We start from the raw sequence: 72,089 nt of genomic DNA, 5'->3' as shown, positions 1-72,089 counted from the left end.
GTATCTCTCGCGCATTTTCATCACATTGGAACAGTGTGTGTGCGTGTGTGTGTGTGTGTGTGTGTGTGTGTGTGTGTGTGTGTGTGTGTGTGTGTGTGTGTGTGTGTGTGTGTGTGTGTGTGTGTGTGTATTTGAGTGCGTTCGTGCGTCTGTGCGTCCGTGCATGCTTGCGTCTGTCCGATATGCAGCCATGAAGAACGTTGTGGGGTTCATCAGAAACGGCATGCTCCGTCGCCTCTCCATGCAGATCCCACAGCGACACCACACAAACACATACAAACACTCTGAACGGAGCCTGACATCGAGGAACGCCGACGGATATAGTATTACATGACGCATAGATGTTTTCGTTAACGCTTAAAGAAATGTTGTAATTTAAACTCAGCCTTTGAAACAGGTTCCTGATCTCTGAGGTTTTTGCCATTGATGTTTCCTTCAACAATTCCCATTTCAATTAAAATATAGGTTTACTGTGTATTTGATTACGGACTCTCTTCCATATTCGATGTGTAAATAATGACACCTTCAACGGCCAACACTAGCAATGACACACAGCCCTGTTCCGACACAGCGCATTTATATTTTTACACGACTTTCTACACCCAGTGGTCGACATCCCGCTGCGTTTTACATTTCAATTTCAATTTTCTTTCACCATGTTGTATATGTGCCCTGTCTATCTCGCTACAGCGCCATGACAACGCAGAGGGGCTGTGAACGACCGCTGTACTCGACAACAGCAACGACGCTCTTCTTGTGATATAGGTGTAGTTTCAGCAAGTTTGAAGTGAGTTATTGCTATGGTGAACTGGGAGGCAGGTGGACGGTGACGCGTGATGGCGTCCTGCCGTGTTTCTCGGATAGTTCCATTAGACAGGAAGGACTTTCGCCGCCATTGTTCATACTGACGCTGTTCTCGACAGCTCACGTGTGAATGCCGTTGTGATGCATTTATACTGCAACCTGTTGGCAGTCTTCGGTGACTTAGCACACGAACGCAGACAGAGCAAACAGAGACCTCTCACCACCGGTCTTAAACTCAGTAATATCCTCGAAAACTCATGCCGCTGCCTGAGCCAATATTCGCCTATGTGTTGGTAGTGAGCCAATAAAATTTTAACCCTGTTTGGGTTTATCACAACTGGGCGGAGTGAGTGAGTGAGTGAGTGAGTGAGTGCGAGTGGGTGAGTGAGTGAGTGAGTGAGTGAGTGAGTGCGTGCGTGCGTGCGTGCGTGCGTGCGTGTTCAGAAAGAAATGTTGCTGCAGTGAGTGAGTGAGGGAGAGAGGGACGGAGCGAGACCTGCGACAATAGAAATGGGCTTCATGGGGAGTCGAACCCGAATCTTCAAACGCTTTAACCACGTGGCTCCCCCACCGGCCTTTACTCATACTCGTACTTTAGCATAGGTGTACCATAACGTGACAATGTGAGTTTAAAAAAATCATTCTTCGCCAATAACCCCTGGCTGACTGTAACCCTTTGTCCAGGAATCAGGGTTGGAAGCTAGGTCATAAAACATCCCCATTAAAACCCACATAGAAGACAAGTCATTATACTAACTTGTCTCCGACACTACTGAATAGTTGTGAATTATTTGGAAGTGTGCATGTGTCCGAGAGTGCTCAATCCCAAGGGACAATACCATTGTCAATATCATTATTATCATTATTATTATCTAGTTTGAACATCCACTTTGTCCAAGTCCTTAGAAGTGCTACAGAAACTAAAGAGCCGAGTTGTTATCGAGCAACAGACTAATCGATCAGTCAATGGCGTCAAACTGAGACAAATATAAATCAATATTTATCGATTTTAAATAATAATCTAGATATACTTCTTGTAAAATGATAAGATGCTATACGGTGATAGTAAGCTTTCGGTAGTATGTGTGGGGATGGAAACTTAACAATCGGACATGAGTTTGACAATTCACGGTAAATACAAAATAAAAAAACAAAAAATCTAAATACGGCAAATCATTAAAATAATGCGTCGCTAATTTGAACAGAATTACGACCGAAGGCTGAAATGAGACATGAAATCCATGCGAATACTTTTGATATTTAAAAGGTAATCAGCAAAACACAGCAAGACTGTAGACTTCCATGATGCAGGTTTGGATGAAAGCAGCTGGACTGTAAAATATCGTTTGCTTTCTTGACACTTAAAATGTAATCTAACTTCCGTGAAATCAATAGCAGGAAATTCCAAATATTCATGAGAAGGTCAACGCATACGGGCCACGAATCAACCAACAGGCTCTGTATCTTGATAGTTGTAAAAGATAGTCGATTACTGATGTCAGAGCCTTACATGCGAGTTGATAGAATTGCCCTACATTCACATCATACCCGTGAAGATCCGGGGTAGAATAGGTCTTCAGCAACCCATGCTTGCCGTAAAAGGCGACTATGCTTGTCGTAAGAGGCGAATAACGGGATCGGGTGGTCAGGATCGCTAATGTGGTTGATGCATGTCATCGATCCCAATTGCGTGGATCGATGCTCATGATATTAATCACTGTATTGTCTGGTCCAGACTTGATTATTTACAGACCGCCGTCACATAGCTGGAATATTGGTGAGTGCGGCGTTAAACAACAAACCAACCAACTAACATCCACATCAGTCCAAGCTGTGCGACAACTGGTAGGTTACAAGCGTGAGGCTGCACATGGTCAACGCATGTCTTGGTTTCTAACTGCCCCACGTCACACAGTCTATGAAATATGGTAAGCCTCCCGGGTATACGTTATCAAAATGTTACCAGGCTGAAAACAGTCACTACTTAACGTCCTGTTATATCCGTATTAAATACATCAACATAGAAAAAACAGTTCTTGTTTGTTTCTTTCTTTTTTATCCACCATCACATATGTGTGTATACTTTGTTGTTTCTGGTAGTTTAGTTGTCAAAACAGCTTAACACCTTTATTTGTTAACGCCATTCGCAGCGGGTTCGGACCAACACATGTGTGGTTTGCATGCTCCAAACCCAATCTCGACACTAGATCGCCGAACACATTGTAAAATCAATTAGCACAAAATCACATTATATCATCGTTACGTGGACAGTGTGAATTTTAGTTGATAATTCCATACCAATAATGGAAATAATAAAAGATCAAACTTTAGGGGGGGCGAATTTGTTTGTGCGAGAAATCGTTACCCGAGGCAAAGACGTCATGATGTGGATTTGGTGATGGAGGGGACGCTGGGGATGAGGGGGATCAGTGATGAATAAAAGTGAGATTGGTTTTACAGAGCAGGCTATCTATCATCGTACAACATGTTTCAAAGTAAAATTCAATATTGGCAGCGGACCACTGAAGCGTACGCTGAGGGTGGCCCTCAAGATACACGGGGTAAAATAGCAGGTGGTGGTAGAGTTGGTGTGTAGGTGAGACAGGCAATGATGTCAACGGTTTTATGAAGATTATAAGACGATGGACATATGTTGAACTGTTTTCTGGCGGAGAGGACAACATCCTCTGTGTAACTGAAGTGATGGTGATGTCGGTGATGGTGGTGATGATGGCGATGCTTTGGTGGAGTTATTGAGGTGACTGTGGAAAACATGCAGGATGATGTTTCAAATGGGAGCGAGTTCGTTATCGCAATGCAACATCGTCCAGAAGAGGAGTTGGAATCAAAATATTAGCATGAGACTTAAATTACTGTGTCAGACGCAGTGAGTGAGTGAGTGAGTGAGTGAGTGAGTGGGTGAGTGAGTGAGTGCAGCAATTTTTGTATCAAAGCCTGCGACAGAAGAAATGTGCTCCATAATTTGCACCTGTGTCGGGAATCGTAAATGTTGGGATAACACTTAGCTGTAGTGAGTGAGTGAGAGGGTGAGTGAGTTGAGTGAGTTTTGTATCAAGACCTGCGACAATAGAAATGGGCTTCATACGTTGCACCTATGTGGGGAATCGAGCCCGACTCTTTGAACGCTTTAACCACGTGGTTCCCCCACAGGCCTTCACTCATATGCGTGACTATAGCATAGGTGTACCATTACGTGACAATATGAGTTTTAAAAAATCCATTCCTCGCCAGTAACCCGTGGCTGACTCCAACCCCATGTCCAGGAATCAGGGTTGGAAGCCAGGACATAAAACATCCCCATTAAATGCCAGAGGAATACAATTATAGCAGACATGTCATTACACTAACTATTAGCAGAGCAGGGTCACCTGTTGAACCAATAATTGCACCGATGCTTCCGTGTCGCCATGGTAACGTAACATCACTAGACTCGTTCCTTGCGATATTGGCGACGTGTTGGACACAATGGATCAACCATTATCCCAATATTGCACAAACAAGTATCTTTGATGCGAATTGTCAGGACATTCATCTACTCCTAAGCACCGCAGTTATGCCGATGATTGTAGTAAATAATACATATTACTATCAATACTGGTCACAAAAAGTAGAATTGTCTTCGTGTTTGCTCTGGCTATTAAACGAATGCATTCATACTTTAACTTTAAGAGGACAGTTGTCAACTGTGGAGTGGATACAACGAATCTCTAAAAAGTGTTCTAGCAATTTATAGTTATATACGCGAGTCTACTACACAGTCGGGTTCGTTGGACCGGGATAAACAATGATGGCGTATTGCCAGATGAAGATATATATGCCAAAATGGAGCTGAAGAAACGAGTAATAGTTCAAGCATCCCTTTGAAACTTTTCTCAGTGTTAGTTGTTTACTGCTAAAGGATGCAGATTGGAAATCAATAGGTTCCTTGTTGCGGAGAAGTAACTGGCGTATTTTATGCATTCGGCTTTGAACAAGACAAAGGTCAGCTGTGAAGTCAAATATATTCTTAATTCTCACCCACTGTTTATTGCCAAACAGACACCTGCTGGGTTATGAAAATGCAACCTCATTTTTTGTCTTCTTTGGAATGTAATGGATTCAATTACATTCAGACAATATATACCACGTGTACAATTAATGTCAAATAGACAATACAAATTACTTCTTTGCATGTCACATATCAAGCGACAATCATCTGAAATAGCTATAGGGTATTCTGTCCCATGGCAATGTGCCAAAGACATGGATATATGTGAACTGTAACACTACGCTTGATTATGTTTGGAGGCGGGTTTTACCTGTTGTTTGTGTGACTGATCTGGTGGTTCGAACCCCCACGTTGCCCTGTGAATTATTTTTTTAGAATTATATCTCGTTGTAACGCCATGAAATGTAGAATTTATATCTCGATATAACGCCATGTTATGTAGAATGTACATCTCGAAGTAACGCTACTTTGTGTAGAATGTGTATCTTGATGTGGAGACACGTGATGTATAATGTAGAATGTATATCTCGATGTAACGCCGTGAGATTTAGAATTCATATCTCGATATAACGCCACGCTATGTAGAATGTACATCTCGAAGTAACGCCACTTTATGTAAAATGTGTATCTTTCTGTGGAGACGCGTGATGCATATTGTATATCTCGTTGTAACGCCGCGAGATGTGCAATGTATACCTCGATGTAATGCCGCGTATCATTATCAAGTAACGCCGTTGTATGAACAACAGTTCCTATCAAACACATTCAGAGAGTCCACACAGACGGGATAACTACGTTAAGATGACTTAGTACAATTTATTGTCACGGCAACGAAAAAAACTCAAATTCATTATGAAAGCTTTAAAAACTGAGTCAATTCAATCGGTAGGCTTGCAACGGCACAGATTGCACTGATAACTCTATACTAATTGACGGTGATGTGTATCAGTTACGCGTGTAAACAAATCTGTTACGCTTCATAATGTATTAAATAGTATTTACAGATGCCACAGTGGACCAGTGCATGTACATCACATTGACCAGACTGCACTTGGCTTCCAGTGGATCATCAAATCAAGGATAACAACAGTTGCTGTTTATTGACGCGCGTGCCAGCCCAGCATCAACACATGATCTTTGTATACACCACTGCACTGGACGTTGTGATGAGAGCACCAAGTTCCACACAGTTCACCCTTCCTGCTCGGAGGAGGTTATGACGTACAGAGCCCTCTCGGCTCGACTCGGACCCATGGGACCTCGACCATCTCCATCTTCACGAGGCAAGTGAGTTAACTGACTATAAGAGTCCAATTTCCACCCTTGCCGAACTAGGCTGGTATTATTGAGTGGCATTTTGGCTGGACTAACGAGTCTTTGCATAGTCCAATCAAAATCGCGCACCGAAATCGAAATCCGGTTCGTAAAGTGTCATGGAGATTTCGGTCGACTGCAGGATTTGCAAAGCATGTGCAACGCTAATATAACTCGTTGTTAACAGATATTTTCTAAATCTTTTCAGGTTTTTAATCAAGGTGCACAAGTGATTCGATGCACTTCGCGATGTAAGACTCGTTTTATCACAATATAGGTCTTGATTATCGATCAGATCGTCTTGACTGGGCGCCACCGTTTTGTTTGAAGCAAGTGCAAGTGATACGATAGAAAGGACATAACTCGTAATAGCCACTGGTGGCGCTACGATGGAGCCCAGGGACTCCAGCCTAGTTCGGTAAGGGTGGAAACTGGACTTTTAAAGTCAGTTAACTCTCTTGCCTCGGGAAGATGGACCATCTCTGGCCGGAATCCATTTTGGATCTAGTTTCGTTCACGTGACTATCACATAGAATGACACAATACAAGTTGGCAAGCGGTCCAAAGCGCCATCCTAGCAAGCTGAGATTGTATCCCGCTAGTGACCGGGTTGTTATTCAGCCCTGGGACCAACAATGTTTACAGGTCCTTACAGTGTTGTCACTAACCCTAGTGTCGAGTACAGTATTCACCCTGTGCACTCAAAAGAACCCACTCGCCCGATGGTAGATGACCAGATGGCGGAAACACGAATACGTACATACACCCGAAACTTGCGGTGTAACCCTGGGCAATGTTCAAATGTGCCTCTGTTCACCCAGGAGGGAATGGGTACCCGATATGTGAGGTGGATCTAAAAACCTTCAAGCGAACCTGGGCAGCTTGGGTGGTATAGTCCTCAGGAAGTTGAGAATGATAACTGAAATGCAAACGGATCCACTGGTCGGTGATGAAATAAAACCGCATTTGAGCAGATACTAGTACCCGGATACCTTAGGTATAAAAATGCATAGTTTAAAAAAACAAAACCTTCGGTAATAATTCTTTTTTAACGCTTCAAGTTGTTTCCGTATGCTTTAGTCTTCAAATCAAAGTGTAGTGCTAATCGCTGTTACGCACAGAATAACGAGTCTTCAAAAATAAACGCCATGTTATGAGAACTATATGCGGCGGAATCTGGCGTTATACGGTCTACAGTTATTTATTGCAATATTACTACTCCACTGCGGCCCGGGGTATAATGTAGGAAGCGGAACAAGCCGATTGGATCCGATTGCTTAAGAGGCATGCTGCCGAGCTAGACTCCCTCTTTATGTAGGAAGCTGCAAAACAAATTCACAACTGATTGTTAAGTTTTACCTATTTTCTCCTCTGCCGTTTGTACGTGCTATTGGGAGCTATACTTACGACCAAGTAAAACTTGCACTGGTAACGATCCAGTAAAACACGTACTTGTGATGACCAAGTAAAACATGTACTAGTGACCACCAAGTAAAACATGTAGTAGTGACGACATATTAAAACATGTACTATTGACGATCTAGTAAAACATGTACTATTGACGATCTAGTAAAACATGTACTAGTGATGACACATTGTGTTCCTCATAATATTGAAGTTGACATCCATCAATTTTCTCTGCTCTCTTCCTATCATAATCCGATTTCTCGATCCTATTCAATGATTCCTTCACTCTCCCACATCCCAATATACCCCTTCCTCTTCACCATCCACCCCCTGCTGGCAAGTATCTGTTTACAAGGACTCCAGAGCTGTGTCCACAGTCCCCTCCCCATGCGGTCGCCTATCAACATACTAGAAAAAGACCCCTCGTCACCTCTGAACGGTTATCTTTGATGTACACTGACACTGGGCTTCCATATAGTGGATAATTCTCAGGTTAAGAACACTATCAAATCTATTCGCATTATTATTTCATCTTGATCTTAGTGATTTATCGCGGGGGTCCTTTAGGCGCATTTATTCAGTGTAAATGATCGTCCAGCGTTGTCAGGTTGGTAGAAACCTCTGCCTGATTTCAGTAAGCGCTGTCAACCATCAGTGTTCCACCCACTATGTTTCATAAATTAAAATAATACTGCTTCACAGTGAAGCGATTTGGAGTGATTAACGCACCATTTGCTTCATCAATCACTCCACTCGGATATAACTAGGCTTTTGTTATGCAATTAGTTTGTTTATTTCGCCATTGATTGTGTTACGTTTCCACCTGGATACATATTTAATAATGTGTCTATAAAATATTCAGAGCGTGGCCAGCTCAACGCTTTGCCAACACTCATCTTTTATACACTAGCTTTGTTCACTGAAGGCAGACACGTGATGTACAGTGCGTTAGACTTCAATGCAGTTGTACCATGGGAGTTTGTCGTTACTAGATCTTTTACCTCGGTGTTCAGGCAGGGCTTAGATGTTCACGGGTAGCTGACCTTGACATGTGGCCAGGAGGCCCAAAAGATTGTGCACCTCATTGTGTTTGACTCTTACTCAACTATGTTGCTGACGTGCATGCCTTCACATGACTGGGGCTGTCTTCATGGCTGTCTTCGCCACGCTTAAACTATGTTGCTGACGTGCATGCCTTCACATGACTGGGGCTGTCTTCATGGCTGTCTTCGCCACGCTTAAACTGTACTGCCTCTCTCTTCATAGTGGCATAGAGAACCAGTGTTTCAGTTACACACATCGACTAGATACATAGAACCAGTGTTTCAGTTACACACATCGACTAGACACATAGAACCAGTGTTTCAGTTACACACATCGACTATATACATAGAACCAATGTTTCAGTTACACACATCGACTAGACACATAGAACCAGTGTTTCAGTTACACACATCGACTATATACATAGAACCAGTGTTTCAGTTACACACATCGACTAGATACATAGAACCAGTGTTTCAGTTACACACATCGACTAGATACATAGAACCAGTGTTTCAGTTACACACATCGACTAGACACATAGAACCAGTGTTTCAGTTACATTCATCGACTAGACACATAGAACCAGTGTTTCAGTTACACACATCGACTAGATACATAGAACTAGTGTTTCAGTTACACACATCGACTAGATACATAGAACCAGTGTTTCAGTTACACACATCGACTAGATACATAGAACCAGTGTTTCAGTTACACACATCGACTAGATACATAGAACCAGTGTTTCAGTTACACACATCGACTAGATACATAGAACTAGTGTTTCAGTTACACACATCGACTAGACACATAGAACCCTTTGTTTCAGTTACACACATCGACTAGACACATAGAACCAATGTTTCAGTTACACACATCGACTAGACACATAGAACCAGTGTTTCAGTTACACACATCGACTAGATACATAGAACCAGTGTTTCAGTTACACACATCGACTAGATACATAGAACCAGTGTTTCAGTTACACACATCGACTAGACACATAGAACCCTTTGTTTCAGTTACACACATCGACTAGATACATAGAACCCTTTGTTTCAGTTACACACATCGACTAGACACATAGAACCAGTGTTTCAGTTACACACATCGACTAGACACATAGAACCAGTGTTTCAGTTACACACATCGACTAGATACATAGAGCTAGTGTTTCAGTTACACACATCGACTAGATACATAGAACCAGTGTTTCAGTTACACACATCGACTAGACACATAGAACCCTTTGTTTCAGTTACACACATCGACTAGATACATAGAACCAGTGTTTCAGTTACACACATCGACTAGATACATAGAACTAGTGTTTCAGTTACACACATCGACTAGACACATAGAACCAGTGTTTCAGTTACACACATCGACTAGATACATAGAGCTAGTGTTTCAGTTACACACATCGACTAGATACATAGTACCCTTTGTTTCAGTTACAAACATCGACTAGATACATAGAACTAGTGTTTCAGTTACACACATCGACTAGATACATAGAACTAGTGTTTCAGTTACACACATCGACTAGATACATAGAACTAGTGTTTCAGTTACACATATCGACTAGACACATATAACCAGTGTTTCAGTTACACATATCGACTAGATACATAGAACTAGTGTTTCAGTTACACACATCGACTAGACACATAGAACCAGTGTTTCAGTTACACACATGGACTAGATACATAGAACCAGTGTTTCAGTTACACACATGGACTAGATACATAGAACCAGTGTTTCAGTTACACACACGGACTAGTTACACAGAACCAGTGTTTCAGTTACACATATCGACTAGAAACGTAGAACCGGTATTTCAATCATACACATCAGCCACATATTTAGAGCCTGTGTTTCAGTAACCAACTAGACATACTGGACTGGTGTTTTAGTTATGCAAGTCAACAAGGTATATAGGAAAGGTGTTATACGAGACTTGCCCTCCATCACCCCACACTGCCGGTGGCTGCACTCGACTTCAGCTGGCCTGGTGTTTACACAGCCCTTTATAAGTGAATGTCACACTATGGTACTACACGCTACATGTGTGCATAACCACGCGACCTATTTCCTGCCACTAGGAAGTCTGATTGTTGCAGGAGTACATGGCTTTTACTTGACATCACAGACACACCGCAGACACACCACAGACACACAAACCACACCACACCACACCACACCACAACAACCAATACACCACACACACACACACACACACACACATCACATACATGCAGCTATTTTATATATACAAATACGCCATGCACACACCCGACATGCATACGCATCACACACACACACACACACACACACACACACACACACACACACACACACACACACACACACACACACACACACACACACACACACACACACACACACACACACCTCATGCATTGTAATCGCGACATAAAAAGTAGTTCCGAATTTGCAAAATATTTAAAATAAGTAATAAATAATATTTGACGTGACTAAAATTCTTTATCATACGTTTGGATATTATTATTATTTTTATTTACAAAATCAACTTTAAAATATATTCTTGAAAGCTACGAGACCGCTTTTGGAAGCGAAGGAACACACGCTGGTCAAGTAAAAAAAAATGGCGCTATGCTCGATTCCCGTGTTAAAAGAGACAAATACAGTTTATAAACGAAACATGTTCAAGAGAATAACAAACAACAAGAATTGGTATAATTTGTGGGAGAGGCCAGCTAGCTCTTATGACAATAGTTCCGTCAAAGTGTTAAAAAATGTTCACTGCAGTTAAATTTCAAGTGTTTTCTTCTCTGACATGAAAATATCACTTTTCTCAACTTCAGAAAACTCAGTCCGCACTGCATGCACACGCATCACATCAACGTAACACAGACTGCCTGTTATGCATGCTGAAAGGTTTCCCTTTTTCAGTGCTTTATTATTCAGCCTGCATACAACAAGTAGACCAGATGACAGGGACTATACCCGATGTGTTTACTAAATGATGAAGCGTTAATCACCATTGAGAAGACGGTTCTGATAACATGCTGGATGAGCTCCCTACCTCAAACACTTAAATTGCAAATCATTGCTTAAAAGTTCCCCAGGGGTCATATGGGGTAAAGGTCCTAAGCGACCTAATGGATGGTGTGGTCAGACTCGGTGACCTACTTGCGACTTACGACAGCGTGGACCATTGCTCATAATATCCATCACACGATAATACACAACCGCTGTCAAAAGGAAAACAAACAAAACACCTCGTAATGTCTAAATTGAAAAGCGCAGACATTACACTGTGACATAATAAATCAACGTGTTATATTTACTGACACCAACACAATAAAACAAATAGATGATGCGAGGCGTAAAATATATTTTTTCACATTATTCACACCGACGTGTGAAAAGTTAATAACACTGTAAAGTAATACCCAACCAATACTCTGAAGACACCCGTTGCCTTAACCAGGCAGGATTAATGTAAAAAGCAGGTATCAAAAAACAATATATTTTTTTTTTAAAAATGTAATATTGACGCTGATAACATACCTTTCCTGCTTGATCAAATACGGCTCCACACGCAGGTGACCAGCGCTCACTACCCCAGTAATAAAACATGCATGTTTCAATCTGCCTTGAAAGCTTCTAGTTCAATGATCAGCCTGCTGTAGGCGATCGACAGCGCCGCAGTTCATTCTAGGACTAGATCTGTTCCGTACTATAGCTATGGCAGGGCTCCCAACAATAGACCGTCAAGTAGGGCTCGGTTAACTGCACTTTTTGAGAGTGAATGGTTTGGTTACAAAAATGGAAGACCCTCTGCGAATACAGGGAACAAGATCTAAGATGACACGTCCTATAATAGGTGACATTACATGCATGATTTGTTAAGGCTGGTCGAGGTATATTCTCTGCTGCATAATTGAGAAGAACGATCTTCAGCGACCTCTCACTCTTTTTCGTCTGTTTTGACAACAGGCATTCTTATGTACTGTTATGAATGACGATTCAATAAGGTATTTTGGGATAGGCTTAATGCAAGTGTATTGGTTTTATGAGGCGTATGTGAGTAGCAGGTGCTAAAACGTACGTTGACTTCTATTTATTTGGTCGTGGAGTAGCTATAGATCTTTAATCAGGTGCATGCTTTGACTTGATGGCCTAATTCTGTCATTATAGTGCCACCGATAGCAGATTTTCTCCAAGAACAAGGCCGCCGATCTCATTGCTTCCATTCTGCAACTTAGCGATTCTGTGCAATGCTCTGATACAGTACGCCATCGATCTGCCCAGTGTGGACTGCAGCGTGGCAAGGGTGATAAGCTAGTGTATAATCTGTCATATGATATAACTATATTGCAATATAAAGCAATATAACACGGGTTATAATTTCTCAGAGCAATAATCAAAGGTATTGTTTGGTCATCATTTAAAATTAATATTAATATTAACAGCGATATTGTATATAATGATTTATTGTTGTACATACTTGTCAATTCAGGCACATCTCTCAGCTCATCCATATTCATCTTTATAATCACTTCACTGAACAAAGAGTGACCTGTTGTCAGCCGTATTAAAAAGTGACGTTTTTCAAACAGAATGCAATCATTGAAGCGTTGGTTAATGCAGCGGTTGTAATATCCCCCGATAATGCAGTCTCAGAACTGACTCGAGGCTATGCCCCACATATGATATATATATTCATCCAATATTCACTGAGGAGGAAATAATCAATTGGTTGGAAGAGTTTTCTTAATAAGAGGACACCGTGTCCAGTCATCTGAGGCGTCGAGCCATTCGCTACCGAGAGTTGCCTCCCTTAGACGTTCAAGAAACAAAAGGTCATGATCCGAATCTGCATTTCGCCCTGTTTATGGTTCAAGTTTTGTCTGCACCTACCCATGGTCGTTGGTTCCACCATAATGGTGAACGTCTTTGAGAGTCAACGCTTCAAGACAGGCACTAAAATGAGGCGCTAAACTTTCTTTGTTTATACAAAATTATTTTTAAAACGTCAAAAAAGAAAATTCCGGAATTTTCGGAAACAGATAAATATAAAACGCCAAAACCGGAGAATACCCAGTCTCGATTATTAGGTCTATGAAAGGTACGTCATGACTGCCTGTAAATAATTCCGCGTTGACAAGGCAAACCAGTGGCTGAAAGCATGAACAACGATCCACGCAATACAATACAGCACAAGACATGTTCTTATCTTGGATATTAACAGTTGTCAAAATAGCTTGTAGGTAAACAAAAACAGATAAAATTGAAGTTCGTCATATAACGAGCTCTAACTCGGAATTAGCCATACCACACGGAATGTACCCATGCGAATGTGGCGGAGCGTGGAGTCATCCCACAGATGACATCCTTCCCTTGTCAGCTTGCTGACGGGGTTAACCTCTTTGGTCATGTGGACGAGACTTCCGACCCCAATTCATAAGGTCCGTGTTTCGAATCCCATCACGGTAGTTGGAAATGTTTGGCCCGCTACACGTACAATCTGGTTGCCCCCTTTAGCTGTGATTCAGATGCTATTTCAGATAACTGAACTAACTGTGCACGCGACCCGCGAAGATCCCGTTTAGAATATTCAGCAACCCATGCTTGTCGTAAGAGGCGACTAACGGGATCGGGTGGTCAGGCTTGCTGATTTGGTAGATGCATGTCATCGTATCTCAATTGCGTAGATCGGTGGTCATGTTGTCAATCACTAGATTTATTTACAGACCGCCGTCATATAGGTGGAATATTGCGGCGTAAAACAACAATCAAACAAACCTGTGCGTGGCAACCACAGGCACAGTGACGGTTAACTTGTTATATAATGACGAACACTTTAATCGACTGCAAATGTTTCGCGATGGAGACAATCGAACCTAAGTTGTTTTCCTTCTCATTTCCAAGGCCTCTATCGACTGTACTTAACATCCGCCACCAATTTTGATGAAACATTAACATTGACGTATTCACAGTATGGCATTTATGGTCGCCATGGTTACAGATAAGTGGATGTTCTCAGTTTCGAACTGAAATATCAATAAACATAATAGATCTTCTCAACACATACACCAAGATAATTTACATCAGAACTTAAATTATTTTCAAAGTAAAGGCTTAACGTGAATAGACATATTTTAATTTGATGTTCTCAGTATTAAGTAAGCTTCAGTTCGAAATAAACATGATTAGTGTTTTTTAATGTGTGATTGTGTAGGCAAATGATCCTCCCGGCGGTCTATTCTTGACTGACATGCAAACATAATGAATTAAATGTGTTTACACTAAATGAACCTTTAAAAAACACAGTCTTAAAGCGGCTCTCACCCACCGTGCACTGCATGGATGACCACTTCAGTGCTTGTTATTCTCAATGTCAGTCCTACCGCGCTTCCACTTTTTTTCACCCATTTTGATTTGTCTACGTTTATGGCCGACACCAGTCAAAAAACTACAATTAATCAAACAGACTGAAAACATTTGAAATATTTTGGTCCTTAATTCTTAATTCAATCCAATATGACCGACAGATTTTCTAGCTTCGCGAGTAACGAACTGATGTTCATGGTCCCTTGGAGTTCGTCATATTCAAGTTGTCATATTAACAATATGCAAAATATCGTCGCAAGTGACGAGTCTCTAATCAAAAGAATCGTTCCTAGGAAACTTACTTGAAAAATTGTTTTAGCTAAGGTTAATAATACGGCCCAAATTACTTCAAGAGGGGTCCTAAAGAGCACTTAACATTTTTGTAATTCTGTTAACTGACGGGCGGTCGGGTAGCCTAGGGGTTAAAGCGTTCGCTCGTCACGCCGAAGACCCGAGTTCGATTCCCGACATGGGTACAATGTGTGAAGCCCATTTCTGGTGTCCCCCGCCGTGATATTGCTGAAATATTGCTAAAAGCGGCGTAACACCATACTCACTCACTGTTAACTGAAATATATCCTGAATCATGGCCACCAAAGGTGACTAACTGGAGGGTAAGTTAGAGAATGACTTTGGTTGAGGAATTTGTGATCCATGAACTACATGTACCATCGAAGGCCCCTCGCACGCTACATTTACAGTATTCATGGGCCAGAAACACCTCTATCTCCAATACATAAGGGGCACGGGTGGCCCAGTCGTCTAAGGCGCCGCGATTCGCTGTGCAGAGCGCGGCCCTTGGGGTTCGAATCCCGGTTCGCCCCGATTATGTTTCTAGGTTTGTCAGCACCATACCCGTGCTCGTGGGTTTCACCGAAGTGGTAAACGTCTGAGACCATCACTTCGGGCTTTTCTCCCACATTAAGCTGACACGCCGCGATATAACTGGAATACTGTTAAAAGCGGAGTTAAACCCAACTCACTCATTCCAATACATGATCAGATCAAACTATAACCTAGGTTAGGTACGGAGGCATAGCTAAGACATGACATTGATCCAAACCTTGCTGTGGTCATAGCTTCAACTAAAAAGAGCAGAACGTAATCAGATAAGGAAAAAGGACGAGCCAATCGTTTCTACTGCCACCGAATTAGGAACTAAATAATTACTAACCAGCGGATCCTACTCCAAAACATGAGCAATATATAGGGAACATATAGGGGATAATAACTAACGCGGTCAGTTAATGGCAATAATAGGTGATGTGAAATTGGGTTTAACGCCGCGTCCAAGATTATTGAACTTATATAGCGACGCGACCGGGGATCAAACGCCGGACCTTCCGCTCTCCGGGCGGACACTCTTCCACAAGACCACTAGACGGTCTGGCAATAATAGACCAACAGAAGAAGTACGAGGCAATAATAACACCAGGGACAATATGAGGGTAATAATAGCCACACTGTGAAGCTGGACGGCAATGATAACAACCGGGGAATTATTGGCGCAATACTAAACATTTAGGCAATATAATGACAACACCAACCACTGGGGCAACGCGAGAGGAATAAAACCACTGGGTTGATATGATGGCAATAATCACTACCAGGGCAAGATAATGGCAATAATAACTACTTGAGTAATAACATGGCAATAATAACTGCAAGGGCAATATGATGGCAAATAATAACTACTTGGGCAATATTTTGGCAATATAACTAACAGGGTAATATGCTGGCAATAATAACTACTTGGGCAATATGATGGCAATAATCACTACTTTGGCAATATGATGGTAATAATCACTTCTTTGGCAATATGATGGCAATAATCACTATTCGGGCAATATGATGGCAATAATAACTAATTCGGCAATAAAATGGCAATAATCACTACTTGGGCATGATGGTGGCAATAATAACGAATTCGGCAATATGATGTTAACCATCACTACTTGGGCAATATGATGGCAATAATCACTACTTGGGCAATATGATGGCAATAATAACTAATTCGGCAATATGATGGCAACCATCACTACTTGGGCAATATGATGATATTCATAACTACTTGAGTAATTAGATGGCAAAGATAACTACTTTGGCAATATGATGGTAATAATCACTTCTTTGGCAATATGATGGCAATTATAACTAACAGGGCAATATGATGACATCAATAACTACTTGGGTAATAAGATGGCAATAATAACTACTTTGGCAATATGATGGCAACCATCACTACTTGGGCAATATGATGGCAACCATCACTACCTGGGCAATATGATGGTATTCATAACTACTTGGGTAATAAGATGGCAATAATAACTACTTTGGCAATATGATGGCAACCATCACTACTTGGGCAATATGATGGCAACCATCACTACTTGAGCAATATGATGGCAACCATCACAACTTGGGCAATATGATGGCAACCATCACAACTTGGGCAATATGATGGCAACCATCACTACTGGGGCAATATGATGGCAACCATCACTACTTGGGCAATATGATGGCAACCATCACAACTTGGGCAATATGATGGCAGCCATCACTCCTTGGGCAATATGATGGCAACCATCACTACTTGGGCAATATGATGGCAACCATCACTACTTGGGCAATATGATGGCAACCATCACTACTTGGGCAATATGATGGCAACCATCACTACTTGGGCAATATGATGGCAGCCATCACTACTTGGGCAATATGATGGCAACCATCACTACTTGGGCAATATGATGGCAACCATCACTACTTGGGCAATGTGATGGCAACCATCACTACTTGGGCAATATGATGGCAATTATAACTACATAGGCAATATGATGGCAACCATCACTACTTGGGCAAGATGATGACAATAATCACTACCTTGGCAATATGATGGTAATACTAACTAATTGGCAATATGATGGCAATAATAACTACATAGGAAATATGAGGACAATATTACGCCAGCCGGATCATCATGCACAAAGCAATCATAGCGCCATGACGAAAGTAACCTGCATTCTTTAGCAGAGACTTGTAACGCTGGGATCATATTGTGGTCCGAGTGGCAATATGCCGCTAATAATAACCACAGGTAATTCCCGAGGCAATAATAACCACGAAACTTGATGTTACACCATGACTGCAAGCGGAAGAAATGAAGTAGTGCATGTACATATTACTGACGATTCAATTTGAACACGGTAACATGGTACCAAATCCTGTTTCAAATTAGAAATCAATTTGGTGTAAAGGCGTAAATACGTTGATAAATAATGCATTTGGATGAATATAATCCAGCCATTAACCAAATGCAGTTGCAAGTTCTATCGCAGCACCACAGGGCTTTGAAGCATGTTCAGTCAACAGCCAGTGTTCAGCCTTGCGGAGGACTACAACAGCTTGCAATATAACACGAGTTTACTTTCTCTCAACAAAATCTGTTGACGCAAAATATTCTTTTATATCGTAATTTTATCCTAGCGTCGATATCCTGCTACTGTTGACCAACCCACAAAGGATCGTTTGAGCGCCCACGATGACAGGACATGGATATTAGCTCTGTCTGTCACCAGACCCACGCTTCATGAACATTAATGTGTTAAACCATTGGAGTCAGAAGCGACACAATAACGTTCCCGGATGTATCTGCGCCATGTCAACAGTCGCGGATACAATGTTATAATACGCACAGAAATAAAACGTGTTTGAGTAAGGGAAATTTTCGATAAAACATATTATCGCTTTAAAATAAAGCGTAAAGAATTGTTTAATCGCTATCAGAGGGTAATGTTGCTTGTCAAATATTTGATCTGAACCGTTTCATCCAGATGTGGCCAGTCATTACTTTCCAAAAGAAACTAATGTTCGTGTAGATTCAGCTTGGGTCCCGTGGGGATTCCGGCTTAGGATAGGGTTACTATAGCAACCTATGCAGGTCGTAAGAGGTGACTCATTGGATCGTGACTTTGTTGATTGCATGGATCGATGCTCATAATATCAATCACCGGATTGTCTGGTCAGACTCGAATATGTACAGACTGCCGTCATATCACCGGAATATAGCTGTGCGAGGCGTTATTATCATATTAACAAACAATTTGTGTAATTCGAACTGATTGTATTTACTATTGAAAATACTTTTTAAGATGTGTTATAAGAACTGTGTTGCACAGCGGGTGAGTAAGTATGTTCTAAAGGTAGTCATCGAGATCTCATTCCAAGCACTGCTTATCACACAACGAAAATTTTAACACAGGGGGCGTGTGCAGAAAGAGAATTTTGAAATAGAACTCACCAGATTTCGACATAACGGTACTCGGCAGTTGTTTAATGATTTTACTGTAAAGCCTTTGTGCTTTTTTAATTTAGTTCCGCCCTCAGCAATATTCCATCCATATGTCTATGGCGTGTAAATACTAGAATCTGGACCAAGTCGGTGATTGATATAATGAGTAACGTCACTCACCGTCGGGGTACTACGACATGCAATCAATCAAGAGACCGAGCCTGACCACCGAGTGCACACAGTCGCCTCTCCTTATATGTTGATCCTTATATGTTGCTGGGGACCTATTCTAACCAGGAATCCCCACCGGCAGACCAGCACAGGTTGCTGGGGACCTATTCTAACCAGGAATCCCCACCGGCAGACCAGCACAGGTTGCTGGGGACCTATTCTAACCAGGAATCCCCACTGGCAGACCAGCACAGGTTGCTGGGGACCTTTTATATCCCTGAATCCCCACAGGCAGACCAGCACAGGTTGCTTGGGATCTTTTATATCCCTGAATCCCCACAGGCAGACCAGCACAGGTTGCTGGGGACCTTTTATATCCCTGAATCCCCACCGGCAGACCAGCACAGGTTGCTGGGGACCTATTCTAACCAGGAATCCCCACCGGCAGACCAGCACAGGTTGCTGGGGACCTATTCTAACCAGGAATCCCCACCGGCAGACCAGCACAGGTTGCTGGGGACCTATTCTAACCAGGAATCCCCACCGGCAGACCAGGACAGGTTGCTGGGGACCTATTCTAACCAGGAATCCCCACCGGCAGTCCAGCAAAGGTTGCTGGGGACCTATTCTAACCAGGAATCCCCACCGGCAGACCAGGACAGGTTGCTGGGGACCTATTCTAACCAGGAATCCCCACTGGCAGACCAGCACAGGTTGCTGGGGACCTTTTATATCCCTGAATCCCCACAGGCAGACCAGCACAGGTTGCTTGGGATCTTTTATATCCCTGAATCCCCACAGGCAGACCAGCACAGGTTGCTGGGGACCTTTTATATCCCTGAATCCCCACCGGCAGACCAGCACAGGTTGCTGGGGACCTTTTATATCCCTGAATCCCCACAGGCAGACCAGTACAGGTTGCTGAGGACCTATGTTAACCCGGAATCCCCACGGGCAGACCAGCACAGGTTGCTGGGGACCTATGCTAACCCGGAATCAACATCGGCAGACCAGGACAGGTTGCTGGGGACCTATTCTAACATGGAATCCCCACAGGCAGACCAGCACAGGTTGCTGGGGACTTATTCTAACACGGAATCCCCACGGGGAGACCAACACAGTTTTCTGGGGACCTATGCTAACCCGGAATCCACACAGGTCTGCTTTGAAGTAGTGATCAGACTAAGTTACCGTTGAAAGTTTGGTATTGTGACAAAATCCCATGCGCAGTGAATTGATGCAGCTGATGATGCATGACACAAAATCAGTCTGTCAGTGGGTAGTGCTGGACCTCTACATCACCCGCAGTCCCCCTGCACATCCCTGGGGGGGCACGGGTGGCCCAGTCGTCTAAGGCGCCGCGATTCGCTGTGCAGAGTTGCGTCCCTTGGCCACGCCAGAAACCTATGATTGTGGATTCGAATCCTGGTTCGCACCGATTATGTTTCTAGGTTTGTCAGCACCATACCCGTGCTTGTGGGTTTCACCGAAGTGATAAACGTCTGAGACCTGCATCACTTCGGACTTTCCTCCCACATTTAGCTGACACGCCGTGATATAACTGGAATACTGTTAAAAGTGGCGTTAAACCCAACTCACTCACTCACAGCACATCCCTGCTACCCGCCCCAGTAGAGATAACAGTGATTACACTACACTCTGATCGACAGAGAAGCCACCCGATCCCAAAGGTCGCTTCTTATGACCAGTGCAGGTTCCGTGGGACCACTCCAAACCTGGAATCCCCAAAGGGTTTCTGGTACTTGGGGCTGTTCCTGTTAGACACGGGTTATGTTAGATGAAGAACACAAATCGAACTAGATATCACGTGACAAATGAACGCGGAAAGGCTTTGCGTTAACTCGAGGGAATTTATTAATCTGTTCATCAATGGCATTTCTGAAGCATGTATACGACACGGGGCATTAATCTGGCGCTAATGTGATTCTTCACATCTCTGAATATAAATCAATTTGTTTTTGTCATTTGAATGACATTTCCAGTCAATAATGATTGTCATTCAGAAGCTGTTACTGCAATAGCCATGGCAGCACTACCTACTCCCTTGTCCCGGGGTGTCACTGATCACATTAATTTCCAGGCGCTGTGGGGTGGTTTCATATCTGCAAGAGGGACAGGGTCTCCAACGAGGGCTCAAGGACCTTCGAAGGGTGGGAGGGGAAGGGTGGGAGTGGTTCGTGGAGATATGATGACAAAATGTACCCCGTGTGATGACGAAAAGGTGAGTGAGTCCAATGAAGATGTGTGATGACACAATTGTATTAATCAAAGCCCCGACATTGTGCATGCACAATCTCATTAAAATCAGACCTTATAGTTTTCGCTACCGCTAAATAAAGATCTGAGAACTTCCCATAAGGGGTCACGTCAGAACGACGTCGCTTACCAGATTATGAAAGTGACAGTCGGGGTGTGATTTCTAATCATGCAATTTCGAAAACTTTAACACGGGGTATTCCGAACGACGGTTACGGGTTTAACGACTGAATCCATACAATCTAGACTATCTATTAGCGATTCCAGAGTGTTCTTATGTTTAGCTTTCAAATTTGTAATCGAGAATTTGTCAAATTATGCTTCGAAGCGTAGTCGTCAATTTGAAATTAGTGCCTTAAAGCACGGGAAAGCTTCCTCCTGATTGGTCATTCCCATGGTCGGTCAAAGTCGGTCTGACGTGACCCGTAATGGGATGTCCTCAGATCTTTGTTTAGCGGTAACGAGAACTAAGATCTGATTTTAATGAGATTAGTGCATGCATATCTTTGAATTAGAAGTGTAAGTGTCAGTTTTACGTCTCAATCTTTATTTTCAAGGCCTTTCAATGCCACAACGTCTAATCTACAGATCCATAGAAAGATGCATGCAAGACAATAATCTAACACTGCACCACAAAGAGAACATTCAACATCATACATTCAGCATATAGATATAGCGTATACGTATATGTGTGCATGTATGTTAATATCGCTTCTTGTCGTAAATTTCTCATTTTAGCTTCCAATAGTGGTCTCGTAGATTTCAAGATTTTTTTTAAACATAATCATATCCAAATGTATGATAAATAATCTTACTGACCTCAAATATTGTTTGTTACTTTTGCTTATAAATGTATAACATTTTGCAAACACGGTACTATTTTTTAAATCGCAATCACAAGAGGCGGTGAAACATCCCTGCGTGTTAGTCCGGGCTTCACATTATATATTTCATAATGAAATAATTTATTTTTTCCGGTAGACAACTAGACAAAAAGTTTTCAAAAACTTTATAACGCCACAGTAAATAGTCATCATGTGTACGAATAGTATCTTCAGTTATATGTCTAATATGTCTGGAATATTAAAATATTAAAACGGCTATTTTGTTACCTCAGTATGATTTAGTGGAGGTATAAAAATACATATTTTGTAGATGCATTCCTTTCTCATAATCCGTATAATGTTAAAAACGCCAAGAATCTACTGTGAATGACAAAAACCTGTTTTGTGAATTTAAACAGCGACGAGCGAAAAACTTACACAGACATCACCTAACAATGGGTGCTCTCCTGAATCAGTATTTGTACATTCATAAGTGTCTGTGTAGTCTAATGTTCATATTTACACATCCCAGAAAGTGTTTCTGTGTCCTCCACGCTGGCTCTGGGTAGGTATGATGTGTGTTTTACAGTTAAACGTGTCAACAAAATAACCCACGTGAATATGAGGGATCCTTGAACCTCTTCTATTCAGCAAGACGGGAGCCTCTTACCCCTACTAACCCCTCTCTTTGTTCAAATACTCGCCCCACGTGTGATGTTGACACGTGTTGTAGTGTGTAACGCCCTCTGTGAACGTCGTAATGGATTCACGATATGACATAAGAAATCTGCTGTCTGTCGTTACAGTGACTCCAGGACCCGGTGTCTACCTGTCGTTACAGTGACTCCGCAGTACCCGATGTCTGTCTGTCGTTACAGTGCCTCTAGTACCCGACGTATGTCTGTTGTTACAGTGCCTCTAGTACCCGACGTATGTCTGTCGTTATAGTGACTCCAGGACCCGACGTCTGTCTGTCGGTACAGTAACACTCTCGTATTCGATGTCTACCTATCGTTACAGTGACTCCAGTACCCAATGTCTACCTATCGTTACAGTGACTCCAGTACCCAATGTCTACCTGTCGTTACAGAGACTCAAGTACCCGATGTCTACCTGTCGTTACAGTGACTCCAGTACCCGGTGTCTACCTGTCGTTACAGTGACTCCAGTACCCGGTGTCTACCTGTCGATACAGAGACTCCAGTACCCGGTGTCTACCTGTCGTTACAGTGACTCCAGTACCCAGTGTCTACCTGTCGATACAGAGACTCCAGTACCCGGTGTCTACCTGTCGTTACAGTGACTCCGCAGTACCCGATGTCTGTCTGTCGTTACAGAGACTCCAGTACCCGGTGTCTACCTGTCGTTACAGAGACTCCAGTACCCGGTGTCTACCTGTCGTTACAGTGACTCCAGTACCCGGTGTCTACCTGTCGCTACAGTGACTCCAGTACCCGATGTCTACCTGTCGTTACAGAGACTCCAGTGCCCGGTGTCTACCTGTCGTTACAGTGACTCCAGTACCCGATGTCTACCTGTCGTTACAGAGACTCCAGTACCCGGTGTGTACCTATCGCTATAATGACTCTAGTACCCGACGTATGTCTGTCGTTATAGTGACTCCAGGACCCGACGTCTGTCTGTCGTTACAGTTACACTCTCGTATTCGATGTCTACCTATCGTTACAGTGACTCCAGTACCCGGTGTCTACCTGTCGTTACAGTGACTCCAGTACCCGGTGTCTACCTGTCGTTACAATGACTCCAGTCACCGACGTATGTCTGTCGTTATAGTGACTCCAGGACCCGATGTCTGTCTGTCGTTACAGTAACACTCTCGTATCCGATGTCTACCTGTCGTTACAGTGACTCCAGTACCCGGTGTCTACCTGTCGTTACAGTGACTCCAGTACCCGGTGTCTACCTGTCGTTACAATGACTCCAGTCCCGGACGTATGTCTGTCGTTATAGTGACTCCAGGACCCGACGTCTGTCTGTCGTTACAGTAACACTCTCGTATCCGATGTCTACCTATCGTTACAGTGACTCCAGTACCCGGTGTCTACCTGTCGTTACAGTGACTCCAGTACCCGGTGTCTACCTGTCGTTACAATGACTCCAGTCCCGGACGTATGTCTGTCGTTATAGTGACTCCAGGACCCGACGTCTGTCTATCGTTACAGTAACACTCTCGTATCCGATGTCTACCTATCGTTACAGTGACTCCAGTACCCGGTGTCTACCTGTCGTTACAGTGACTCCAGTACCCGGTGTCTACCTGTCGTTACAGTGACTCCAGTACCCGGTGTCTACCTGTCGTTACAGAGACTCCAGTACCCGGTGTCTATCTGTCGTGAAAGTGACTCCAGTACCCGGTGTCTACCTGTCGTTACAGAGACTCCAGTACCCGGTGTCTACCTGTCGTGAAAGAGACCCCAGTACCCGATGTCTACCTGTCGTTACAGAGACTCAAGTACCCGGTGTGTACCTGTCGTTACAGAGACTCTAGTCCTCGGTGTCTACCTGTCGTTACAGTGACTCCAGTACCCGGTGTCTACCTGTCGATACAGAGACTCAAGTACCCGGTGTCTACCTGTCGTTACAGTGACTCCAGTACCCGGTGTCTACCTGTCGTAAAAGTGATTCCCCAGTACCCGGTTTCTACCCGTCGTTATAGTGACCTCAGTACCCGGTGTCTACCTGTCGTTAAAGTGACTCACGTACCCGATGTCTACCTGTGGTTACAGTGATTCCCAAGTACCCGGTGTCTACCTGTCGTTACCATGACTCCAGTAACCGACGTTTGTCTTTCGTTACAGTGACCCCAGTACCCGGTGTCTAGCTGTCGTTACAGTGATTCCGAAGTACGCGGTGTCTACCTGTCGTTACAGTGACTATCCATCACATCCAAGCCTCTGAAGACGTGTTAATACAGCTAAGTGAGGGAGTATGGTTTTACGCCGCATTTAGCAATATTCCAGCAATAACACGGCGGGGGACACCAGAAATGAGCTTTACACATCGTACCCATGTGGGGAATCGAACACGCATTTCATGATAAAAATACTCCCACTGACTATAAGTTTCATTGTAGCGCACAGAACACATATGCACAGTGAATGCTGCGCCATACAAATGCATAAATTATTATCATTATTATCATTATTAATATTATAATTATCATCATCATCATCATTATTATGATTATGATTATGATTATGATTATTATAACGTGGGTATAGATGAGCATGGCCTTCCTCACAGCCAACTTTGTGTAACCATGGTTTTCACACAACGTGTACGTGCCTATCAATAATACAAAACCTCATTAACTTTAGAAGTCCATGCGTCAACAACACAACAACAGCATGTTATGATGATGCATGACATACGCTGCATCTGTTACCAGTGTCGTTGAACCATTTCGTCAACCAAAAATTATTTATTTATTCATGATTAGGCGTTTGTTGTCATCGTTCTGGTCTGTTTATAGCGTTTGCTGGTTGATTAGTCCCGAGTCATGTAGGGATTATAACGTGGGTGGGTGTCATGCCACTCTATTCTATTCTGTTTGTAACAGTCTGTGGGATTTGTATGTTTGTTTGTTTGTTTGTTGTCTAACGCCGCACTCAGCAATATTCCAGCTATATGACGGCGGTCTGTAAAATAATCGAGTCTGGACCAGACAATCCAGTAATTGACATCATGAGCATCGGTCCACGCAATTGGGATCGATGGCATGTATCAACCAAGTCAGCGAGCCTGACCACCCGATCCCGTTAGTCGCCTTTTATGACAAGCATAGTCGCCTTTTACGGCAAGTATGGGTTGCTGAAGACCTATTCTAACCCGGAATCTTCACGGGTCGGATTTGTATAGAATTGAAATATGGCCTTATGGGTAATTGAATAGGAAGCACATACATTTTTTTTTTTTTAAAACAAGTGCTGATAACATGTCACATGAGGTTAAGACGTTCTTAAAATTCCCGATTTTTTATTCGTTATTCAGTTTAAGTTTTATTCAAACCAAAACTGAAATGGAGGACATTTGACAGACAGTTTACGCAATAATGAGAGGAAGATATATTTCCTGAGAATGTAGTTAATGTTCATACGAAATTACTGAAAGCATTGGTATATCACGGTTAAGGTCACTGGTTCAGATAAACAATGTTTGTGATAAGTTGGTTTGGTGTGTAGTTTTGCCTGTCATCAATATTCCAGCTATATCACGACAGCCTGGAAATATTTTGAGACAGATCAACCAGTGACTGATATGATGAGCATCGCCCCACGCCGTCAGGATACGGTGACACGCAATCATCCAAGTCACCGAGTCTGACCCCCTGCTTCATTTAGTCACCTATAACTTCCAGCATGTGTCTGGACACCAAATCTATCTCAGAAGTGCTCGGGTGATTTGTAATTAAACCTGTTACTGAAACAGCTTAAGTTCCAGTCGATGTAGGATGACACACGATCAAGAGAGTCCACCCGATCCTCTTACTGATAGCCCATGCTTATCAGCAGTGAGTTAGTGAGTGAGTTGGGTTTAACGCCGCTTTGAACAGTATTCCAGTTATATCACGGCGTGTCAGCTTCATGTGGGAGGAAAGCCCGAAGTGATGTAGGTCTAAGAAGTTTACCACTTTGCTGAAACCCACGAGCAGGGGTATGGTGCCGACAAACTTTTAAACATAACAGGGGCGAACCGGGATTCGAATCCACAATCATAGGTTTATTGCGTGCCCAAGAGACGCAGCTCTGCATAACGATTTGCAGAGCCGAAGACGACTGGGCCACCCGTGCCCTCCGTGTCCTTACTCTTACTAGGAACCCCCACGTGTGTGAATTACCATATTAGTGAGTGAGTGAGTATTGTTTTACGACGATTTTTGCAATATTTCAGCAATATCACGGCTGAGGACGCCAGGAATGTTTTTCACACATTGTATGTTGGAAATCAAACCCGCATCTTCGGCGTGATGAGCGAACACTTTAACCACTAAGCTACTCCACAGCCTCGAATTACTCGAGTGGTCAGCTATAGTTGATTCGCCGATGACACTCTAATATGCAAGGCAACCTAAGGCAACATGTGGTAAATCAATCTGTCACTACCGACTCAGAGTGCGCTGGGCCATCACTATCTGTGTCCCCAATCCTCTACATCCTTACAATGATAACAGCGATTTAAAATACTCATCCGTGTCAGGGTCGTCTACACTGGTCTGTATTGTAAAGTAGTGGTAGGGAGATAGTAGCCGACCGACAGGTCTTTTGTCACTGGTCATAGCGCAAAGAGGCATTCTAAGATCAGTGAGGGCAGGTATTGTGCTGACTCTCACTTGTCCTCGGGAGAATAGCATGGCTACAGTACGTATACAGCGTGCAAAGTGAGGCATATGTAAATAGGCGACAATAATTGTTATCATAGTAAATATATCATAGTTCCCCGTTGTACAGCATTCACTTCCTAGGTTGTTGCGGTCTTGAGACGGCTTGGCAGTCACATTGCTAGGGCCGGGAGGTTCGTAGAAGGCACAGCTGGCTCAGCAATACGCTCTTAATAAACTGTCGTATAGAATATATTTACATATGTATACCGTACAATGACTATGCTGTACTGTATATGAGAAATGGAATTCGTAAAGAGTAGTAATAATATCTACATCTGTAATGTAGACAGAGTCTACAGTGACAGGATCAGAGTGACAGGATCAGAGTGACAGGGTCTGGGGTTAAAGGGCCAGAGTGACAGGGTCAAAGTGAAATGATCTAGAGTGAAATGTTCTAAAGTGACAGAGTCTAGAATGACAGGGTCAGAGAAACATGGTCCAGTGAGACAGGATAAGAGTGAAAGGATCAGAGTGACAGGGTCTGGAGTGACGGGGTCCAGAGTGACAGGGTCCAGAGTTAAATGTTCTGGAGTGACAGGGTCCAGAGTGACGGGGACATAAAATCATGGTCTTGAGTGACATGGTCCACAGTGAAATGAGCTAGAGTGACAGGATCCAGAGTGACAGGGTCCAGAGTTAAATGTTCTAGAGTGACAGGGTCCAGAGTGACAGGGCCCAGAGTTAAATGTTCTAGAGTAACAGGATCTAGAGTGACAGGGTCGAGAGTTAAATGTTCTAGAGTAACAGGGTCCAGAGTGACAGGGTCCAGAGTTAAATGTTCTAGAGTAACAGGATCCAGAGTGACAGGGTCCAGAGATAAAAGTTCTAGAGTGACAGGGTCCAGAGTTAAATGTTCTGGAGTAACAGGGTCTAGAGAGACAGGGTCTAGAGTAACATGGTCCAGAGATAAATGTTCTAGAGTGACAGGGTCCAGAGATAAAAGTTCTAGAGTGACAGGGTCCAGAGTAACAGGACCCAGAGTGACAGGGCCCAGGAGTGACAGGGTCCAGAGTGACAGGGTCTAGAGTGACAGGGTCCAGAGTTAAATGAGCTTGAGTGACAGGGTCTAGAGTGACAGGGTCCAGAGTTAAATGAGCTTGAGTGACAGGGTCTAGAGTGACAGGGTCTAGAGTGACAGGGTCTAGAGTGACAGGGTCCAGAGTTAAATGAGCTAGAGTGACAGGGTCCAGAGTTAAATGAGCTAGAGGGACAGGGTCTAGAGTGACAGGATCCAGAGTTAAATGTTCTAGAGTAACAGGATCCAGAGTGACAGGGTCCAGGGTTAAATGAGCTAGAGTGACAGGGTCTAGAGTGACAGGGTCCAGAGTTAAATGAGCTAGAGGGACAGGGTCTAGAGTGACAGGGTCTAAAGTGACAGGGTCCAGGGTCCAGGGTGACAGGGTCTAGAGTGACAGGGTCCAGAGTTAAATGAGCTAGAGTGACAGGGTCTAGAGTGACAGGGTCTAGAGTGACAGGGTCTAGAGTGACAGGGTCCAGAGTTAAATGAGCTAGAGTGACAGGGTCTAGAGTGACAGGGTCTAGAGTGACAGGGTCCAGAGTTAAATGAGCTAGAGTGACAGGGTCTAGAGTGACAGGGTCTAGAGTGACAGGGTCTAGAGTGACAGGGTCCAGAGTTATATGAGCTAGAGGGACAGGGTCTAGAGTGACAGGGTCCAGAGTTAAATGAGCTAGAGGGACAGGGTCTAGAGTGACAGGTTCTAAAGTGACAGGGTCCAGGGTGACAGGGTCCAGGAGTGACAGGGTCCAGAGTGACAGGGTCTAGAGTGACAGGGTCCAGGGTGAAATGTTCTATAGTGACAGAGTCTAGAATGACAGGGTCAGAGAAACATGGTCCAGTGAGACAGGATAAGAGTGAAAGGATCAGAGTGACAGGGTCTGGAGTGACGGGGTCCAGAGTGACAGGGTCCAGAGTTAAATGTTCTGGAGTAACAGGGTCTAGAGAGACAGGGTCTAGAGTAACATGGTCCAGAGATAAATGTTCTAGAGTGACAGGGTCCAGAGATAAAAGTTCTAGAGTGACAGGGTCCAGAGTAACAGGACCTAGAGTGACAGGGCCCAGGAGTGACAGGGTCCAGAGTGACAGGGTCTAGAGTGACAGGGTCCAGAGTTAAATGAGCTTGAGTGACAGGGTCTAGAGTGACAGGGTCCAGAGTTAAATGAGCTTGAGTGACAGGGTCTAGAGTGACAGGGTCTAGAGTGACAGGGTCTAGAGTGACAGGGTCCAGAGTTAAATGAGCTAGAGTGACAGGGTCCAGAGTTAAATGAGCTAGAGGGACAGGGTCTAGAGTGACAGGGTCCAGAGTTAAATGTTCTAGAGTAACAGGATCCAGAGTGACAGGGTCCAGGGTTAAATGAGCTAGAGTGACAGGGTCTAGAGTGACAGGGTCCAGAGTTAAATGAGCTAGAGGGACAGGGTCTAGAGTGACAGGGTCTAAAGTGACAGGGTCCAGGGTGACAGGGTCTAGAGTGACAGGGTCCAGAGTTAAATGAGCTAGAGTGACAGGGTCTAGAGTGACAGGGTCTAGAGTGACAGGGTCCAGAGTTAAATGAGCTAGAGTGACAGGGTCTAGAGTGACAGGGTCTAGAGTGACAGGGTCCAGAGTTATATGAGCTAGAGGGACAGGGTCTAGAGTGACAGGGTCCAGAGTTAAATGAGCTAGAGGGACAGGGTCTAGAGTGACAGGTTCTAAAGTGACAGGGTCCAGGGTGACAGGGTCCAGGAGTGACAGGGTCCAGAGTGACAGGGTCTAGAGTGACAGGGTCCAGGGTTAAATGTTCTAGAGTGACAGGGTCCAGAGTTAAATGTTCTAGAGTGACAGCGTCAGGGACAGAGAAACATGGTCCTGAGAGACAGGGTCTAGACTGACAGGGTCCAGAGTGACAGGCTTTTGAGTGACGGGAGTCAGTACAACAAGGTCGAGAGTGACAGAGCTCCGTGTCCGGATCAAGAGCGTCTATAGTAACAGCATTCAGTACATATATGTCACGATTCTAAATGCTCATAGTCAATAGTCCAATCAATCGTCCCTGTTCGCTCTTGCTGTACTTTCTTCAGAAAAATATCAAAGATCAGACCTGGCCTTTCCCCCCACCAACCCCTACCCCATCCTACGTCCACCCCGTTCATCCGATATCACCCCTACATCATCTCCCAAAGTCATCACGCTGTCTCTCAAAGACCCGCCACGTCCACCCTGTATACATAAAGCAACTCTCTAGCGGAGAAATAAATCGCTGCAACTGGAAGTGTTATTTTCAAATTGGTTTTCATTCATTTTTTTTCTCCCAAACATTTACGAGTTCATACAAATATGTTCAAACGCCCCGATGTCAAAAGCAGCGCAGGGTTATTTCATTTCCAATATCAAAAGGCAGTTGAATGACTGCAATGAAAACTTCAGGTATGAAAAGTTTGCTTGAACTCTCCGCCCCACAACGCGATATAAACTTTTACAGTCGTTTCATCTGTAACAATCCCATTTCAGTTGATAGATTCTCAACAAACAGATTTACGACAACACACTCACAATATGTGTTCAGCGGGCGTTCCAGCCCCCAGCTTCATCTTGTAACAACTTGTAGTTATGACTATTGATCGGGAGTGTGTCTTAGAGCTGAGGGATGCATAATCGTGGACATAATGCAATAAGGCCAGTTTACAAGTGTACTGTGTATATCCATCGGTTCTGCGTCCGATATCTGTACCGCAAATACCCCTAATTTTAGCCATTCGTGACCATTCATTTCCTCACAGCGTGTCTCATGCACATTAAGATCTACCACCGACTGTTTGTAGGGTTAGCTTGTTGTTATGTCAGGAACATCCTCGTTAAACATTCACGGCAATAGCACTTGGACCCTGCACCATTAATCACCTTCATGACTAGAGTAGGAGCATCATGTTCCTACAGAGAGTGCCTTACATATACTTTCACAATAATACTGTGACAATAACATTATGTAAATGCTGTGTGATGCGTCCCGAGTGTATTTCCCATTGATGTGATGCTCAATGATGAGAGTATGTTGATTCCCATTACGAACAAGGATTATATATTTATTTGGCATACAGTAAACTACTGTTATAACGAACACGCTTATAACGAACTGACGGATACTGGGATGATTGATATCCTGTACTGGGATAATGAAGATCCTATACTAGGATAATGAAGATCCTATACTAGGATGATGGGGATCCTGCAATGGGATGATGGAGATCCTGCACTGGGATGATGGAGATCCTGTACTGGGATCATGAAGATCCTATACTAGGATGATGGAGATCCTGCACTGGGATGATGGAGATCCTACACTGGGATGATGGAGATCCTGCAATGGGATGATGGAGATCCTGCACTGGGATGATGGAAATCCTGCAATGGGATGATGGAGATCCTGCAATGGGATGATGGAGATCCTGCACTGGGATGATGGAAATCCTATACTAATATGATGGAGATCCTATACTAGGATGATGGAGATCCTGCACTGGGATGATGGAGATCCTGTACTGGGATAATGAAGATCCTATACTAGGATGATGGAGATCCTGTACTGGGATGATGGAAATCCTATACTAATATGATGGAGATCCTATACTAGGATGATGAAGATCCTGCACCGGGATGATGGAGATCCTGCACTGGGATGATGGAGATCCTGTACTGGGATAATGAAGATCCTATACTAGGATGATGGAGATCCTGCACTGGGATGATGGAGATCCTACACTGGGATGAAGGAAATCCTATACTAATATGATGGAGATCCTATACTAGGATGATGGAGATCCTGCACTGGGATGATGGAGATCCTGCACTGGGATGATGGAGATCCTGTACTAGGATGATGGAAATCCTATACTAGGATGATGGAGATCCTGCACTGGGATGATGGAGATCCTGCAATGGGATGATGGAGATCCTGTACTAGGATGATGGAGATCCTATACTGGGATGATGGAGATCCTGCACTAGGATGATGGAGATCCTATACTAGGATGATGGAGATCCTGTACTTGGATGATGGAGATCCTGAACTGGGATGATGGAGATCCTGCACTGGGATGATGGAGATCTTGTACTAGAATGATGGAGATCCTATACTGGGATTATGGAGATCCTATACTAGGATGATGGAGATCCTGCACTGGGATGATGGAGATCCTGCACTGGGATGATGGAGATCCTACACTGGGATGATGGAGATCCTGCAATGGGATTATGGAGATCCTGCAATGGGATGATGGAGATCCTGTACTGGGATCATGAAGATCCTATACCAGGATGATGGAGATCCTATACTAGGATGATGGAGATCCTGTACTGGGATGATGGAGATACTGCACTGGGATGATGGAAATCCTATACTGGGATCATGAAGATCCTATACTAGGATGATGGAGATCCTGCAATGGGATGATGGAAATCCATACCAGGATGATGGAGATCCTGCAATGGGATGATGGAGATCCTGCACTGGGATGATGGAGATCCTGCAATGGGATAATGGAGATCCTTTTCTGGGATAATGAAGATCCTTTACTAGGACGATGGAGATCATATACTAGGATGATGGAGATCCTGCACTGGGATGATGGAGATCCTGCACTGGGATGATGGAGATCCTGCACTGGGATGATGGAGATCCTGCGCTGGGATGATGGAGATCCTATACTAGGATGATGGAGATCCTGCACTGGGATTGTGGATATCCTGTACTAGGATGGTGGAGATCTTGTACTTGGATGATTGAGATCCTGTACTAAAATGATGGAGATCCTATACTGGGATGATGGAGATTCTGCAATGGGATGATGGAGATTCTATACTGGGATGATGGAGATCCTGCACTGGGATGGTGGAGATCCTATAATGGGATGATGGAGATCCTATACCAGAATGATGGAAATCCTATACTCGGATGATGGAGATCCTGCACATGGAGATTACCATGGCCATTGACGTGATGCGTTTGGGCGATCGGTTTTATTGTCATCTGCTTCAGGTTTTTTTTCATAAAATTTCATTTTTTTTCCGGACAAGGTAATGTTAAATTTTAGAAACTTTGACGAAATTTTACCAGATATTTAAATGACAACTGTTCGTGCAATGTTACTTGGGGTGACGTTTCTTTTGCGGTTCAGTATATTATACAATATTATTATAACTCTCAGTATCTCGGGATTTCCATACAACATTACCCTTTCTGATTAGTTTTTTGTCCCGACAGATAATTTCCCAGAGGGCAACATCCTCAAAATAAAGAGATTCGGTATTTTGAATTAAGCTGTAAAAATCGATGTATATAATCGAACACGAAGACAGTAACATAAATCCTACATTATATAAGTAACTTTAACACAAATCTTCGCTTACATAATAAGAAACAGCAAAGAAATTGAAGCCACTGAATTGTTGTCGGACTTACTGTTGACCGATCAGGCTTGCAGACGGATATAGGACCAATGTCTACAAACTCATCTGCAGCGAAATGCCGTTAAATTTGGCATGATGAAAAGAGCTTCTGTGAGATTTGGGATCTAGAAACACGGGTAATTTGGCAAGTGAGATTAGTAAAGGCTAAGTGTCGGTGTCGTGTTTCTTCTCCCGCCCTTTGTAGTAATAGCACAGTAGTCTCCCCTACTTACACGATGGTTTACTCAAAAGCCCACTGACACTTAAAACGAACAGGGAATGTACATATTTCATGGATTGGACATGCTTCAGCGATGTATCAAAAAGGATCCGCGGTTAGATGTGGCGTAGTTTCGTTACATCAAGGAAAGTGATCTGTCTGAGATGTACTTAGTGTATATACATGCCTGTATATATATCATGGCGAGACTTTAGAGGGGGAGGAGACGGGAGGGGTGCCTTGCAATCAATCAGCGAGCTCCCGCGGAGTGAATGTCCCACTTTGTTGGTGTGATGATGATTTATGCTATTGGTTTCAAATAAAAACACATGATTCACATGATCCGAGAATCGTTGAAAACTATTCCTGTGATGTGTGTTTGTAGAACAGAGATGAGGTGAGATAAATGGGATTCAACGTCGCGTTCAAGATTATTGCACTTATATAGCGGCGTGTGTGTGTGTTTGAGTGTGTGTTTGAGTGTGTGTGTGTGTGTGTGTGTGTGTGTGTGTGTGTGTGTGTGTGTGTGTGTGTGTGTGTGTGTGTGTGTGTGTGTGTGTGTGTGTGTGTGTGTGTGTGTGTGTGTGTGTCTGTCTGTCTGTCTGTCTGCTTGTTCTGGTCCTTGTTTTAGCCCCTTAAAGCCGAGCGCCAGGCAGGGTAACAACTAGACGCTCTATCCACTGGACAACGACGGCGGTCCGTGAAAGTGAGAGTGAGACAGTGTTCAGCTGTGTTCCCTTACAAGATGCCCTATAGTGAATGAATGAGTGAGTGAGTGAGTGAGTGAGTGAGTGAGTGAGTGAGTGAGTGAGTGAGTGAGTTGGGTTTAACCCCACTTTGAACGGAATTCCAGCTATATCACGACGCGTCAGCTGGTGGGAGGAAGCCCAAAGTGATGCAGATCTCTGTAATGAAACCCACGAGCACGGGGATGGTGCTGACAAACCTAGCAACATAATCAAGGCGAACCGGGATTCGAACGAATGATCAAAGGTTTCTGGCACGCAATAGAAAGAGTTAATTCGTTGTCTCTGAAATTTATTTTGTGCTTTATTTTTTTCCGTTGTTACATCAGAATTCTTCATTTGTCATTATATATATATATATAGTTGCTGTGTTGTTTCTTATGATTTGGTTGTTTCAGTACGTTTGTATCATTATTACATTCCTATTGTTATTATAATGGCATAGTTGTTTTATTGTTAGTTTATTGTTTTAATTATACAGCTGTAATGATTACATTTGGATTGTTACATTATTGTAATATATTTTTTAGTTGTTTGCTTACAATGTTTTCATTTGTTTCATTCGAATTGTAGTTTAGTTGTTTTTTTGTTAATGAATTGTTGTATAATTTGTTTCATTAATTTGTTTAAGTGTTTTCCAATTGTTATTACATTGTTTCAATACACTGCTTTCACTTCTAGATTAAAAGAAATTCCTTGTTAAAAATAGTGTTTACAATGTTTAATGTTGCAATGTTTTTCATCAAAGGTTTATTACATTTGTCCTGACCATGAAGGACAAGAACTGACGAGAATGTTGAACAGTCATTCGTTTCGCGTGTGGAACCCAGATGATAGAATTACGGAATCAAATAATGTTCGGTGTTGAAGACGCCAAATTCCCCTGTTACTATTACCACTGAATAGACACAAATAGCATATTGCAACTCCATATGAATGTTTCGACTGACACCAGAGTTTTTCTCTAAAATACATTCCAAAGCCAGCATATCTCTTGGTAAAAGCATTCATAACACACAACACGTCTGATAATGGATTCTGCTTCTGATACCATGCAACAGAGCTGCGAGAAGGAATATCACAATAATAATAAATGCAACATTCTCCATCCGACATGTGGCAAGGTAGAAGAGGGAGGATCAGTCAGTTTACTTTGATGAGGAGTTATTGACCATCTCCTGGAAGGTCAGGCCTATACGCAGTTTATAATTAGGTCGAAAGTCCAAAATGCCTTTGTCAAGGAAAAACTTCGGGCAGAGTACAAATGTAGACTTAGGAAAACCTGGAGTTCAGAAATGAATTCTCAATAAAGTCAAAGCCACAAATACTTATGTTGTATCCGTCCTGTCATATTCTTTTGGTGTTGATTGGACGAAACAAAATATTCAGGGTATTGACAACCTGACAAGAAGAATCATTTCAGATTTTGTTGATGTTCTGTACAACTGGATGGTACGGAAATGATTGTCAACCAGCCATTTCAAATTGGCAAGACTATTTTCTACAGGGAGAGGCTATCTGAACGACCACTGCATCAAGTTTAAGTGTAGTGTGCTGAGAAGGTAAGCAACCCTGCAGAGTCCCTCGCTTGGATGAAGTCGGCTGGCCTCAAAAGTGAAACAGAAGGCTTTCTGTTTGCTGCTCAGGCCCAGTCATTTCCCGATCGAAACTGTCAATGTAAGATTCACAAGACTCAGGAAAAACATGGACAAAATGCGGACCTTGCTTTCGAAATTTCCCGCTTGCATCCAAAGTAGCAAGTTTTCGTTGCCTTTAGGTACCTGCCAATCCTTTGTCTGACATTGAGAAAGTACCCGGGTTTGCTGCCAGGAATACAGCCCGACAATCTGGGTAATGCAGAAGACTGCCTTGTTTGGGAGTCTTCACATTCTTCGTAAAGTTCTCGTTGGATTCAATTAGGCTGCGCTTCATTGGAGGAGTCATTCGCTGTCTGGGCTGTGTGTAGAGTGGGAAAGGACCCTGAGCTGATGATGAGCCTAACCAGCCTGACTGTGCTGGGATCACCCAAACTCTCTTTGCTGCATTTATTTATTTTAATCTGCAAATAATATCATTCATTCATCCATCCATCCATCCATCCAGCTCTCGGGTGCTTTTCATTTATTATTACCCCGGTCAATGGATCAGTGTGCACTCGATTTTCGTTCTCCGCTACCTGCGGTGCTAGAAGGTTTCGAGTCACATTACCATCTTATCTTCCGCGAACCCATTCAGGCACATTTCGAATCAAGTCACTTGCCCTAGGTGACACCGCATGTGTAACGTGTGCTTCAGTGTGGGGCAGGACTAAAGCCCAAGAAACTGCCAGGAGTCAAGCTGCTGCCACCATTAACGTGTCCATGTACAATGTAGTGTTCGTGTTTATACTTCTCCTGTTTATAGAGTGCAGTAATAGCAAAGATTGGATGAGTGTTGTTTAAGGCCGTAGTCAGCAATATTCCAGCTATACTACGATGGCCTGTAAATAATCGAGGCAATCTTCTGACTGAACATATGGGTACGGCTACTCTCAATGAGCCAAGTCACAGCGCCTGACCACCCGATCTCAACATGTCACCTCTCACGACCAGCAACGGTGTGATGGGACTTCTGCTTATCTGGAGACATTACACTTTATCACACTTGCAATTGTAGAACCACATTACTTTTTTTCGAACTGCGCTTAATTTTGCTTAGCAAATTTCCATTATCATCGGCCATCTAGGTTTGTTTGTTTGTTTGTTGTTAAACGCCGCCCTCAGCAATATTCCAGCTATATGACGGCGGTCTGTAACATAATGGAGTCTGGACCAGACAATCCAGTGATTGACATTATGAGCATCGATCCACGCAATTGGGATCGATGACATGCATCAACCAAGCCTGACCACCCGATCCCGCCTCTTACGACAAGCATAGTCGCCCTGTACAGCAAGCATGGGTTGCTGAAGACCCATTCTACCCCGGATCTTCACGGGTCTGGACATCTAGGTACAACATCCAAGGAGGGTGTTTTGTACTAAGATATATTGATGTATCCTCAAAACAGAAGACGCTGCCAAACACAGCATCACTGATTGTTTAGCCCCCAACTGATATATTATAAATAACAGCGAACCTTTGGAGTATTATGCATAAAAGAGATAGTATTAACATTAAAAAGAATATATATGGTAAAAACTTTGTTATTTTGTTTGATCTAATTTGTGTCCCGTGGCTTTTTGTCCAAGCCTCGACTTTCAAAGCTGCACATCATCTTCGCGGCAAATTGGGCGACGTCTCAACGGCTGAAGTCTTCCAACTCAGCTGGAACTATGGGCAACTGTTGAGGATGTCTGACACCTGGTGTTCTGTCTCTGACGGGAGATAATCACCGTCCTCAATGTCGTCTGCTCCTAAGCTGCAAGCCAGACGACCCAATCAGGATATCGGTCAACAACGAGACGTTTCTTTAGTTAATGGGACAGCTGGGATTAATGGTTTTTGATCGTTTCAATAGCTGCAATTACGTGAGGCCAACATCTGAATCGGAAATGTTTGATAATGACCAGAAATAACAATAGTATTAGGTTCCCGACTATGAGGGATAGTGTCTTTATTTCATTAAAATTAAAGTGACCCGATCACCGAAAATTCTTTAGTCTTGAATGTTTTACATTATGTAAGTTTAAATGCAGTAAAAGATGGACAAGACTCCGGCAAACTGATCGTCCCAGCCCATCGGATTCCAACACTACCTTGTTTTTCAACAACTTCAGTTCTTATGACGAATATTTAATTACTCTAATTACATAAATTCAGTTCCACATAAATAAATGAAAGCCACAAAACCCTTTCCATATTCATAAGACATCTAACATCAGAGTCGATTGTACGATTCCGACTATATGATGAGCATGTCCTTATCAATAACCCTCAATAAGTGATTATACAGGGTTCTCGCGAAAAGGGTGTCCCACCCGTCACAAACGCATGCGACGCGTGAAGATCCGGGGAAGAATAGATCTTCACCAACCCATGCTAGCCGTAAAAGGCGACTATGCTTGTCGTAAGAGGCGACTAACGGGATCGGGTGGTCAGGCTCTCTAACTTGGTTGATGCATGTCATCGTATCCCAATTGCTTGGATCGATGCTCGTGATGTCCATCACTGGATTGCTGGTCCAGACTCGATTATTTACAGACCGCTGTCATATAGCTTGGATATTGCTGAAAGCGGCGTTTAACAACAAACAAACAACGCATGCAAAAGCAAACAAATTGCTCACCTAAAAAACACAGGATTATGTGATACAAGTAAAAAATAGGGAATTGCATTGGACATCATTTATTGTCAACAATGCGTCAAATTTTGAAATGTCTACCCTAAAACATTTTGAAATCTTAGCCGAGGCCTTGAAGGTTGTGACCATGATGAACAAGACACTAATTTCAAGACCTTGACTTTGGCTGGAACTGTACTTTAGACCGCGAGACATAGCCCCCTTTAAGATACATGCAGAGAATATGCATTATGTCACCCACCTGCAGGAAACGAGGAAAAACACAGATAAATAGGATTTGATGATGTTTCCTAGAATATTTACCTTTGTTACATGAGCTTACTATCGCCATGACACCTTTATGGCAGATTTAACATTCCTTCAGTGACCAACGAGATCATGATAGAACTTAGAGCTCCTAATTTCAGTTGTCTATATGTCGAACACATGCGAACATATGTATCATCCGTTGTAAGACGCTTCCTGCAGTACATGAAATAAACTAAAAATTTAGCAAAAACATGGACAATTTATTTAGATTGTAGTTTTGATTATTTCCTCACGATGCAAGAAGAACAACGCGAGCTGCTTCTACAAGAACACGTCTTTAGCCGCCGCCAGGTGGCCGCACATACTACGTCATGCCTTCTGGTGGTGTTGATCCGCGCACACGCACCAATCAGGATTTATTTATGAAAGGGGCATTGGCCTTCCGGGGGGTTTGGAGGGGGATTGCGCACGATGCGTCTCATGCTAGGGACCTCCATCCAGCAGCAGGACATACGCCAATCAACTCAGTTGTGAAGAAAAACGTAGCAGAAACATAAACGTTTTGTTCCCTTGACATATGACGTTGGTTAAAAGCTATACAAATAACTCAGAGCTTTAGGGAAATGCAGGTGTGTTTTGGTGAAGAGCGTTTAGGATTGTTCCAATGCATGAAGAGATGCCCCGCCACCAATTGGAGTCTACTCGGAATGGTTCCACACTTGATTTGCGCTAACTGGGAAACAGAAGGTTACTCTCTCCCACCCTGATGTAGCGTTGGCATTTGTAGTGGCATGAAACCATAAAAAACTATAGGCTACGAATTCGCGTTCAGCTGCATTGCACGTTAAGTAGTTACCTTCTTGCAACTTCCTACGACGAAAATGATAAGGTTGTTACCTTGTGGTAGTTTAACGTTGTGGCATTTTGACGTTATGCCGTTGTAATGGGTAGAGGAGCGAAAAGGTCTTTGAGCCCAACATAGCGTAACTCTTTACCATATGTCTAGTGGTTGTCACTTACAACCATGCCGAATGCGAAATCGGAATCATTTGAAGCGATCGTTATATCGTCAACTTAACGACAATGGAAAACCGTCGATGACTTTTGGTTAAGCAACACTAAAGGTCGAATTTTATATTAGTTCTTTATTGGGGTTGGGAGTTTAGTTGTATATCTATATACGTCTTTGGCTTTTCAGAAGCAGTTGTGAGGCGTTACCTCACTAAATAACTGTACTTTCCATTTGTGACCACACATTAATAAACCTTTATACAGTAAAACCTTGATAATCTGGACCCTGTTATTCCGGAACCCCCATATTCCGGACAGACACTGCTGGGAAGGCCTATGAAAGGCTTCTTATGAAAATGCAAAGGGATTTGAAGCTTTTATTGCCATGTAACAAAAGGACATTACTCCGCAACCATAATTCGTTATCTGTTAATCCGAACGATTACAGCTACGGTCCGGATTAACAGGGTTTCGGTGTACCGTTCAACCCCTTCGTCCAAAACATACATACTCACACGTCAACAATACAGTAATACGACCTAATAAACACAACAATACACAAAACAGCATATACAATAGTACCACTCCACACTGCCATTTCACACTGAATCCCAAAGATACCATCACACGACAATCCCATTCCATTACCCTAAATCCCTCTCGGCCATCATGTACACCCTCTTCTATTTGACTCCCAGCCGTCAATCCTATTCACAGCGCCACTCCAGCCAAAGCCTCAGATTGAATAAAAATACAAAGTGACTTTTCAACTGAACAGGATAATTCCTTCTGTGAAGGTCCAGGACGTCCATTCGAAGAGTAGTTTCTCTTGCTTCCCACCAGGCAGTATTGTGCCATCAAGTAAAATCACTACCTTGTTTCCACTTTAAGTCCCAAAGAATAGTAGGCACAGCCTCGTAACAATACATGTGAAACGCTTCATGCCATCCAGTCGGATTTAACACGGAGACACCAACACCCTAACGTTATTGACATGGTATGGACAAATCAATAGAAAAAGCAAATCATGTATACAGCCTTGGCTCGTAATAGTTGGAAGTGAAAGCTACACTGTAAATTACATAATAGGAGAGTATATACCTGCTGGGCGAGGCATTGACAGTGACATGCTGCTTGTTGATTGTCCTCTGATGGTGCCTCTTATAGACTCCTTAGTTGAATGGTCTGATTGAAAGTAGCTTCTTAATGATGATATTGACTCTGTTACCTCATTACGCCACTCGAAAATATCGCTTTCATGGTGACAGCAGGATCAGAACGTGTATAGCGGGACAAATATTTATTCAGTTCAATACACTTTCACAACTAACGCATTGGCTGCATTTTTGAAGATAAGCACAATCTATATACCGATCACTATTTCTTTAACTCAAACAACACGATATCTTTCAAGATCACACTACAAAATTCATTTCTTCCCATTTGTCATATTAATTATGTATCATAAGAAATATCCATACGTGACGCCTATTTCTATTTTTGTGATGTTTTGTGTAGTTAGATCATGCGCTTCATCAAGTATTGGCTCATATAATGAGCTCCCATTTTTTACGTTTTCCCAGCTTCAACGGTCGTGTATAAAATGTGACGCTTGATGACGTTAATATTTGATCCTCAAAATGAAAAACACTGTGTCAGAAATAAAATAATTGCCGACAGCGATCTAACTAAGTACATTTAATCTAATTGTATTTCATATACTTTAAGTCGTCAGGATCCGCTTGTTTTGAGTTTGAATCCCAGATTTGCCCCGATTATGATCCTTGGTCTGTCGGCCCCATGGCCTGGCGCAGATACTGTACCAAGGTGTTGAACGTTTGTGATCTGCATCACCTTCCAACATTACGATGACACGTCGTGTTAGAACTGAATATGAACGTCATCACCAGAGATTAACCACACCAACGAAAGAGCTTCCATTGGCGTAATTGGCAATATAGCGGTGAAAATAATAGGAATGGAGCACTGAAAATCAGACCCGTGATGATCCGAGTTAGAATAGGTCTTCAGCAACCCATGCTTACCGTAAAAGGAGGCTATGCATGTCCTAAAAGACGACTTACGGGATCGGGTTGTCAGACTCGCCGACTTGGGAGATGCATCGATTCCCAATTACGTGGATCGATGCTCATGATATCAATCACTGGATTGTCTGGTCCAGACACAATATTTTACAGACTGCTGTCATATAGCTGAAAATATTGCCGAGTCCTGCTTTTAACAACAAACAAATGATAGAGGTGTTAGCGAAAGAAAAACATATTTAATCCCTAGATGACTATTGCAAAGGATACTATAGGAGTGTGTACGAGGGTGCAGAATATTAATGGTTGTTGAGGGTTCCGCACTCTCTATATACGTCCATGAAAGGAGATGATGAAAAGCAAATCATCATATTAGGGATAGTGTTATCGATGCGATAAATCAATTCGACAAAATTGGAATCACGATCTGATAAATATGCAAATGAGGACGCCAAGCAGGAACTACTTTTTATAATATCCTTACACCGATGCAATGTCTGCTTCCTCAATGACCTATGACCTAATGTTCCCAGTATGTTGAGATGTGAAGATGTGCTTCGTGATGTGTAGATGCTTTCGTGCACACAGTGTATTCCTAAAGGGTTTCTCAAGTTACGGTAGTGAATGAAAATACAGGCTTAAACTTCCGTATGTTAACAACGACATTATATGACAAAAAGATCCCCACCTTCCAGTGTTTCGAATACTAAAATGAGGCACTTCTCTCTGAAGAGTTGCGTCCCTTGGACACACCAGAAACCTATGATTGTGGTTTCCAATGCCGGTTCGCCCCGATCACGTTTCAAGATTTGTCAACATCAAAGTGGTAAACGTCTGAGATCTGAAACCCTTTGGGCTTTCCTCCCACATAAAGCAGACATACCGTGATATAACTGAAATACTGTTCAAAGCGGACTCACTCACCGTGTCGTTAACAGATTGTTTGAGGCGGGTTCCAGCATATCCAACGAATGACTTGCTGTTTTTGAAGAGCCTCGGGACAAAATATTTCTTTCAAGCATTTTCTGGAACAGCGTATTTCTGATCAAACGAAATCCCATTCCCCAATTATTATATTTTCGATATGAAAACACACTCGGCTTATAATTTCCATTAAAAAGAAAATGATAAAATGACCATGATGACACCAGGTGTTCGAGTGATCAGGTACTGACCTACCAGTCGTTGGCGAATGCCTTAATGTACAGTACGGGGCGGTCGGGTAGCCTAGTGGTTAAAGCGTTCGCTCGTCACGCCGAAGACCCGGGTTCGATTCCCGACATGGGTACAGTGTGTGAAGCCCATTTCTGGTGTCCCCCGCGGCGATATTGCTGGAATATTGCTAAAAGCGGCGTAAAACCATACTCACTCACTAATGTACAGTACAGTTTACTATAGAAAATCTTCAGCAACAATCAGGTCGTACTTCTCGCCAAATTGACTGGAGAATATTTGTGTGATCTCTCTGGTTGTTCTTGCCATGCATTATAATTACTATTGTTATTAAAATAATGATGAATTAATGCACATATGTAATGCGGAGAAATCACCAACTCATGCATGCTCACATCGCTACATCAATCGTTACTCCGGCCAGTGGGTCAGCGTGCACGCGAATTTCATTCGCATCTCCCTGAGGAGCCTCATGAGGAACAAGTTACCAGTCACATAACTACCATATCCTACCGGGTACCCACTGACGGCTGTGTGAATATAGACATATAACGTATCAAACATATGTTCAAACCACGCATTTTCCCCAATGTGAGAACATGGTGGTACGGGGCACACCAGACATGGGCTTCACACATTGTACCCATATTTGGAATCGAACCCGGGCCTTCGGTGTGATAAGCGAACGTTTAAACCACTAGGCTACCTCACTGCCCCTCATGTTCTGTAAGAACAGGGCATGAATAATGCCATTTTAATGTTTGCGCCTATACTAAACTGGGACAGCAACTGTTTCTATATGAATGAAACGAATGAACGAGGTGGCGACAGAGGGCAGCTAGGGCCGCAGAACACAAGCCGAATCAAAGACAAACATCCTTCAAACGATTCCTGCCATTCCTTGCTTCATTTCCATACGGTTTCTATGAACCGTGTTTGGACTTGCGAGCAAGACATCCCGCTAAACATCAGAAGATGGCCAGAAACTCCAGACAGACCTGGGATTGCATCTGACCCCAAGATGGTCAATGAAGATGTCACCAAGTATTGGCTCTCCCTCCTAACAGTCTAAACAGAGCCTACAAGTATGCCGTTCTGGTGTTTCTCTCGACTGTATCATGTTTGACTGAGGATACTGGAGAAATGGTTAAGGCATGGTAAATATGATAATGATGAGCTGTTTATCGATACCATCGAGATGACGGAGGATGTCCCTGAAAGCCTTAGAAGCTAACTGCCAAGTCACTCATACAGTGATTTGAAGCATCATTACTCCGGGAGAGTTGAAGCACCTCGCAGCTCCACAAGATTTTAATTCAGTCCTGTTCTGTTCGCCTGGCTCTAACAACCCAGACCCAGGTTGTACTCCTTTATCGTTGGTGTTGAACAGTGAGGTGAGGTGAAATTGGGTTTAACGTCGCGTCCAAGATTATTGCACTTATATAGCGACGTGCATGCACGTGTATGTGTGTGTGTGGCTGCTTGTACTAGTCCGGACTGACGCCGATTTATAGTGCTAGCTCACTGAGATACCATGCCGCAGTTTAACATGAATACCCCACTCAGACACAGTATACTGACTCCGAGCCGACCAGTCCTTGTTTTAGCCCCTTAATGCCGAGCGCCAGACAGGGTAACAACAAGTACAATCTTTTAACGTCTTTTTGTATGACGCGGCCCGGGATCGAACCCTGGACCTTCCGCTCTCCGGGCGGACGCTCTACCACAAGACCACGGAGGCGGTCGTTGAACAGTGAAGAATGTGGGACAATGAATATTAAAGCATCATCACCATAAAAAGAAAACTGTTTGTTGTATCCAGTGTATTTAACTGAACGTGGATATGTATGTCAGTATGTGTATGGTGTGTGCAAGAATATTAATAAAAGCTGAGCGATGGTTTCTTGCAATTACTTGTATAATATGCATATTGATATTAAAAATCACCGAACAGCGATAAGTTGGAAATGAAAATAATTAATATACTGCCTTTCAATATGAATAAACTTATAATTGTGTCGCGATTTCCCATTGACACAAGAATATGTAACTATCATTTATAACAATTATCTAACTTAGTTATAGTGATAGTTAAGGTAGATTGTGGTAGTTTATATAGGCTATGGTAGTTAAGATAGACTGTGATAGTTAAGTTAGACTGTGATAGTTAAGGTAGATTGTGGTAGTTTATGTAGGCTATGGTAGTTAAGATAGACTGTGATAGTTAAGTTAGACTGTGATAGTTAAGGTAGATTGTGGTAGTTTATGTAGGCTATGGTAGTTAAGATAGACTGTGATAGTTAAGTTAGACTGCGATAGTTAAGGTGGATTGTGGTTGTTTATGTAGGCTATGGTAGTTAAGATAGACTGTGCTAGTTAACGTAGACTGTTGTAGTTAAGATAGACTGTGATAGTTAAGGTAGATTGTGGTAGTTTATGTAGGCTGTGGTACACTTTGGTCCTTAAGGTAAAGTGTGGTTGATTGTGGTAGACGATAGTAGTTAAAGCCGACCGTGGTAGTTATGGTAGATTTAAGTGGCCTGCCATTGTACAACGAAGTCATTCCATCATATCTTAATAGTACGTGTAATAATTCAAGGTGTAGCAATAATATTTTATCGCATTTTCAAAATCAATTCACATCAACAGTCATCACAAAGGAAAATGATATCGTGTTCCTTTAATGGGTCGGTTTTCCAATAAATAAACTCCTAATGTTTGTGTAAAGTACACCGTTTTCAAATTCAAATCAAGCATCACAGAATTTTCAGTTGACTGACTTAGGGAAGATGATGTAGGGATGAAGAGCGTCGGGGATGCTGAAGATATGCAGAGGATCAATGATGGGAAGAAGGCTGCATCGCCTGTGTGCAAACCGACTCACGGAGTTGAAAGTACACTTCAAGGGCCGGTTTACTCTTTCCTGAACTTCCCAGGACAATCGATTCCCTAAGATTTACACGTGCGTTGTGACACCATTTTGACTTTCATACCAGGGAATTTCTTATCAAATTTAGACAAACGGCAATTTTGTACATTATGGGGAGATATGATGTATTGTTTCAATTAAAGGTCGCTGAAGCGAGAGTGCTGGTTTGACAGAGTGCCGTGTAATGCACCCAGTTTATAACTAGCCCAACACAGTAGCTGTGAGTGTACGGCCGGTCCATTGATCACATACTTACTACCGTCCCTGTTGTAACTAAGTCATATATGCATGTATAACAGCATAACCTACTCGCACACAAAGCAAAATAGGACTACCTGCTCCATGAGAAGATAAACGTTAACAAATGTAGAAATATGAACTGGAAAACTGTTCAGCCTCAATACGACAAACGAGAGAGAAACTGTTTCCGCATTAAACAAACTTTTTATCCTACCTGCTGATCCGGCACGTCAAAAAGTATACGGGTGTCCACCGTCATGCGACTGACCATGCGTAGGTCAGTATTGCTTATATATCCTCCCGACCACTGGTCACTTTGGTCAATTAGAACATCCCACAATTCGGTAAAAATCGTTACTCTCCGTGTTCAGTTGATTGCTGAACGTGTCTGCAGTCACAGGTGTACAGTGCTGTACGAGTAGATCTCTCACAATCAACACTACGGAGGACGCTGGGCGCGTTGGAATAGGCTCCCCTGTACTGCCTCCGTATCGCCACAAACTCTCATTTATACCAGCCTGTATTGACTTGCGTCGAGGTAGACGCGGCCATTGGGGCGGCGGGTAGCTGCTGATCCACGTAAAGCGGGATAATAGTCAATCATTTCAACTAGCTTTCTACTTCAACACAAAGGCTTTATAGACGTAAGCTCGTTACAATGCATGTCGTAAACACTGGCTGTATCATAACATTATTTTATCAGGGCAAGAACTGGAACAGTTTGTAAACATCACCCTCATTATTTCCCCAATACGTTGTGTGTGTGGTGTAATACGATTTTAGTCATAATGACTTTTTTATTAACATCATCATTGAGAAAATATCGGACGTTATAGTTCGTCAAAAACGCCGCGGTAGCTCTGTTCAGACTAAGCTGTGGCACTGTGCATAAGTGGAGCTCCATCACTGCCAACTACAAGTACACGTAATATTTATTCACTTATAAGGATGAATTCTGAATTTAAGTGTTACGCAGTATATTGATCAGATTCTGGAACTATATATGTACATTACACAACTTGATTTGCAGAAGGGGGCACGGGTGGCTCAGTCGTCTGAGGCGCCGCGATTCGCTGTGCAGAGTTGCGTCCCAGAAACCCATGATTGTGGGTTCGAATCCCGGTTCGCCCCGATTATGTTTCTAGGTTTGTCAGCACCATACCCGTGCTCGTGGGTTTCACCGAAGTGGTAATCGTCTGAGACCTGCATCGCTTTGGGCTTAAGCTGACACGCCGTTATACAACTGGAATACTGTTAAAAGCGGCGTTAAACCCAACTCACTCACTCACTCACTGATTTGCAGAATGCTGTGGTGGGGTAGCCACGTGGTTAAAGCGTTCGCTCGTCACGCCGAAGGCCCGAGTTTGATTTGCCACATGGGTACAATGTGTGTGAAGCCCATTTCTGGGGTCCCCCGCCGTGATGTTGCTAGAATACTGCTAAAAGCGGTGTAAAACTATACCCACTCACTGATGTACAGAAGAGAATGAAGAATGGGCGAGTTGGGTTGGTTTAACGCGGTTTTGAACATTGTTTCAGCTATATCACAGCGTGTCAGCTTAATGTAGGAGGAAGAATATTTAAGCAATTAATATCTAATTTTCAAAAAAATATAAAAATGCGTAGAACATCAGGTAGAACATGTTAACCTTTAAATTTCCAGCTACCTCAACATTTGGTGATTTTGATTTATAAAGGGAGCTTCTTTCTTGCACACAGTAGAACAACAGAGCTACATACAATAATTGATATCATATATACACGTACCAAACATAAATCGGTTCCAGTTGTAAGACATGTTGTGTAACGTACAATCTGATATGGGGCGGCGGAGGCAGCCTAGTGGTTAAAGCGTACGCACGTCATGGCGCATGCCCGGGTTCGATTCCCCACATGAGTAAAATGTGTGAAGCCCATTTCTGTGTCCCCGTGATATTGCTGGAATATTGCTAAAATCGGCGTACTAACTCACCCACTCACTCACTTTAACATGCTAAATTTTATTGTGCATTCGTCAGTTACACGGGATAAATAACGTCATAGGCACCTGGTGAAATAGGCTAAATACCTGCTATGTAACTGAAACATAAACCAAAATACCAGATATATAGCTGCTATGTTACTGAAACATGAGCGAAATTAAAATATAGCCATGATGGATCACTGCAGCAAAACGTGAACTAGTGAGTGAGTATGGTTTTACCCCGCTTTTAGCAATATTACAGCGGGGCACAGGAAATGGGCTTCACAAATTGTACTCATTTGGGGAATGGAACCCGGGACCACGTCGTCACGAGCCAACGTTGTAACCACTAGGCTACCCTACCGCCCTTACATGAACTAGCAGATATTACATGATACATGAACATATTACATTAATAAATAAAAGCTCCAAAAAAACATTTCCCTAATCAGAAGAAATCCATTTGTCCACTGTACAATTAATTCCGACTATAATTATCATGATCATGTATTCATAGACATTATCAAATAGTGAAGACACCGGGTGTTCACGAAAAGGTAAACGTATCCGGCCCCACCGGCGAGTAAGCTGTACCACGAACTGTAGCTGATGCACACAGCTTCTATTGAGAGCAAATTCGACTTTCGTATTCCACAGTGTTGACAGAAGTGGAGGAGGAATCAAAGAGCATGTGTGGAAAATATGTTCTCGATGAGGACTCAGCTGGTGTCGACATGCTTGTGTTGACCAGCCTCGTACAGCAATGCCCATTTACCCGTGATTTTATCGATTTGCTTCCTTCATTTACATTTCATCATTAAAAGATCCTTGTGTGAGCAGATCAAGGGCAACTGTTTCCCAATTATACTTAACAAAGAACGAGAAGTACTTATTCAGTTTCTATTTCGTTCATTGATTTACTCATCATGAAACACTGACAATGGAGAATTTAAGAAAATGCCAGATGTGGTTAACATCTGAGTGGAATTACTATTTCTGCATCTGTAAACACACACTGATGTATACACTACTCGTTAAAGCAGCACTGCGAGCGTAAGATTGTGTAGATGCACGTGTATAGCATTATGAAGGCGCCTCTCAAGCGTAAGGAGCATATAGACTGTGTATGTATGTATGTATGTATGTATGTATGTATCTGTGTGTGTGTGTATGTATGTATGTATGTATGTATGTATGTATGTATGTATGTATGTATGTATGTATGTATGTATGTATGTGTGTGTGTATATGTGTGTGTGTGTGTGTGTGTGTGTGTGTGTGTGTGTGTGTGTGTGTGTGTGTGTGTGTGTGTGTGTGTGTGTGTGTGTGTGTGTGTGTGTGTGTGTGTGTGTGTGTGTGGTATACACAGGCACACTATATGTATGTATGTGTGTGTGTGTATGTACAGTAAACTACGGTTATGACGAACTCATAGGGACTACTAATTTTAGTTCGTTATAACCGTAGTTCGTTATAAGTATATATACAGCATAACTACAGCAAATAATCGGGACTAAAAAAGTAAGTTCGTTATATCCGTCAGTTCGTTATAAGCGTGTTCGTTATAACTGTACGTAGTTTACCGTATGTATGTATGTATGTATGTATGTATGTATGTATGTATGTATGTATGTACATGTATGTATGTATGTATGTATGTATGTATGTATGTATGTATGTATGTATGTATGTATGTATGTATGTATGTATGTAGTATACACAGGCACACTACGGTAAGTCTATTTGAGATGCAGGAGCGCTACGCGGTAGATTATTCAGTGATGCTATGTTTTGCCTTCACTTCCAAATCAATGGCAACATTCAGTGAAACACGTCATAACGAGTAATACTGATATACATATAGATATGAAAATACCAACACGGGCTGACACGCATCGAGACGGGATATTGTATCGAGATGTTGTATTCAGCTACAGTAACAAAACCATATATTTGTTGTTTTTATTTAAAGCCATGAGCCTGAATCATCTTTAAGAAAAACACATTGCAGCAATGTAATATTTGGGCAGGCAATTTTTTTACAAACATTCTGAAGCATTATTATTTTTATACATGAATTTTCGGGGACAATTGTTTTGGTAAAACCCAAAGGGTCCTTCCATCCCAGAATATTGATTGGTCGGTAACTAACTGAAATACTGTTCAAAGCTCTCTCATCCACTCACTCACCAACGACGGGAATCACTGCCGACATTAAGCTGATTGACTTTTCGCCAACAGAGATGCTGGAGTCTGTGGCGACCTACAACGTCGACCTCTCAGCAGGCATACACAGTACCCGCAGGGACTGGATTCTTTGAACAATGCATCTCATTGTATGCATTGTCTCATTTAAGCAAATTAACAATTTATACATCTGTCACCAGTGTTGTTGCTTTCAACAGCTAGTGATTCTCAGGTCTACCTTTGTACATCCATCCAATGATGCAGTGGCGTGTGACTGTTCCCCTTCAGTGGCAGGGCTTGTGAGCCGGGCCGTGGACGTGAACACTCAACTAGGACCTACCCACCACACACTCAACTACACAATGATCGTTATACAAAGCCCATCAGTTTTAGGATGAGGCGTCATCCGATAATTTAGAGTGAATATTATTTTACGCCGCATTTACCAATATTCCATCAATATTACGGCGGGGGGTACCAGAAATGGAATTCACACATTGCACATTTGTGTAGAATCGACGGTGTCTGGCGTGGCGAACCAGCGCTTCAGCCACAAGCCACAGAGCGGGCCCTTGGTATGATACCGATGGGGGCCACCCATGCCCAAATTGCTAGAACTTTGGTTTGTTTCCCGTGTTGCTGTAACTAACTTGATGCAATGTTACAGACAGACCGGGCAGACATCAGACATACCAGACCGAGGGTAACTTCCCCCAATGAAGACCGGTACTTGCGTAGTTTGCATCTCTGATAGTGACGTCATCAGCGTCGAAGGCCTTAGGGCATATGGTTAGTCGACAGACAGTGGCCAGGCGACTCAGGGCGCAAGGATATAGGGCTCACAGACCTTATAGTTGACAGTTATTGACAGCGCAACATCGCCGTCAGAGATCGAGATGGGCCCGTCGTTGGCAGCGACGTAGCTGCTTGTTTACCGCCCAAGGGGAGAACGAACCTTAATTCGGGCAACTGTCATGACAATATCGGATGCTGCTTGACTGTCATTTAAAATGTTGATTTCATTGAGACGTCAATCTTTTCAATCGTATTACTTTATGCATCTATCTTTCGTGGTTTCTAGACCAGAGTGATTTAAAAGTATGGTAAAGTGTCTTTTGGCCGTCAGTTTATAATTGGAATACTCATTCTCCTTTCTCCTCGGGATATCAAGTTGTGTAATGTGCATAGTTCTAGATTCTCCTCAATGCACTGCGTTGTAAAAATGTACGTAGATCTGCGTCCTCATCAATATATAGTGCTATAATAATGTGTATTGTGTAATAACATTGCGAATATCCTTCAGTTGAAATATATCTATCACTAAAGTCTTTACAGTATTGGCCTATCCTTATCAACCTTTCCAATACATCAATGAAATTGTATAAATAATGTTACTAGTATATATACTCAACAACAAAAGTTCCTGTGACACCAAAATTTTAGTGTATTTTTCAAACAAGTAAAGTTTTTCAATATTGAAGTAATGTATGGAATCAAGTCACAAAAACGCAACTGCTACAGAAAAGCATGCATTCCATGCAAAAGTTGACTTTTATGCAAGCGCCATGCATTTCACTACCCAAGAATGGGTATTAAAACATGTGCGTTAACGGGATTCCATATACATTGATCAGCATCGTGCTGACAACAACCACTCAGAAAAACAACAAAATTACGCAATTATTCAACATTACGAATAAACTTGACTTGCTTTGTCCGGACTTAACTTGTATTCACTTGCCATTCCTTGAACTACATCCTACCAGCATGTTGCAACATGGTTCATTTTTCTACATTCTCTCAAATTCACCGTGTTGTAACATTGTTCTGCATTTTCCCACCTTCACTGTGATGTAATATGGTACCGTCTTTTCATAAAATACATTATTCTGCATTCTCCTCTATATATCATGTTTGAAAATTGATGATGTACCATTTCTACATATTCTACATACACTGGCATGAAACCAAACTTACTCTGTAAGCTTATACATTGCGGCGTAATAATCTTTATCTGTCTTATACAGGAAACAAACATTTGCAATGTTGCATTTTCCTCAATCTACATAATGTTCTTTTTACTTTGTTACATATAAAACCATGTGTAAATATTCTAAAATTGTTAAAAACATTCACAATGTTACATAATCCTACACTATTTTGTACATGCAGTGTTCCAAAATTCTTTGGCTTTCAAATCAACATTATACAATTCTACTGTTATATACTGCCACAGTAACGTCTTAAAAAGTGCTCCAGCCATACCTATGCAGTGGGTATCACAGTGTGAAGGATTTCATCGACATGTAACAATCTTACAGAGTGTTGTTTCTCAACAACTCTTGTCATTGTGAGGATGCCATTGTGATGACAGTAAGTATATTAGCGGTGATTGATATTCAATTCCCGGCCCCTCTTGTCCGCTAATAAACATCCCCTCCTGTTCGTCCACAGTCTGACACGAACAATCCTCACCCACCCATTCCCCCAGTTCATTTAGAGTCCGAACCTTCATGCCACACGAGCCATCGAGGCTCACCAGCACATGTAAAAACAGCCCCAAACACCACTCCACATTGACATAGGTAAATATGTGCATTCCCGAATACAACCGTGACGTACAAAGAGCTACAAGTTGATACAGTCGTAGAATTGTTCTCATACAGAGCTACACGCTGATATGTTTTGAGAAGGAGCAGCAATGTGAGAGCTCTCGGTGGTACAAAATAGATATCAGACGGTCATGTCCCGGCGTGAGATATACAAGACATATTGACCTAATGACGAAAGTAGCGGCAGCAATAATGGACAAAGCTATTACACAAGATGAGGGGTCAGTCGATCCCGATTGGCGATGCCTATATTGTATATTATCAGTAGCTCTCTGTTTGAAGTTGTGTTGAAATGGAAACAGCGTGCGTGGGTTCTCCATTGCTGCCTTCAGGCCTTTGATGTTCCATGTGATATTGAATATGGTTCGTCATCAAATGGCATTGCATTGAAATATATATTTGATATTGTAGTTTATCTCTTGCATGTATAAAGTGCCACCAGGGAGTGCACATCACCGTGCACAATGCAGCATATAAAATGTGACATTTTTCCAGTCAGAGTGTCAAGGTCATATTGCTAACAGACATATCTGATGATGTGGTGTTTTATATGCAAGAATGACTGAGCGTGTGTGAAGCGCGGCTAAGCGTGATTGGAAGTTGTAATTGAATAGCATGTACCCCATGGTCATATTGTTTGAGTCCATTCGAAAACACAATCGGCGATACTCGGGGGATTTTAGCAGATCCTGGTTGTGTGTAGGACTGATAATGCTGCCTTCACGTGATGTACATGTACACGCCATTCGTGTTGTGGCTCTATTCGATCGGTGTATAAGCTTAGAATTATATGTAGGTGTTGTGGCACACTTGGTGTATAGACATAGTATACTGAACCGCAAAAGAAACGTCACCATGGTTAGACATATGGGAAACCTTATTTGTCCAAACACTTTAAACATACTTTGAGACATATTAAAAAGATGAAACTTGGCAATACTGATCATCAAGGTTGCAAATAAAGTGTCAAATGTTCTTAAAGTGAAACACAAGACTAGTCTCTAAGAAAATGGCATCACAAGTGCATTGGTGGCTGCCGTGCAATTTTGATACATGGAATGGATGAGGCGGTTGATGAAGGCCATAGGCACTTGAGTCCACACTCTGAGGAACGCCTGACGCAGTTCAGATGCAGTAATCGGTCTTGGTCGGACGTCATTCAGCCGTCTTTGAATCTCGTCCCACGGGTGCTCAATGGGATTTAAATCGGGACTGAGGCCAGGCCAATGCATGGTTCTGATGCAATTCTGCTGGAATAAGTCTCTTGTTGCTCTCGCAGTGTGGGCACGGGCGTTAACATGCTGAAACTCGTGGTTGCGGCGACGTGCCAAATGAGGTATGGCGTGTGGTCTCAAGACTTGATCAATGTACCGAGCTGCTGTGACACCATTGCCTCTCCCAGGACCGATGTTCTGGAAGACCACAGGGCCGACCCTCTGTGCAAGACCAATTCCACCCCACACCATGATGCTCGGACCTCCCCACAAAACAACACAAGCATCCGAATAACGTTCCCCGCGGCGTCGCCAGATTCTCTCTCTCTCTCTCTCTCCCCCCCCCCCCCCCCCCCCTCTCTCTCTCTCTCTCTCACCCTCTGTCATCCTGTCATCTGCTGTTGACATACAGTAACGGCTCTCGTATGAGAAGGGGACTCTTCTCCACTGCTGGTGGCGCCAATGCTGGTGTTGCCCACTGAAGACGGTCCCGGCGATAACGTGGTGTCAGAATGGGTCCTCGTTGTGGCCTATGACACTGGAGGTGGCTGCTCGCCAATCGTCGATGCGCGCACGGTGTCCGGTGTCGGGTGGTGACGCTTGGTCTTCCACTACGTGGTCGGTCATCTGTACTGTTGGTGGTCTGGTACCGTTGCTGCAGCCTGTATATGGCTTGGTGTCGCTGATTTCTTGTCAATCTTGGCATGTGGTAGCAATTCAATAACGAATGAATGTTATCCGATCTGGGTGGATTTTTATAGGGCAAGAAATGGGGGAACGCATGTGCATTTCAATTTGCACGGAACTCATGTGCATCGGGTTACCATGGCCGTAGCCGTGATGTGTTTGGGCGATCGGTTTTATTGTCATCTGCTTTGTTTTTTATCATCAAATTTCATTTTTCCGGACAAGGTAATGTTAAAATTTAGAAACTTTGACAAACATTACCCAGATATTTAAATGACAACTTTTCATGCAATGTTACCTGGGGTGACGTTTCTTTTGCGGTTCAGTATATTAATATGTCGGTGTTATGACACAAATCGGTGTATATCCTCAGAGTCAATATGTCAGTGGTTTGGCATACTAGGTACACATACATAGTATTAATATGTCAGTGTTGTGGAATATTCGGTGTATATACTTAGTATTGATATGTGAGTATTGTGGCACTACTCGGTTTTATACGATGGATCGAAATTTCAGGGTTGTCTCAAAACTCGGAATGTCTATTATGTAGTACTGACGTGTCAGTATTCAGGCATTACTCGGTGTATATACGAATAAAAATGTGTCACGGTTGTGCGGTTACTCGGTGGTCATACGTGGCATTTATGTGTCTATGTTGCTATATATGGAGAACCTTTAACACTTCAACAGGAGAATGGAAGTCAAGTAGTGGAAGTGCTTAATGCTAATGTTGTTGGAATCCCAGATGTCAGATTCTGCTGAAGTATTCAAGATTTAGTAAAGCTGAAGTACGACTGCCTCGCTTGAATCCTTTTTCAAAGTAGTGTAACATCACTTTTGCAAATCATACTTCAGTTTTCTACCATAACGCTTTCTTGGTCAAGTGCAAATTCTTGTACTTTTTCGGGATGAGTCCAATTCGGGATTCGAACCCACACACTTGTTTCTTACAAACTACTAAATCCTGGTCTCAGATCCTGACACATCCCCATGCCAACCGTGACCTAACATCTTGTCAGTGGTCATATTGTAGGGGCCTGATCAGATCGAGGGTGTTTCATCAGATACCGGTGAAGTATACAAGATTTAGTAAAGCTTAAATACGACTGCTTCGCTTAAATCCTTTTTCAAAGTAGTGTAACACCCGTTTTTTACCATACTTCAGCTTTCTACCAAAACACTTTCTTTGCAAAGCACAAATTCGTGTCCTTTTTTAGGCTGAGTCCCATTCGGGATTCGAACCCACGTGCACACTTGTTTCTGTATAAACTACTATATCCCGGTCTCAGACCCTGACACATCCCCATGACAACGGTGACCTGCATGCCTCCACCACAACGTGAACCCCTCCTCCAGGACCAATCAGGTGTTATGCAATATTGAACACCCACAACATTGAAGCTTCTGTGTTTTGCCAGCTTGCAGCAGTGGTTGGCCAGCTCTGGTGGCTAGGTACAAACGGATGTGTATCTCAGCACCGATCTGGTGATAACACATCCACTTAGCACTGAAACCAGAGTTCCTCCTGTTGCTAATTACCCTCACAAAAACTACACCCACGTTAATCGTGGGATCAAATGTTACATAGAATTGTAATGTGACAAAAAATATCGTAAGCAGAAGATAAAATTGAAACGAATTAGATGTTTTACGTTGCGCTTCAACATGAGATTCGCTCCCTGACATTCGAGGCATACAAGACCCAAAAACGTTTCGACAGGGAGACTATGGTTCTGAGGGGGACACGACCTCAATGACAATACTAAATTGATAGGTCGTTACTTTGATAAAAGAAAAACAAACTTCTGGCATATGATTGATATTATCCATTAGACTAAATCATTGACACGTGACCATCTACTGAGGAAAAAATAGTTGCCATTGTCTATATTTCAGACCCATTCAACATCTCACCACTCAATATTTCATCTATTCACTCATCCCAAAAAGTTTTACTCAGTCATAATCTGTTTTTGTAATGACCGCTAAATGTAGCAAGTTATTTTTCATTGTATTTTGTACATATCTTGTTCAGGATGGGATGCTTCATTGTTAAATTCCCTCCACGATTATTTATAGACTACATGATAATTGCTTGATATGATATAATGACGACTACGGTCGTTCACTGTAATTAAATGCATTTTGCATGACATCACACGTCCATACACGGTGGGTATAACTCGTGTAAAGTCAGGTTACCTTCGTTGATATCATTATATGCCCTGCTACTCTGATCCTTAAGGAACGCAATATATCTCACCAAGTAACAATTACACTCTTATACATTGTGCGTATTACTTGTGTAAAGCCATGTATATAATACTAGTAAATTTTATTCGTCTATCCCATGCTAAATGTACTTTTTGTTCGACTTTTTGAATTATTATGTAGCTATCAATGACAGAATCAAGTTATCAACACATTCTTAAGCCGCTCTGATCGTGCCTACAGTTAAACATAATAAGGACATAGCCACATCTCTGATTCATCTTGTTCTTCATTGAGGTCTGAGCGCTCCTAAAACCATTAACAAGAGGTATCGAAGCCCCAGGTACTTATTTCCATATCCCAAAAGATGAGATATGATTGTGACAATCTGTCTGGGTGGGTTGTATTCAGGTGATGTAGGTCACGCGACGCTGGTGAGTCTTGACTTCTAAACCCTTTTTAATATTAAGGTTAGGACAGATTCCCTTATGTTTATTTGTCTCTCGGCTGAATGCAGAGACGTGGAAGTAAACTGTATGAAAACATTAAAGCCCATTAACCCCACAGTGGCATATATTGCTTACAGCACGCCCTGCAGGAAATATGTATCACTTCAGTGGTTGCACTATCAATACCTATTGTCTGAAAATATTTTGGCAATTGTATCTTGTTTGCTGACATTGATATATATCTATACCTGAAATAGTAAAATAGATCGCACAAGTGATAAAGGTCAGAGTCTGGGTGGGGAACACTTCATGGCGCCTTCGATCACATTCAGTCTCTATTGATGTTTTCACACTGTGGGTGGAATGCGAATGGGTCATGGTTATGCCCTGTGGTAATCTCTATTTGAAATCCGGTGTATGAGATCCTGTGGATGATGCTAATACTTAACATTTCTTAACACAGCTGACTCTGTTATGAGATAATAATTCATTCACACATGATTGTGACTAATAACCATTCATTTTGAGTCAAAACGAAGAAGGTATAAAACTTCATTGTTAAACCGATATGCCGCTCCGAAATAATCGGTACAATGACCGTGTTTGCATGTCTGCATTGAACCGAATTGACTGCCAGTCCCAAATTAAGAGAAATCATTTAATACTTGCATCGGTATTCACCTGACTGAAATATGCATCAGAATGAAAGACACCATTCCATATTTAAAGTAGCCATGAAGAAATATCAATAAGGTCAGTGAGTGCACTATTTGTAGAAGGTATTTCAAATGTTGTTTATAGGGCTCAGCAACATATTGCATTCCTCTAATGTAAGATCAATGATCCTGTGTGGAGTTCTTTTCTTCACCACCTCTCAGGTGTACGGAGCTTACACATAATACTCGGTGACAGCGCCATCCATTGCATATCGGTTTGTGTCAGCCATCGCGACACAGGTCGTGTTGCTACTTATCTGTTCGTGAATATGTCATTATAAGACTGCCGACAAGTGAGGGTTGTTCCCGCTCCACACAGCGATGCTTCTTAATAACAAGGTCGTTGCAGTAAGATAGCACTAAATGTGCAACGCGCATCCTCTGGAGATTTTAAAGCTCAACTAAAGTACATAGGCAGGTGCCCAGTTTCAATTAGGTTTGACACGTACGTTCGTGACAGTTGCAAAATTTACATGTTGCCTTTTTCATTTGGGGTGATCAATTAGTGATATATCAAACTAGATTGTTAAACGTAGTTGGTATGATAAACAAGGACTGCCCAAGCTAAACACGTTTTCTGTATGATAAACATTCATAATGATTAAAATTAAATCTAACATTTCAAAGAACAACTAGGAAAAGCATATTTACTCACTGCCATTGAACCAAATTTCAATATTCCAACAATAGCCATATTTGTATTCACAATTAATATAAGAAGGCACCTGCCATTTGCCAATACTGATTTTAACAAAGTGATAAACTCACAAAATACAGATGGGTCAATGAATCATCGACATTCCATAAGTTGAGATGACAGAACATTTTATTTCCACTTCTGTGTTACCGCTGGGTTGATATTTATTGATGTGTCACATACTTTCACACGAAACAGCGATGTGCGGATCAGGACTTACGTAAGAAATACTTCGCTGTTGTAACCTTAATATTGACCGTCAACAGGTACAGACATAACATTTAGATGATGCTTTCCTTCAGTATGTGCGTGCATTCTTTGTACAAGCTGGTAATCAGTGAGGTAGTTTTTTGTGGACACTAAATCACTAAGGCCAAAATCAAGAAAAAATACACAACAACCATGCAAATGATACAGTTTTCCTCATAATATATTGCTTCTCATCATACCATTGAACATGGAACGGTTCAAGCCAAAGACTTACTGATTCCAAGAAGACGTTTGAATGTGCCTAAAATACTTTCAGTGTACAGTCGGTGAAGGGCATCACAGCAAATAGGAACTCAAGTTTCAGCATGAATAAGCATCTTGTACCTGATGTTGACATCTATAGAGTTCATAAGTCATGCTGATGATAAATGCGCAAAGTACCTTTTTGCCTTTTCCATGATTCATTGGTTTCTGTACAAAATAGGTATTCATGATCGTATTTCAAAGAGAACTAAAGATTATATACCCTCATCAAGGTCTATCTCTGAGGTGTAATCCTTATATTTAAGACTGAGGCGGATGATGTCTTGAATTAAATCGCTACTGTCGGGAACATCACTGTCAGACCAAACTTAACGAATTTCAATCGTAATCACTTCTGATTTTTTAATGAAATACAATTAAAAAAAGTTTATCACAAAAATAGATATACGGACAAATGGCGCCAATTGATGATTTGGCATCTGACCACCTGTATATGCGTAACATTACGTAACGTTACAGAGGATAGCAAATGACGTTTCTGTGATAAATGGAGTGTCTGATTCCAGGCTTTGGTTTGCACAAAAACCTTTCCTCACAAGCCAAAAGACAAAGACAGATTCTGCTTGAACGCATTACATTGAAACAACCGATTTACTACAATAGTTACGGTTAGTTATATGAGAAGCAGAATGAAACTGGATACGGGAAATGTCATAAACCCAGACTCAAGAAGGAATATGGATAAACAGACGTGAGTGGAGCCCCGCTAGGTGAACAGAACCGGCTTCAAGGCAAGTGTCTGGACTGGCGAATTATTGGTTCAGAGGGATGGCCCTTTGTTTTACTGTAGACGTAACGGGGCGGGGTTTCTGCATATGTATATCATTTGTTGAACTACCACTTCTCGGATTTAATTAAATCATGACTAGTGGTGTGAGCAATGTGTACACATACGCTGTGAGTCATTTGTTAAGTATACTTATCAACAATGCAAGTAGTTCTTGTTCACCTTGACCCTCCAACTTCACCAAAGTGTTTGTTCTTCGGCGTAGAACTCACGTATTTGCAACACGGAAGTGACTCCTGAAACTTCATTTTATTAAAGCCTTATCGTTTTACCTACTGTACTGACAGGTAATGTCATGGTCTTAAATACTGACATCTATTGTCATGATAATAAACGGAAAATCACACACATGTTAAAATAGCTCTAGTTCAATAACATGCTGTCAATGACTTCAATAATTATTTGTAAACTGAAGTGATTAATTAATGTTCTTCTACAGTAACCTAAGAATAAAATATTCCCATATTATCACACTCTATAATAGTGAGAGAGTGAGAGAGTGAGTATGGTTTTACGCCGCTTTTAGCAATATTCCAGCAATATCACGGCGGGGGACACCAGAAATGGGCTTCACACATTGTACCCATGTCGGGAATCGAACCCGGGTCTTCGGCGTGACGAGCGAACGCTTTAACCACTAGGCTACCCGACCGCCCCCACTATATAATAACATTGGGAATGTCGTTTTGGAAACAGCAGAACCAGTAGAACACATATTGTTTAACTTTTCAATGAGTTTCAATAATTAAGAACATACACATCTTGTCTAATTGTTGGCAGAATATTGCGTCTCAGGAAACACCATCCATTCGCTCTACACGTTATACAGAAAGGCAATGGGTTCCAAATATATTCGTGTCCACCAACTAATTTTCTGAGCAGAAAACATGGGATTAACTGCACTTTAAAAAGGAAAAACTATTTCTGTCCCGCATGCACAACTGCGTCATCTGCCAACAGGTAGCCATACTTTTTGGCAAACAATACCTCGGGGCTGCCACTGAAACTGCACATTAAAACATTCGAAGACATTGTTCTGAGAAAGAGCCGCGTGGTGATTCATTTGTAGAATGTGTTCTTAGCTATATGGAGCAATGCTATCGACGCTAATTGTTGGATATTTATCAGGAATGTCACGGCGTGAGATACACAATACACCACGTCAACGCCAGTGAGTAATCAGTCACGATCATCTGCCCAAATAGATTCAATTGGGCAAAACGGCCATAAAAGCGGAGAAAATTATATAAAAAGGATCACTGAAAATGAGTGATGACGCCAGGTGTTCGCGCAAAAAGGTAAGGATGTCAAAGGGTAAGACAAACTGATCTATGATGAAAGCAGTACCTACAGTAAGGACAAAACTATTGTAAAAAGGGGAAGGTCAGTCGGTCCTGATGTGCGACACCTATCTTGTATATGATCAGGCGGCCTCTGTTTAAAGCCGTGTTGAATACGGTTCATATTGAGGGACAATACATTGAAATTTATACTGGATATTCCAGTGTATCTCTTCCATGCATAAATTATAACCAGAAAGCATAAATCCCAGCACTCACTGTTGTTATATGGCAGTGTATCTTTTTGTTCAATGATTAATATTGTGGCTGTGTTGCATTGTTTCTGTTGTGATTCGGTAGTCGCTCATTGCATTCTATTTGGACAGTGATCACTCGTCACGGGGTTACTATATTTAGATGCGAGTGTGGTGTGTAAACCTCCAGTACGGTACACCGCGGAGGGTGATATATATAGTGTGCTGTAGAATCATCTGGAATGTTCCAGTGCTGCGAGACTGATGAGGACACTGTGGAAACTTCCATCAGCTTGTTAGGCTGTATATATAGTGTGATAAGAGCGTGTTTAGATATCTCTCACACATTTTCATTACATCGGAACCAGCTTTCATGTGAGGATCGCTCATGATCCCTGATTCCCTGCCTAGCCAACCTCAGAAGCTTGACCGCTGTCGCCGCGGGGTGAATATATATTATCATCTCTGACTTTTGTTGTCACCACTGTAATTTTGTATTTGATCCCGACTACTGCCATCATAGTATGAATGGCAATTGAATATTGTACAGCCACTCTATTGTGTACTGACTTGGTAATTGCTGTGCAGTAAGTTGTGTTGATTTGTAAACCTATTTAAGTTTGGAATACAATTGTTAATTTCACCATTTTTTGGTTGTTTGTTGGTTTCACACTAATTACGTTCTTTTACGTATAGATTTCTGGTTAACATATTGTTTCAATTTGGGAATCGACAAGCAACACCGTGCACACAACGGCAGTCCAGTAAAGATAGCCGGGGCATTTCACCTGCTGTTTGATGTTTGTTTGTTTGTTTGTTTGTTTGTTTGTTTGTCTGTTGTTTAACGCCGCACTCAGAAATATTCCAGCTAAATGAGGGCAGTTTGTAAAGAGTCGAACCAGACAATCATGTGATTGATGTTTTAAGCTACTAGGCATGTCGTCGGTGTACAAAGGCACACAGTCAACTAAGTCTGACCACCCAAACCATTTGAGCCTGTAAATAATCGTGTTTGGGTCAGACAAACCATTGATCACATCTCGAGCATCGTATCCAGTGAAAATCCGGGCTGCTTGTCTCAAGTGGCGACTACAGAATCAGGTGTTCAGGTTTGACGACTCGACTTTTATATGGTAACAATATTTCAGCGTTGTGGCACTATTCGGCTTACAAATAGTGTATCAACGTTTCAGTGTTCTTTTACAATTCGGCGTATATACGTAGTGTTGACGTGTCAATCTTTCGATAAATGTGCGACTGGTACACGACGAACTTTAACTTTAACAGAAAAATGAAAGTCATGAAGTGGAAACATGCACTGCACTGATGTTGTTAGAATCCTTATGACCTTATTTCTGTATAAACTACAAACTCCTGGTCTCAGATCCTGACACAAGCCAATGCAAACTGTGACCTGCATGCCTCCAACAAAACCTGAACCTCTCCTCCAGGACCAATCAGGTGTTATGCAATATTGAACACCCACAGCTTCTGTGTTTTGCCAACGTGTAGCAGTGGTTGGCAAGCTCTGGTGGCGAGGAAAAAACGGATGTGTATCTCAGCACCGATCTGGTGATAACACATCCACCTACAACTGAAAACCAGAGTTCCTCCTGTTAATAATTACCCTCACAAAAACTACACCCACGTTATTCGTTGGATCCCATGTTACATAGAATTGAAATGTGACAAAAAATATTGTAAGCAGAAGATGAAATTGAAACGAATTAGATATTGTACATTGCCCTTTAACAGGAGATTTATTTCCTGACATTCAAGGCATACTAGACCCAAAAACGTTTCGACAGGGAGACTATGGTTCTGAGTTGGACACGACCTCAATGACAATACTAGATTGATAGGTCGTTACAAACTTCTGGAATATGATTGATATTATCCATTATACTAAATCATTGACACGTGACCATCTACCGAGAAAAAAATAGTTGCCATTGTCTATATTTCAGACCCATTCAACATCTCACCACTCAATATTTCACTTATTCACTCATCCCCAAAGTTTTACTGTCATAAATTGTTTTTGTTATGAGCGCTAAATGTAGCACGAAATTCTTCATTGCATAATGTACACGAATCGTTCATTGTCACTAAATGCTTTTTAAATCACATCTTATCAGCCCTCACACGTCCATACACGGTGGGTATAACTCGTGAAAAGCCAGGTTTACCACGCTGCTATCATTATTTGCCCTGCTGCTCTGATCCTTAAAAACGGCAATGAATATATCACCAGGTAGCAATTACGCTTCTATCCATTGTACGAGTTGTGTAAAGCCAGGTATATATATATATATATATTCCTCCATCCACTGCTACTATAATCTTTAAAGAACATGATTAACACATAAATGTGGTATTTGTCCGACTTATAGAATTTATATGCAGCTATCTGTGACAAAATCAAGATAACAACACATTCCTAAGCCGCTCTGATTGTGCGTACATAACCAGGACACAGCCACATCTCTACTCCGAGCGCTCCTAAAGCCATTACCAAAAGGTATCGCAGCCCCAGGTACTTATTTCCATATCCCAATAGATGAGATATGATTGTGACAATCTGTCTAGGGGGATTGTATTCAGGTGTTGTATGTCACGCGACGCTGGTGTTTCTTAACTTCTAAGCCTTTTTAAATATTAAGGTTAGGACAGATCTCCTCAAGTGAGACCTTCCTCGATGGTTTATGTTTATGTGTCTCTCGGCTGAATGCAGAGACGTGGAAGTAAATTGTATAAAAGAATTCAAGCCCATTAACCCCACGGTGGTATATATTGCTTACAGCACGCCTAGACTTGCAGGGGATATGTATCACGTCAGTGGTTGCACTGTCAATACATATTGTCTGAAAACATTTTGGAAATTGTATCTTGTTTGCTGACACTGATATATATCTACACCTCAAAAAGCAAAGTAGACTGCTGACTGAGGTCATTCTATCAAGACAATTTACCAGCTCAATGATAAATGTCGGTGTCGGGGTGGGGAACCCTGCAATGGCGCTTTCGATCAGTCTCTATTGATGTGATCACATTGATCGTGGTATGAGAGTGGATCAAGGTTATGCTTTGTGTGGTAAACTCTGTTTGAAACCCGATGTACGATATCCTGTGGGTGATGCTTGTAGTTAACACTTCAGGGACAGCTGACCGAAAAACTCTGTTAAGACATAGTGCTTTATAATATATGGTTGTGGCTAATAACCATTCATTTTGAGCCAAACTGAAGACGGAATAAAACGTCATTGTTAAACCGATATGCACACTCCGAAATAATCGGTACAATGACCGTGTTTGCATGTTTGCATTGAAACGAATTGACTGCAAGTTCCAAATTAAGAGAAATCAATTAATAGTTGCATCGGCATTTATCTGACTGAAATATGCATGGGTATGAAGGACACCCTTCCAAGTAGCAAAGGAAGAAATACAAATGAGGTCAGTGAGTGCATTATTTGAAGAAGGTATTTCAAATGTTGTTTATAGGGCTCAGCAACATATTGCATTCCTCTGATTTAAGATCAATGATCCTGTGTGGAATTCCATACTTCACCACCATCTTAAATACTGACATCTAATATCATGATCTTAAATACTGACATCTAATGTCATGATCTTAAATACTTACATCTAATGTCATGATCTTAAATACTTACATCTAATGTCATGATCTCAAATACTGACATCTAATATCATGATCTTATATATTGACATCTAATGTCATGATCTTAAATACTGACATCTAATATCATGATCTTATATACTGACATCTAATGTCATGATCTTAAATACTGAATCTAATGTCATGATCTTAAATACTGACATCTAATGTCATGATCTTAAATACTGACTTCCAATGTCATGATCTTAAATACTGACATCTAATGTCATGATCTTATGTACTGACATCTATGTCATGATCTTATGTACTGACATCTAATGTCATGATCTTAAATACTGACATCTAATGTCATGATCTTAAATACTGACATCTAATGTCATGATCTTAAATACTGACATCTAATGTCATGATCTTATATACTGACATCTAATGTCATGGTCTTAAATACTGACATCTAATATCATGATCTTATATACTGACATCTAATGTCATGATCTTAAATACTGAATCTAATGTCATGATCTTAAATACTGACATCTAATGTCATGATCTTAAATACTGACTTCCAATGTCATGATCTTAAATACTGACATCTAATGTCATGATCTTATGTACTGACATCTATGTCATGATCTTATGTACTGACATCTAATGTCATGATCTTAAATACTGACATCTAATGTCATGATCTTAAATACTGACATCTAATGTCATGATCTTATATACTGACATCTAATGTCATGATCTTATATACTGACATCTAATGTCATGATCTTAAATACTGACATCTAATGTCATGATCTTATATACTGATATCTAATGTCATGTTCCCCGCTAACACATAAAATTTTCAAACATTTTCAAAAGGTTTCATTGTAGTCTTTCAAAAAGATTTCGTCAAAACATTTATAGACGTTTTAGAAATGTTATACAACTATTCAAAATGTTTTCAAAATGTTTTCAAAATGCTATTCAAGTACATCATGCTATAACATGGGCGAACTATTTCATAACATGTTATTACAATAAGATATGAGTAGGACAAAACTTCACATGATTTGTTTGTTGCTGATCACAGATAGTGTCACAGGTAATTACATTTAGTCGCGCATATTTTGCGGGGACATGAGAGGGACAGTTGAGAAATGAAAAAATATCTATGGTAAAAGACGCATTCTCTCACATTTAATTATTTTTTATGAATAGCTATTAAAATGTCTTAAAAGGGTTTTGAAAATTTATCACAAAAATAAATGTTTTTAATGTTTGTAAAAACCGATATCACGCAAACGTTTCGAAATCAATGTTAAAATATTGTGACAAAATGCCTTGTTGTCTCGTAAAATGACGTCGGAACGACGTCACACTATTACGTCATATTTTGCACCCGCCATCATCAGTTCAAGTTTACTGTACATCCAAGTGGCATTGTGCAGCAAGAGCTGGATCGTCGAACTCTTATTTCTAAGGGGGTTAGTTCATTTTCAAAACCAGTATCCGCTTATCTAACCAGTATTTAAATGGCATTTTGTAAATATACTGAACCGCAAAAGAAACGTCACCATGGATAGATATATAACCTTATTTGTCCAACTGATCATCAAGGATGAAACACAACACAAGACTCTGAGAAAACGGCATCAGAAGTCAGTATCTCGTGTGTCCGCCATGTGCATTGATGACTACCGTGCAACGTCAATACATTGAATGGATGAGGCGGTTGATGAAGGCTATAGGCACTTGAGCCCACACTCTGAGGAACACCTGACGCAGTTCAGATGCAGTTGTCGGCCTTGGTCGGACGTCATTCAGCCGTCTTTGAATCTCGTCCCACAGGTGCTCAATGGCATTTAAATCGGTACAGGCCAATGATGCCATTCTGCTGGAGGAAGTCTCTTGTTGCTCTCGCAGTGTGGGAACGTGCGTTATCATGCTGAAACTCGTGGTTGCGGCGACGTGCCAAGTGAGGTATGGCGTGTGGTCTCAAGGCTTGATCAATGTACCGAGCTGCTGTGACACCAGTGCCACTCCCTGGACCGATGTTCTGGAAAACCACAGGGCCGATCTTCTGTGCAGGACCAATTGCATCCCACACCATGATGCTCGGACTACCCCACGAGTCTCTCTAAACAACACAAGCATCCGAATAACGTTCCCCGTTACTCTCCCTCTCTGCCTCTCTCTCTCTGTCTCTCTCTCTCTCTCTCATCTGTAGTGTTGGTGGTCTGGTACCGTTACTGGAGCCTGTATATGGTCCTTACGTGGACGTGAAATGCATTGGCTACTTGTCGGGCGGTTTGTCCAGCTTGCAATCGTCCAAGGGCTTGGTGTCGTTGATTTCTTGTCAATCTTGGCATGTGGAAGCAATTCAATAACGAATGAATGTTATCCGATCTGGGTGGATTTTTATAGGGCAAAAAATGGGGGAACGCATGTGCATTTCAATTTGCACGGAACTCACGTGCATCGGGTTACCATGGCCGAGCGTTTGGGCGATCGGTTTTATTGTCATCTGATTTGTTTTTTATCATCAAATTTCATTTTTCCTGACAAGGTAATGTTAAATTTTAGAAACTTTGACAATAATTACCCATAAATGACAACTTTTCATGCAATGTTACTTGGGGTGACGTTTCTATTGCGGTTCATTATATAACATCTGTTACTTTTAACCGCTTTCTAAATGGCAGTGTGTATTCATTGCTTTTGGCCATGAGAGTCGTACTCATTAACACTTGTCAGAGGGGTACACAAAGTACGTGATCTAGGGGTGCTTTGCAAAGCGCGAATCGTTTGCAAGCGATGAACAGCGATTCGCCTTACATCAGTGCGCTAACTTTCAGCCGCTTGCAAGCGAAACAATCGCTAGCTGAGGTTGCTTCGTTCTCAAACCAAAATGGCGGCTGACTTTGACAGCGGAACAAGAAATTCTTGACTGGATCAATGAGGAAACGAGCAATGGTAGCTTACACCGTATCATCCTCAGTGTGCTCCACCTCTCCAAAGAAGTCATAAATGTCATCATCTCGTCATCGAGCCTCTTTTATAACGTTCTTCTATGTCAAGGCAACGAAGCGGTAGTTGTGCCGCCATTTTGGAAGCGTGCGCATGCGCTTCGAACTATTGCAGCGATTAATTTGCTTTCTCTAAGCGATTCGTGTCTTGCAACGCGCCCCTAGACTACCAGTTGTCGGATTTTCATTTTTGTGGAAGCCTCGGTGGCTGAGGGGGTTAGACAAAAACATTCCCGAAAGCCATTACAACTGCACCAGACACCAACCAGCACAATACGTAAAGATCATATATGCGGAAAATAAATTCCCTTATTTACTTGAACAATCGTCAAATTCACATCAGCAATGAATGACTTTTTCCCGAGTTGAATGCAGAGCGAAACGTGTATTTGTAGGTATGCCAGAGGTCAGCTTGTGGCATATCATATTGTGTAGAAATACAGAGGGACACTGTTGTGCTTAAGTTGGCTAATATAGCAAGGTGTTTCTCACGGCCTCGTAATGCTAATGTCATTGTTTGTTTGATACCAATTCTTTTCAAACATGACCCCTCGTTGCAATCCATTGTTAGTAATAGTCGCATTATTAAATGTGGCATTGAAATGAAGTTCACAATGCATAAATGCCCTGATGTAAACAACTATGAAAAAACAGTAGTAGTAAAATGTTTATTAAAGTGTCACACGCACAACATGTACGATATAAAATCGATGCACATAAGACAAAAGGTGTATGGAGTGCGTTCAGCCAGACGTTGGCTTATGAGACACTATATACAATATAAACAAAATATATACATAATATATATAATGTGAGGGGAGGGAAATGTAGCTACGAAATCAGAAGACCCACAAGAAATGATAACAAACTCCTCGATTCAACAACGGAAGAAAAAGAAAGGATAGATAGAGAGAGAGGTAACTTAATAATCATGGCGACGAATGTCGTCTCTTAAGTATTTTTAAAAGCGTTGCGGCAGGCAATTTTTCTTCTTCGCACATCACATTAAAATTTCGATTGTTTTCATGATTTTATATAATTACATCTAATGTCATGATCTTAAATACTGACATCTTATGTCATGATTTATATAATTACATCTTTTGCCATGATCTTAAAGACTGACATCTAATGTCATGATCTTAAATACTGACATCTAATGCCATGATCTTATATACTGACATTTAATGTCATGGTCTTATATACTGCCATCTCATGCCATAATCTTATATACTGACACCTAATGTCATGATCTTTTATACTGCCATCTTATGTCATGATCTTAAATACTGCCATCTTATGCCATAATCTTATATACTGACATCTAATGCCATGGTCTTATATACTGACATCTAATGTCATGATCTTAAATACTGACATTTAATGTCATGATCTTAAATACTGCCATCTCATGCCATAATCTTATATACTGACATCTAATGTCATGATCTTTTATACTGACATCTTATGCCATGATCTTAAATACTGCCATCTTATGCCATAATCTTATATACTGACATCTAATGTCATGGTCTTATATACTGTCATCTAATGTCATGATCTCAAATACTGACATTTAATGTCATGATCTTAAATACTGCCATCTCATGCCATAATCTTATATACTGACATCTAATGCCATGATCTTAAACACTGACATCTTATGCTATTATCTTAAATACTGACATCTAATGTTATGATCTTATATACTGACATCTAATGTCATGATCTTAAATACTGACATCTTATGTCATGATCTTAAATACTGCCATCTCATGCCATAATCTTATATACTGACATCTAATGCCATGATCTTAAACACTGACATCTTATGCTATTATCTTAAATACTGACATCTAATGTTATGATCTTATATACTGACATCTAATGTCATGATCTTAAATACTGACATCTTATGCCATAATCTTATATACTGACATCTAATGTTATGATCTTATATACTGACATCTAATGTCATGATCTTAAATACTGCCATCTCATGCCATAATCTTATGTACTGACATCTAATGTCATGATAATAAACGGAAAATCACAAACATGTTGAAATAGCTCTAGTTCAAGAACATGCTGTCAATGACTTCAATAATTATTTTTAAACTGAAGAGATTATTTTAATGTACTTCTACAGTCATCTAAGAATACAAAATCTCAAATTTTCACACAATATAATAACATTGGGGAATGTCGTTTTGGAAACCGTAGAACACATATATTGTTTAAGTCTTCAATGATTTTCAATAATTTAGAACACATAAATATTGTCTGATTGTTGGCAGAATATTTCGTCTCAAGAAACACCATCCATTCACTCTACATGTTATACGGAAAGGCTATAGGTTCCTCAATATTTTTGTCTACCAACTAATTTTCTGAACAGAAAACATGGGATTACCTGCACGTTAAAAAGGATAATATTTCTGTCCCGCATGCAACTCTACGTCATCTGCCAACAGGTAGCCATACTTCTTGCCAAACAATACCGAGGAGCTACACTGAAGACATTGTTGTGAGAAAGAGCTACGCGGTGATTCATTTGTAGAATGTGTTCTTAGC

The 72,089-nt window shown here is 41.9% G+C and overlaps 1 protein-coding gene across 1 annotated transcript; it reads right to left on the bottom strand.

The window, feature by feature from the left end:
* Nucleotides 1-28,449: 28,449 nt before the first annotated feature.
* LOC125379958 (uncharacterized PPE family protein PPE24-like) lies at nt 28,450-37,966 on the bottom strand. The gene is made up of 8 exons (XM_048395874.1): nt 37,924-37,966; nt 34,386-34,438; nt 33,391-33,675; nt 32,952-33,038; nt 32,226-32,378; nt 30,020-30,700; nt 29,331-29,711; nt 28,450-28,953 (listed from the first exon to the last, which is right to left on the bottom strand). The coding sequence occupies exons 1-8, from the start codon at nt 37,964-37,966 to the stop codon at nt 28,450-28,452; spliced, it is 2,187 nt and encodes a 728-aa protein (XP_048251831.1).
* Nucleotides 37,967-72,089: the final 34,123 nt, after the last annotated feature.

The sequence above is a fragment of the Haliotis rufescens genome, unplaced genomic scaffold (assembly GCF_023055435.1).
Source record: "Haliotis rufescens isolate VD_foot unplaced genomic scaffold, xgHalRufe1.0.p SCAF_15, whole genome shotgun sequence".
Lineage (NCBI taxonomy): Eukaryota > Metazoa > Mollusca > Gastropoda > Lepetellida > Haliotidae > Haliotis > Haliotis rufescens.
This window is presented reverse-complemented; position numbering and strand designations above follow the sequence as displayed.

Coding starts and splice junctions, on each gene's coding strand:
- LOC125379958 (XM_048395874.1), bottom strand. CDS start 37,966: ATGTCTCCAGATAAGCAGAAGTCCCATCACACCGTTGCTGGTC. Junction 34,439..37,923: donor CCATCACACCGTTGCTGGTC/GTGAGAGGTGAC, acceptor ATTTCGCTGCAG/ATGAGTTTGTAGACATTGGT. Junction 32,379..32,951: donor ACAGGATCTCCATCATCCTA/GTATAGGATCTC, acceptor CCATCATCCCAG/TGCAGGATCTCCATCATCCC.